Source organism: Pinus tabuliformis, chromosome 9 (genome assembly GCF_031772625.1).
Source record: "Pinus tabuliformis cultivar Carrire ecotype Pingquan chromosome 9, CPIR1, whole genome shotgun sequence".
Lineage (NCBI taxonomy): Eukaryota > Viridiplantae > Streptophyta > Pinopsida > Pinales > Pinaceae > Pinus > Pinus tabuliformis.
Window position 1 is genome coordinate 1,683,246,451 of NC_142307.1, and position 72,089 is coordinate 1,683,318,539.

The following is a 72,089-nucleotide window of genomic DNA, read 5'->3' on the forward strand; positions in this document are numbered from 1 at the left end:
TGGACCTCTCAAAACTGGCAGGCTACACTAGATAATGTATTTTAGGTCATGACACTAGCAAAATGCTAGTTTATGGTAAAATTCTGAAGGCAAGAAACAGTGGAATGGATTCTGGAAAGGAATTGGGCTTTCGGGAGACACCCAATTTTATTCAAAAAATTGAATCCTATGTTCGACGCATAGAGGGAAAGGGTGGATGAGTTACAAATTTGGGTCTAAATTCCAAGGCTCCTAGTGTTTCTATGGGTGGAATCTGTATTCAGAGCCATTAGAAACCACCTCCGAAAATTCATGGAGGCATACCTGTCGTTTCTGCAGACCAGAGACCAAGGGATGGCACGTATACTGGTAAGTTTAAACCCTCGGGTAGGTTTGGTAGAGGAGATACAACTTTAATACAAGGATTATAAGTATGTCCAACAATTAGACTATGAGCACCTGTCGTTTCGATGCCACAGGTGTCATATTTATGAACACCTAGCAAAAGAGTGTCCGATGGGTTTCAAGCGGCAAAGGAAACAGAGGAAGGCAAAGGCAGGGGTTGCAGAAGAGGAGGAACCAAAGGAAATGTGGACAAAGGAATGTATTGGAGCATATCAGATGGAAATAGATAGACAACATGAGGAACCATATGAGGGTATGGGATTGCAGGAATCAATCATTTCTGGCAAACAACCAATGTATCAGCAAGAAGGATCTGCGCAGCATCAGGACCAAGCTGTAGAAAATACTGGGAGCCTCATTCTCGTCAAAGAGGGTACGATTACTCCTGTAATTTCTTTAATTTCTATTGAATCTGGGCCTAGTCCTTCCAGGCAACAGATCATTGTCATTCCTATTTCTAATTGAGAAAACATACAAATGGACAGCATTATCACATCAATCCCCTATTTAGATCTAAACCGTGAGCATGCATCTGGTAAGGGTGACTATTCACTCAAAGGAACACTAGATTTTACAACCACTTACAATATCAGACATCGCGAGAAAAATCCCCCTCCCTCGGAGGTAGTGGGGGGAATTGATATGCACATCCCCATACAGGAGACTGCAAGGTGAGAGGGAGGAAAACCAATTTTTCAAAGGCTTGGCTAAGAGCCAGAATTGATATAACAAATGGGAAGCAAATGTCCATTTCTAGGGCACTTAGAGAAGCGAAATCCCCCTTAGAGGTAGGTCAATGGTCATCCTCTCATTGAATTGCAGAGGGTTAGCCAATAACCCTAAAAAATTGGCCCTAAAAGAGGTAATCCAGAACTATAATCCATACATCCTACTGCTTCAAGAAACGTTGGGAGCAGGAGAAGAAGTCATAAAAACTCTGGCAAAGTTTATGAATGGTTGGAGCATTTAGGCGCTCGATGCAAAAGGCGACTCTAGGGGCCTAGCTACGGGGATTAAAGAAGGGAAGTTCAAAGTGATGAATACTTGGGGGATGGACCAGGTCATGGGGATTGAAGTCTTTTCCCTAGAGCTATGCACCAATATGGTGCTCCTAAATATTTATGGGCCTTGCCAAGGTAGAGTCCATTTCTGGAAAGCCCTTTTCTCTAAATCTTTGTTGAACAACCTAAATCTGGTGATCGAGGGAGACTTAAACTTTTCCATAGGCACGACTGAAACAAGGGGCCCCACAGCCAGAGAAGACCTGCTTTCATATTTCTTTACAAACCTTATTAGAGAAAATAAGTTGTTGGACATAAACTTACTGAATATAAGACCCACCTGGAGGAATAGGAGAATAGGGGAAGAAATAGTAATAAAAATATTCGATCGCTTTCTCCTACAAGAGGAGGCAGCGGAAAAGGTTACAGCTTTCCATCAGTGTGTGGGAAAAGGAGGAGTCTCTGACCATATGCCAATCCTATTAGAATTAACCAAACACCCCAAAAATCTGGAAGCACCCTTCAAATTTAATCCTACTTGGTTATTAGAGGAGTACTATAACTCTTTTTTCAAAGAAACATGGAGACCTGTGAGGGATAGTGACTTTGAGGACAAAGATTTCCTCTTTATGGAAAACCTGAAACGCCTTAGAAAAGAAACTATGACCTGGGAAAAGCCCAAGAAGTTAAAAGAAGATGAGGACCTAATTCAAATAGGGAAGGATTTACAAATTCTTGAAATCCCAGAAGTTGACAGATACGAAATGAAAGAAAAAAGGGATAGAATTATGCAGCTGGAATCTCAAAGGAGAAAAATTCTATTAGAAAAAGGGATATAAATATGCAGCTGGAATCTCAAAGGAGAAAAATTCTATTAGCAAGAGAAGAACAATGGTGCTTGAAAAAAAAAGCCATCTAGCTAAAGGCGTGGGATGAGAACACAAAATTCTTCCAAAATTATGCCAGAGGAAGGAAGAACGAACACTATTTGGTCCTTGAAGGCAGAAGGAGGAAGACATGCAAGAACCTTTGAGGAACTCTCACATATGGGAATTGGACATTTCAAAAATCTATTCACAGCCTCGGTGGAAGTGCCCCTTGCAGAAGTAATATGGATAGCCTACACCTTTCCTCGCTATGTGGACAAAGGGGATACCAGTGACCTCATGGAGGAATTCATGAAGGGGGAGGTTGAAGGAATCATAAAATCTATGCAAAAAGATAAGAGCCCTGGACCGGATGGATAGACAATGTAACTATTCCAACACTTGTTTGAGCAAATTGGAGGTGAACTGACAGAAGTAGTTGAAGAATCCAGAAGGAAAGGAGAAATCTCCCCCCCTTTCAACTCAACCTTCATAGCCCTCATCCCTAAGAAGGAAGACCCATATTCATTCGAGGAGTTCAGACCGATCTCTCTTTGAAATTGTATCTACAATATTATAGTGAAGGTGATTGCTGTAAGACTAAAGCCACTACTATCCGGGCATATATCAAAAGAATAGTTTGGATTCCTGGATGGGAGACAGATTCATGAAGCAATTTGTGTAGCCCAGGAAACCATTCACAGCATCAAACAAAAAAAAAAAAGCGAAGGCGTAGTAGTGAAAATAGATCTTTCCAAAGCATATGACAGAATTAGTTGGATGTACCTCTGTATGCTCCTCACCCACTTGGGTTTTCAAATAGACTTCATAAATTGGGTTATGGGGTGCTTGACCAGTGTGAGCTTTGCGGTGCTAATTAATGGAGAAGTATCCACTTTCTTCCAAGGTCAAAGAGGGCTGAAACAAGGATGCCCCCTCTCTCCTCTTCTCTTCCTACTAGCAGCTGAAGGTCTCAGTTAGCTTCTCTTAGAAGCCAAAAGGAAAGGTGAAATCAAAGGATTGGAAGTGGCTGTCAATATGTATATAACCCATCTTCTGTTTGTGGATGACATCCTGCTTTTTAGTAATGGAAGAAGGAGTGAAACAAAGGAACTAAAAAGGATTCTGGATCTCTTCCTAAAGGCTACAGGATTGCAAGTGAATAAGGAAAAATCTCAATTGTTGTTAGAAGGGTTTAATAGACTGGAAGCACATCAAATAATAGAAGATTTTCCATTTGAAGAGCGGAAGTTAGAAGACAGCTTTAAATACATTGGGTTCTTCCTGAAACCTAATTCATACAAGAAACAAGATTGGCTTTGGCTAATAGCAAAAATAGAAGCGAGGATCACCCATTGGAGCTTCAAATGGTTGTCTAGAGCTGGTAGACTGACCCTCATAAAATCAGTCCTAATGGCTATACCGGTCTATTGGGCTACACTTACCTGGGTTCCGAAAGGAATATTGGAAAAAATTAGAAGGGTCTGCAGTAGATTCCTTTGGGCAGGATCAAAGGAGGAGCCGGTCTTGCCTTGGGTGGCATGGGAAAAGGTGGCAAGGCCAAAGGAGTGGGGGGTCTGGGGAATCAAATACTTAACAACCTTTGCACCATCTTTAGCAACAAAGTTGGGATGGAGATTAATAAGGATGGAGAATCTATGGACAATGGTGGTCAAGAGGAAATACATCGACCCCATCCCGATGGAGGATTGGATTAGGAGTCCAATGAAAAAGAAGGGGAATGCCTCAGTGGTGTGGAAAGCCACTATAGATTCTTTCAAAATCATAGAACAATGCATGTCCTAGAAAATAGGGAATGGGGAACAATTCAGGATAGGGAAGGACCTATGGGTGGGATCCAGCGAAGAATACACACTTTCCCCGGGCCTAATACATCAACTTGACATAGGAGGAATTTAGAATTTAAGCCAGATTGGGAATCCTGGTCACTCCACCATCTGGGGTCAAGCCTGGCTATCAGGGACAGACTTAAACCTTAACCAACAATGGAGGGAGGAATGGTAGAACTTCACCAAGGAACTGTCCAGGTCCAACGTCAGGCTAAGAGACAGACCAGATCAGCTTGTATGGGCACATGCGAACATGGGCACTTACTCTCCTAAATATGGCTATAAATACCTTATGTCGAAAAAAGGTTGGCAGAACCAAGACTGGTGAGTTACCTCAATATGGAAGCTGCAATGTCCTGCTAAGGCCTAAATGTTCTTTTGGTGTATTCTCGGGAAGAAGGTGCCAACCTGGGATACATTGCAGAGAAGATATAAATCAGGACCAAGGATATGTGCCTTATGTAAAAATCATATTGAAATGATTCAACATCTTTTTCTAGAATTCCCATACTCAAAGGAGGTATGGCAGGAAGTAGGGAGATTGATCCAGAAGAGGATGATATGGGAAGGAAGGTCACTAGCGGAAGTATGGTAGAGTTGGTGGAAGAATTTCCCAGAAGGGAATTTGAGGAATCTACCTCTTATCATTACTTGGGGTATCTAGTTAGCTCGAAACAAATGTATTTTCAAGATCAAAATCCCTTGGTGGGGAATACAGTAGTGGGATGCATGGAAATTTACATAAGCATACCTGAGCTGAGTCAGGATGAGAACTCTCACCCTGTAAGAGAGGAGCAAATAAAGGAAGGAGTCCCATGGGCCTATTTTGATGGGGATTCCAATAAAAATAACAAATGCGGGGTTGAGTTAGTAATACACCTAAACAATCATAGAAGACTCAAAGCCTTGGTGGGGTTGGGGAACGGATCTAACAATTTCACAGAACTATCCGCCTTAAAACTCCTTTTGTGTTGGCTAACCCACTTGGGAATACTCACGGTTCAAATCTGCAGGGATTTTATGAACATTGTAAGATGGTTCAATAGACTGAGAAGATGCCAGAATTACATATTATCTCCATTGCTAGCAAAAACAAAACATTTAAAGTTTTTTTAATGGTTTCTCTTTATGTCACATATACAGGGAACGCAATGACACAACATACCAGCTTTCTAAAACAGGTATGCAACAAGATCTGGGCAGTTTTAGGATAGAGGAGGGTGACCGAGATGATATCCGTGTGTTGGATCAACCAACATATTCCTAAATTCTCACTCAACACTTTGTTTTCTGCCACGGATTTCCACGTTGTGGCAATTTTTTGTTTTTGTTTCAGTTTACTTGTCTTCAGCAAAACTATTTTACCTCACTGTTAATGCTTAAGCCTTTTTCAAATACAAAAAACATATAGCTAAACCATTCACATTTGGTTTGTTTTCCACACCGAGGAGGCCTGGGAATGGCTCAACTCATTTTCCCTAAAGACTCAGTAAACAATTCTGTTTTTGCTTTTTGGGACACATGATGAATGCTCACAGTCAGTTGATCAAACGGGGTTGTTTTCCTCACTGAGGAGACCCAGGGTTTAAATGATTAGTGATTTTTGACAGACAAAGTGAGATGGTAGAGTTGAAAGATACTCAAACACCATTTCAGAAAAACTCTATGATCAGAAATCATACAGTTAACTAAATGCTTAAATGCATATATTATGTAACTGTTTATAAATATTAATAAAAACTTCGATTTTTTCCTTGGAAAAAAAAAAAGACATGATGTATGGGAAAAACAAGGCATTTTGTATTAGTGATAACAAATAAATATTACAACCCTTGTTGAGGCCTTGATGTTGCAAATATCTCCCAACCTTCTCGTCCTTTCTTTGCCACAATGATAATCCTTCAATCTCACTAATGCGTAAGGATGGATTATGGACCTCCAAACTCAAACTGGCAGAATAAGAGAAAAATCAGAGTCTTCAAAATCCAACCCAAACTCTATAGCAAGTATTTCTTTTATAGGAAAAATGGGGTAGTTTTAGATCCACCATACTAGGGCTAGATCCACTTTGAAAGGAGCTAAGTTCCATGAGATAAGGGAACAAGCCTCATTAGTAGTAATTCGAGATCATATTCAACAAAAAATAGATGAATCCATTCCCGAAGCTTCTAGAGGGGGAATATTTGAAATTATATTTTATTTTTCCTCATTTCATCTTGGCATCATACTTTTAGTAAACACAACCTATGCTAACTAGCACAACTTTCATGTGTGCAACATGCGCCATCACAGGTTGTAATAAAGCTAAGTGCATTGGAGTCTCAATTTAGGGTTTTGAACCAATGTAATATGAGATTCTTATAACTTTCAGGAATAATTTTTCTTTTGTCTTTGCAAGGGATTGATGCAAAGTGTAACAGACGGTGAAAGATCCATGTTTGGGGCCTTTTGACTTAAGTGTGACAAAATGGAATGTAACACCAATGCAGCCACAAAAGTTGCTCTCAACCTACAAATAGAAATATATAAGTGATTAGAACCATTATAAAATAATGTGCAAAGAGAAAGATGTTTACCTGAACAACTTGCACAAGAAATTGAAGGTCTTTCCTGCAAGTAGAACAATCTGTTATAAAGACTTTCTTTATCCAACCTGTAAATCTACCTCAATGAAAGGAACTTGAAAATGCACGTCAAGGAAAATTTTAAGGATGGAAAATTATCTTGAAGTTTAAAAACATTGGCAAATCTTACCAATCGCTAATATGTAAACTATAAAATGTTTATTAATGTATTTGTAAAATTATTCAAATTTATCATGATTTTATATATACTCTTTATATAATGTTGGCAATTTTTAAGGTAAAATAACTTTTCATTGTAAATTTAGGGCGAATCATTTTTATAAGAAAATGGAGATTGGTGAATCCTTTTTTTGGAAAAATCATGGAAAATTAGCCTACCTACAAATATTAGCCCCTAAAATTTTCCATGATGCACGTTCATCCATATGTTCAATAAGCTCAAGATAAGATTGGAACTTATGACTAACAACATAGCTCATGAGGTACGAATCATCCAATCAGTTGGAAATTAGACTTTGATACTGAAAATAACCAATTTGAAAACTTATTGAAATTCTTATAGAGATAAGAAATTAATAAGTGCATTGGCCCTATGAGGAGAATCTCATGAGAAAGAGATAACCCAATCAAGATCGTTCTGGCCTAACAAAACCATCAGCAAAAACTGAAGTGCCTCAACTTCTTGACAATTATCTAAATAGTCAAATAGTGAATCATAAAATCTCGTGAGTTTGATGTAATCAACAAATTTGAGCAAACAACTATCATCATATCGACTAGTGGGAAAATAATTAATAAGATTAAAATTGTTAGTATGTCGATAATATCTATCAGTTAGTGCATGAGATTCTCTTTTATCCAATGATAAATATTTGTCCATTTGAGAGGTTTTACAAATGCTAAGTACATCTGTGAAGGATATGCATTCCAAACCTAATTTCAATACAAGGTATTTGCAGGAATCATTAGCTCTATCTTGAGGATTAAGAAGATTAACTTGAAAACACTGAAAATCCTTCAGGAGTGAGCTTAGATCCAATGAAACAATGTTGAGAAAAGAATCATGCAATATAATTCTAATCTGACCTAGTTCAAGGATCTCATTAGGATTGTGAGATCCTAACATAACCATCAACTAAAGCTGAAGTGCCTCAACTTCCTGACAAGGATTAAATTTATAAGGCATGGTTAGGTTAGTGTATGTGTGAGTATATTTGTCACTAATTATCTCCACAAGGTCATTATTACTTAGATGGAAGACGCTAGAATCAATAGTTCTATTGGTCATTTCACCATCATCAAACATATTACATAATAAATGTTTAATAACTGAATTACTTTCTTCTTCGTCACACACAACCTCATCACCTTGTGTCCATTCAAATTATGGTTCATCAGATGGAAAAATTGAAGAATATGGGATATTATCATTTCCATATGATTCATTACATGCCTTAAGGCACAAGGGATAGTGGGTTGAAGAAGAAACTCCAGTGAGAAATGTGTCTATGATCAAATCAAATTCCAAATCTAGGCCTTGAAAATTCAAATCTTCTTGAGAAACCAAGAGGTCAATTGATGTACCTAGGCACTCATCACCATGTGTAATAATGGAGACATTGTTGTCAGGGTGATGGTTTTCCAAGGCTATATTCTGATTAAGATATTTGGTTTCATTTGAATGATTGTTGAGATCAGAAAATTCTTGATCAGCCAAGAATGTAGAAGCATCATATTGACATAGAGGAATTCGGAAAAGAGAAGAGAGATAGAATGTGTCTTTGTTATTTTATACCTTTACTTGTGAGATGTAACCACCTTATACCTTATTACCATTTCGACCAGCGAATTGAGAATCAAGAGTATTTGAAGTAATGGCCAGTGAAGTAGATCGATCAAGAGAATCGAAGTAAAGAGATCCATGACATGTAGATGATAGGGAATGATAGACATCCCTTCAAGCAACAATACTTTCGATCATATTTGATTCAAGATTTATATTATGTGCATTAATGTCATCTCGAGGAATCAAGGGATCAGTCTTCACCTAAGGCTCCATGAATTTATTAAAACAATCAAAGTTTTCCTAAATGAAGTCTTGATCATAGAAAGGAGATGAGGGTGGAATAAGTGGATCAACAATTTTATTTTCAGATTTCTCAACCCCAACATCAACATGAGAGACCACTTTATTTGGTAATGAAAAAGGAGGAGGAGAAGGGACAAAAGGGGTGGAAGATTCCTCCCCTGAGATTTGAGGTGTCTCGTGACTGAGAAAAGTTGGGAAAACAGAACTTGGGATAAGAATTGTTTGATTTGTGATTTGAACATTAATATCATGATAAGATGACCCATTATCAATAAGGAATTCATATTCAATTTTTTTCAAAGAGATTTGAACCAAATACTGAAAAGTTTCACCCATCATAAATCCCAATCCACATCTTCTTTGGAAAACTCATAATAAAGGTGAAGAAATCTATCAACAAAATCCTCTAATGATTCATTAGATTTCATTCTAATTCGATTAATCCATTTATATACATTTTTATAATTGTACTTATCAAAGGCTTAATGAATATCCTTGAAAATTTGTTCAAATGAATGAATAGAAGAAGTTTGTAAGGTATGATGCCATTCCTTAACTTGATGTTCAAGTGTGAGGGTGAATAATTTACAAGCAACATCTTCACAATTAGTTGGCTTAAGGGGTCCTAACCCAGGTTCAGAGTTAGTTGCACCAACCAAAAAATCCCTACACTATTGGCCCTTTCAGCAACAACCTGCGTAGCGTAGGCTATAGTCTCACTCGAAGTAGTATAGGGGGGTGCTACAACTAAGCTTTTGCATCCAGAGATGAGTGTGATTTCTTTTAGCACCCTAGATCTGCCTCACGTAGATCAATATTCCCTTTGGGCTTGGTACTAAAACTCTATTAAAACAGTATTCAGACCTTCACGAAGGTCTACGATCAGCCTTTGCAGACCCTTAACAGTCGATTTATCCACTTACGCACATCAAAGAACAATCCTTAATTAGTGTTTGTGTAGATCTACTTAGGTTATTTAGTAAACATAACAGAATTAATCATAGTCTTCGCAAAAGTACTTAACATGCATTGTGTACATTTATTAAGACTTATTCAAGAGAATCGTGCATCATTAGATCAATATTCCATAAACACATTATTCATCAACAACATATATCATAAATAGAAGTAAACAGAGATAAACATATATACACAGGAATTTCTTTGGTAACTTTCTTTATTGATCTTTCGTTCAGATTTACAGACTCAAAACTACCCTGTGCACTCAGCTGCAGGGGTCCACGCACTCAGCTACTGACTCTACCTAGGCCTCTTCTCACGTAGTTGTAGAGCCTTTCTTCTCATATCTAACCCACTTCTCTACACTATCACTACTCTTCTATTGACCCATTACTAACCTTATCTCTATAGAAATGCCTTAGACTTTCTAAGACACACCTATTTATAGCGAACCATGGGTGGGTCTCAAAGCCGACTCAAAATTTACATAAACAAGGGACTAAAACCCCTTTAACTCCTAATAATATACACGCTCCGCATCCACAATTTGTGGATACTTTACATTATTTACAAAAATTTATCAAAACTTGGGTTATTTTAACCCCAAATTTGACCCAGGGCACCCCATCCCAACAAGCCCCCAACACAAATATCGTGACTTGCCCTCGAGTCACTCAGTTGGCACTGCAAAGATCCTCTAGCTCCACCTGGATTACAGTGACTTTGGTAGTGCTCTGAGTTTCTGCCCACTTGACTTCCTCCACTAAATTTTCTATAGCTGGTCATTCTGCGGCTAGCCTCATTGTCTGTTATGTCTGCTACAAGCCTTTAAGCTTGTCGTGGATGGTTGTCGTGACTTGATAAGCCTCTTCCAACCATGGACACAATTTGGAATTTAGCAAGGCCTCCTTCTGTGATTCGTCTATCTGTGCGATGATTTGATTTCCCTCCTGTAATTTGGCTAGGTACTGTGCTGGGACGATGGAGCACGTCATTGTCCTAACTTCATCGTACTGTCGCTGCAGCTCCCTAACCTCTGTATTCAGAATTTGCAGGTTCGGATCCTCCTATATATTTGTCACCAACTCCATGGCTTGCTCAAATAATGTTGTGTAGTCAGCAACTGTAGCATCTAGAGTGGCCATTCCTTCCTTGATCGCAGCCCCACGCTGCTCTCGAACCTCCAGCAGAGTCATGGGCTGCAACTTTAATTGTAGCTCAGTGATATTCATGTTGAGTTCAAACTGAACTCAGTTAACCTCAACTTTGGCTTCGTGCACACCAGTAGTTAGTTTTCTGATCTTTTCTTCTGGTTGTGCATCCTCAGGGATATGAAGCTCAGGCACTCTCCTGCATGCCTCTATGACTGTTGACTCCAATCGTGAACTGTGCACCTGTAGCATCTCCTTCTCCTTTAGAACCTGCATATTTTCAGTGAACAACTACTGATTATTGACTTTGATTTCGCTGACAGCATTGAGTTCTCGCTTCTCCCTGATGCGAAGCTCTTCCACGAATCCTTGTAGTAATGCATGCTGTTATCACTTAGAATTGCAGTCAATGTATGTAATGTTGTCCAAAAAATTTCATTTTCAAAAAATGTGTCAAATGGTTATGGTCTTATGTGTGTTACTTAGGGGTTATGTTTTAAAAAGGTATTGATGTGAATCATTTTCAAAAACCGTTAGTCATCCTCCATCATAATTCTTTAAGGCATGTCTTGTCTTGTTTGCGTCATTGGTCCTTTGCGCAGTTTCGCAGCGCAGTCTGATTGGCCAATTTGGCAGCACAATGATGTTTCTGTTTTTTCGTAGCGTGTCATCTATCAGCCATTTCGTAGCGCATTTCGTTAATTTTAAACTATCTGCGCTACTAAATCGGGGATTCGGGGATTTTGCAGCGCGTTTTCTTGAAATGTCAAGTCTGGGGGGATGAGTCATTAGGTCCGTCCATATGTTGTCAGTTGATGTCCTCTCCAGGTCATTATGGGTCATCATTCCGCCATGAGGTTCAGAACCACGCACATAAACATCATTCAAAGTGATTTTATGATGTATGGTAGTGTCATGATATTTGTTATTTGTGCGTAAACTGATTTGCTTGTATGACAAGACTGTTGAAGCGCAAAGGGAGCCCGAGTTTTCTTTTAAAAGGACCTGATTGCAAGCGAGCCTGCATTCCAAAGTTTGAAGTTGCATTCTGAGTTGAAGCTGCTGTTAGTTCTCTGTCCGAAAGTTTTCAAAGAAAAATGGAGAAAAGGGAACATCGATCCGGTAGGTGCCAAAGAACAGAACCGGAGGGGCTTGATATTACGTTAAAAGATGAAGGTGTGGCAAGAGCTTTTAAAAGTGCTGGTTGCTGGAGGTTTTGTGAGAAGTTGCAAGGAGGGCACGCAGAGGTAACAAAAGCTTTTGCATTGAATTTTACTGGTTTAAACTCTAAGGTGTCAATGCTAGAATTCCCTGTATCCCCAGAAGCCATTTCTAATGTGACTGAGATTCCTAGAGGTGGACATGAATGGTTCAAAAATTTTAAATTCGACATGAGCCCCTGTAAGGAATTTTTGAAGGAGCCTTATGTAAACGAGGATCTCACAAAAGTTGTGCCAAGGAGTTACGTGAAGGAACATTTTGCCCTGCTCCTCACATGCATCCAAAAATATTTAACATGCGAAGGGAGGTATAACAAAGTTTACTCATATCATTTTAAACTTTTGTTACATTTCACAGGCAAAGCATCAATAGATATCCCTTTCTACTTGTTCAGAAGCCTAAGTAAAATGTGTGATAAAATTCAGCTGAAAAAAGATGACTGTGAAACATCACTGTTCCATCATGGTTTGGTGAAGTTGTTAGTGTTAGATGGTTTGCAGAAGATTGGTAAGGATTGGGACTCCTTTATTTTTATGGCTGGCTTTCAGAGCAAGACAGGCCTTACTCCATTGCCTGTTAAGGAAAGAGAAAAAGCAATTGAAGAGCCTACTCTTGCTGAGCTCAGAAAGGAGGTGAAAGATCAGAAGAAGTCCAAAACCAAGTTGAAGAAACCAGTGAAGCCTTTGGTGATCAAGGAGACACCTCAATCATCATCAAAAGAGAAGGTCAAACAGAAGAAGGATGCACCTGCATCAAGTGGAGTTGAAAAGGTATCAAGAGTAAAAACCAGAGGTCAGTTAAGCAAGGAGAAGGGTAAGTCAATTGCTGTGGAAGAAAGTCCTGTGTCAAAAGCTAGTTTAACTGATTTACTTGAAGCAATTGAACTTGAACAAGATCAGTCAGTGCAGATTGAGCCAATGGAGCTTGAGCAGGACCAGCCAGTGCAACCAATGCACATTGACTTAACCCAATCCTCACCAGAGAGCATGAAGAAATCAAAGGCTTCGAAAAGGTTACGGTTTGAGGAGCCAAGTGAAGAATATGTGTTCAAGCCACGGAGGCCAATTACAAGAAGACAAATGAAAGAGGCCGAGAAAGTGCATAAAGAGGAGGCAGCTGTAAAAATGCCTAGTACAGAGTTTCTTGAAGTTTTGACTAAAGCAGTGCATGTAGCCAAGAATAAAGACAAGAGTAAAAAGGTTATTATTAGCCAAGGAGGGAATGTCATAGCTATCAAGAACCAGGCAGGAAAAACCCAGGAAGAGGTGGCTCAGATAAAAAGTTTTTCTAGAGAACATGCAATGAGATATGCTAGTTATAGAAGGGCTGTATTAAAAGGCAGCACAAGTCTACTGAGGCAAGCTGGCTCAGGGTCTGATGTATTTTTGTGGATGGTACCAGCACTTAAGCAAGCAAAACACGTAAGAAAGCTGAACATGTGTCTGAGATCAGAAAATAAGGCTTTGAAGGAAGAGGTTAGCAGTTTGAAGAAGAAGTTAGGTAAACTAGCTCACTGACTTAAGAGCAAAAGTACTTTTCAAAGTTTTGATAAATTTTGGTTCAACTTCCATCATTTTGAAGTTATTTAGGTCCCTAACACCTAGATAAAATGTTTGAAGAAATCATGATTTTAAGCAGAAAGCGCTGCAAGATAAGTATGTTTTGTTTTGACAAAAAACAGTAGTTTCGTAGCGCACTACGAACCTACTGTAGATGCTGTTTTATAAGAAAACAATGAAATTTGATGATGAGGTCAGCGAATTTTGAAAGGAATGCCTCGAGGAAAGGAGGGAAATCATACAAGGCTATCATAAACAATGCAAATAGTGACAGGTGTAAGTTTTGAAGAAAAAGTGAAATATTTTGGTTTTTTGCTAAAGTCTTCCTAAAGGCACTTTATGACCGAATTACTAGGGTTCTGGTAGGGTTACCGGGATTTTTGTTTTGTACACCTGTTCAGTCCATAAGGCATCCAGATCATGAGGCATATGGTGTTATGCGTTGTTATTGAAGGATTAAAGAGCTTGGAGCGTGGTCTTTAAATAAGTGAAGAAGAATGGAAGACAGGGACCGTGAAGATAGGGTACTCATCTTTACTAGTTAATGAGTCATCTGCACAGCTAGCACCCGAGACCAGCTCGTTCAGTGAATGTTCCTCCAACATATCTCAGCCACAACAGAAAATGTACAGCTGTCAAGGATCCGAGAAAGGCATCATGCATACGAGGAGATAGAATTGGATTTTCAATGTAATTACGACTCTGTGTATTTACAGCACAATACCTTATGTATTTAATAAGTTTGTTTGAAAGTAGATAAGGTTAGTTAATGATCATCGAGCTCTCCCCTCATGCTTGAGGAGGAGACTCAAGGTAGTTTAGTTTTGGTTTTCCTATATATAGTGAAAACTCTGATGTAAGTAGGGTTGGAGATTTATGAAAAAAACAGAGTTTTTATTAGCTCATGTAAAAGACTTTGACAGTAATATAAAGATTACTTTTTCTTCCCAAGATTCATCATGTGTTCAATGCTCAGAATATGTGTGGTTTTGTCATTATCCTTTATATATTTTACAGCTCACTAAATATGCAATCACTCTGAATTCACCTAGTGCTCAGACTTCCTGTGTATATTTATGAGTTGTGGTTCTTTTGAGAAATGTTTTGAGTGTTAAACATTATATGCCTTGGCTTCCATGATTGAGTGGTTAATATTTACTGCAGAAGTGTTTGACTCCATGAGCCCAATGGAAGAAGTGTTATTTTGTTGTTCCAACCAGCTTTATTTTCATGAACTGTATGAAGAGTTAGCCATCTGTTCTTGTAATTAAATCTTATCAAAAATTTGTGAGAGAGCCCTCTCTGACTAAGGAGGCTAAGCCTTAGTCTAAAGCCTGGTTGAAATAGTTACATGAGATCTTGCTAGGTAGCAGCCCTTAGTACTGATTTTGTGATAACACATGCAATGACTTAAATGATATCGTGGCAAGGTTCAGGCCCATTTTTGTGACCCAGTCAAGGAGGGTGTGTTGTTCCTCGATGTCAGCATGGACTGAATCTTCAGGCAAGGGGAAGACTTGCACATCTTGCGACCACGAAACCATCTCCACGACTGTACTTTTACCCCACGCCAAACTGTCATGTGCACCACTCACCTTCCCAACATCTCCTTGGATCTTGGTTGCTTGGAGCTACAACTCTCGGAGGTCATTCTCAACTCCTCCCAATTTCTACATGTACTGTTGCTCAAACTGCTACAGTACTTCTATTGTGGTGTCACTGACTTTATCACCGATCTCATCCAGATTGCTTTCTATGAGCACCATGGGATCAACCTGTGTTTTCTTAGCTTTCTTATTCTTCTGCGATCCACCTTGCTACTCCATTTCACGCCTTTTTAGAATGAAAGGGGTGTGCTTCCTTTCCTTGCCTCCACCACCTTATCTTGTAAGCTCTTATGTTTCTGTTTCTAGTGAAGGTGAATTGTCACCTTTCTAGGACTCATGTTACTCCTATTATGCCTTCTCATTGGCAGCGTGTTCCTTCTCAACATGAGCCTTCGCTACAACATCCTTCTTTTTCTGCGTGGCTAGGTTCTGCACAGCCTACTTAGCTACCTCCTTCCTTTTCTTCGTGGCGGCACTCTCTGCACCTGTGCTTAGCCCAGCAGTGAGATCTAAAGGGGCACGCCACTCTGCAGGCCATCTTGATACCACCTCTTGTACATCTGTTTATATTACCAAATATGGCAAGTCATGCCACTTCTACACCGGATCCTTCAGCACTTACATATACAGCCTGTGGAAGTCAACCTTGAAGGTTGTGTAGGCTGACAGTTGCATGTACAAGGTTGGGGACAACTTTGGACACTAGTTAATAGCCATGTAGAGACTTTATTCCATCAAGACCCAAAAACTCTCGTCTCTGTGATCTGCATGGGGTCCTTTGTAGTCGATAAGGAGTCGAATTGTGTTGCCTCTGGCAATCCTTCCTCAAGCATAGGAAACTAGTTTTCCTCCAGCCATTCCCACGCGAAAAGCACAATGGAAAGTAATAACCAAGCGTAGTGAAATGGCTTGGTTTCATCTTGGACCTCTCGATAGTTCGCGAGGAACTCCTGACAAAGGTATCTGGACCAATTGAATTACATGCCCTTCCCACCATTGTGCAGCTAGGGACACTACGGGTGCCAGAACTTCATCCACGTGACATTTCCTCATCACCTTTTCTGCTAATATCTATGTGGCCAACTGAACTGCGGGGTCTGAGATGGATAAAATTGAGCACCCGCACGACTTCTTTATGAGTTCGTAATCTTTCTTCATTCTTTCTGTAAGATCCTTCTCCCCCGTCTTTTTGCCAAACTCCTTGGCCGAGTTTAGACCTTCATATGGTAGGTGCATAATCCTGTGAATGAGCATAGATGTGATGGGTATCGACACTCCTAGCCATAGGCACCCATTGTGCACCAAGGTAAGCAGCTCGCGTAGACAAAAGGTTTTAATAGGGGTGCGATGGTAATGTGGCACCCATAGCAAGTTGAGAAACCCTGATTTCTCGACACCATGGACCCATTCCTCTGTTTCCATTGATGTAACACCTATCTCTTCATAATAGACTCTCTTCATATATTTTTCCATCGCCAAGTGTGGGAACTTAGCATGATCCAAAAGGTCCTAATCCTCCATCTTCAATAGTGGGATCTGCACAAGCCGAGGACCTTCAAACGGGACCTGCTCAAGTAGCAGGGGCATGGAGATGGTAAATTTCTCAAAGTCTGGGTCCTTTGTGATCTTTGCCTTTCCCTTCCTCAGGGGATATACCCAGGTATATTTGTTATAGGTTTTGTTAGGTTCCTATACCAATAGGAGTCATAATTTTGAATGACTAAGGTTAAGCCTTGTAATATTGCACATAACTTTGCTTTCTACAAATGTTTTCCATATTAAAGAATTAAAAAATGTAAAGAGGGTATGTCTTAAAATAAAAATCAAAGGACAAAAAGAATAAGAGAAGGTCAAAAAATGAAAACATATGAACCCCCCCCAAAAAAGGAGACCATGAAATTGTACAAGTCTAAATGCCACTACTATTTACTTTTATGCATAATAATGATTGTGTGCAACTTGTTATTCATGCCACAATCCATGGTAACCATACCATTTAATCTTGGTTACTTCATGCTTTGAATTTTATGTTTATATTTAGAGAATAAAATTTAACCAAACAGTTTAATCTTGGCAGATCATAGATAGGTAGAGAAAATAAAAGGAGCTCATAAGCTTAATTTGAGCCCTTGGATGATATAAGGTTAGAATTAGATATATTAGTTTTCAAAATAAAAATAGATGATAAGGGTTTGCTAGCCTAAATGAACCCAAAGAAATGAAGAAAACATGTTAGGGTAAGAAATGGGTAAGTAGAAGAAAGGTTGTTGAACTACTATGTTGATTGGATCAAAACACATGCATCATACTTAAACACATATTTCAATATGTATGATCAACTATGGAAGCAAAAGCAAAGGTTTACAAGTTAATTTGATTAACTCCCCTTCATTCATTTTCCCCTTACTAATTTCCTATCCACAAGTATATTCTAGTACTTTAATCCTACAAGTCAAAGAGGCTCAGAGCATTTCTCTGACTTTTGGTGGGATCGGACCCTCAGCTTAATGATTTATGGACATTAAGTGCTAGAATCCCCTTCACAAAATTCATTCCCCCTCATCACCCTAAGAAAACTCCTTTTCCGAAGGTTAAACACAATTTGCCTAAGAAAAGTGAAAACCCCCATGTAAATCGCTTTTCACCCAAAAACCCACAAAAGAAACCTTATCTTAAGTATAAAGTGTATGCGCAAATGTTACACTTTACCCTTTTACTTAAGGAAATATCCTCTCCACCCATTATATTTCATATTAATTATTAACTTTATTATATAAGTCCCAATAAAAACCTTTTCCTGTATATTAATTAAATCCCTATGTAAATACCCCCAACCCTTAGTTTTAATGAAAACTATACGTTTACCCCTTATCCTAACAAAGCAAGCAAATCCCCCCATTAACCTTAAGCCTCCATACATTTCATCTGTACTATTTCACCACCCGACCACCATTCGATCATCTGCGCTCAAATCCGACGATGCGCAACCATATCGGGCTCACCTAACGCCCAACCTTTACCCAAAGTTGTGTTAAACCTTCATTAAGCCCTGCTCGATCATTTTAACCTGTGATTAAAGTATTAAATAAACCCATACCATCGAGGATTAAAGCTCTGGGCCCCCCTAAGCCTATGCTTTTATCACCCATGTGCTTCCCTTGCCCGACTACCGCCAGATCAACATCCCTTTCATCCAATGGTCCACAGCCATATCGGCCGCGCCCGATGGCTACATGTCAAGCGCTGGAGTATATCAGGTGACCCCTCCTAAGAATCGCCTTCACCTCATAAGCGGTGCAACGACCTCTAATACCGCCTCCCTGCCAACCTGATAAACTACTTATTATCCATAAATATGAATTTTTGTGCCATTTTCAAAATTTTCCCGTTAAGACTAAAAGCCCGAAAACCCTCCTTTTTGTTCCTTTTTCCCATTTCATAGTATAAGCCCATTAAACCCTTCGGTGCCACCCTGAACCTCTGTAACGTAATTCGACCTCCGATTACATTCAAAACACTGCCACAACTCTTTCCCTGGACATCCCTGTGCCATAAAAGCTATCAATCACCTTTCCTGTCGGTTGATGTTTTCTTAATAATTGTTGAATTTTGCAGGTAATCTGTAGAAGACTAGACCTTGGATAAACAATTTTGATACTAGTCACAAAACTTTTTTACTCCAAGACTTGATAGGAAACCTATTCAAAAACCTGCATTGAGAAGAAAAAAATGATTACACACATAAAAGAGAAGAAAACATTCACAGAGACATTAACTATCAAAACAGAGGAACCAAACCAAGTATGCAGTTAGAAGACAAACAAATGAAACATACAGAAACTTGACCAATATCCACTACCTGATGTTGATACACATAAAAACAAAAGAATTTATTGTTGAAACACATAGTAAACAGTTAAAATGTATAGTAAAAGGAAAAACACAGTAAAGGATAAAGACAGGTCATCAAAGTCAAATAGTATCAATGTTAAAGAGTATCAAATGAAAGCCTGAAGTAAATGAAGCCTCCAACGTGAAAGATCCAAATAGCAAAGAGCATAAAGAGCTAAAAACAAACCATAAAGGCCAGTAATACCACAATAAATGGGACAACATGAAAGCAGTTCAATAGTTGTCTCTATCTTCCTGCAAGAAGATATTTGTATTTCCTAGATTAAATCTCAAGTTAGTTTGAGATATTTTGTAATAAAACTTTAGTATAAATACTTCATAATTCGAAGTATGTAGTGTGGATTCTTATACATTTCTATAGACTTCTTGATCAAAAGACTATAAAGCCATTGGAGCATTGACTGAGCCAGCAAGCTGGATTGATGAATAAAGACCAGATATTTCAAAGGATTCATGTGTTGAGCGAAGTGCAGACAAGTATTTTCTCACATTGTTGTTATCTTTCTTAAATTTCTTCCATAATGTATATCTGAATATGAATGCAATAACTGGAGTATTATCTCAGAATTTTTTTCATTACACTCTATTTTAATAGTTAGGCAAATACATGTTTTCTACTGATATCTAAGTTATGGAATTCTTAATCTCTCCTTAGTTTAGGTTGTCTTTTTATAATATATAACAAAGGATTCTTAATTGCCCTTTTTTTTTATTACCCTTTGTTCCTCATTTAAATCCCAGTCTGAGAATTCTTAATTTCTCTCTCACCCTAGTTTAAACCATTTCACCCCTCTGGCCCAAGGACTTGCACTCTACTCTGCTATCTTTCCCTTTGAACATTCCCTTTAGTGAGTTGATCCAGTCCTGCTGCCCTTCTATTGACTCCATAGCCCAATGGTCTAGAGACATCATTCTATCCATCTATTTAAATAACCCCACCACTCAAGTTTCAATACAAATCAAAAATCCCCTGAACATTTAGAAGTAGCCTAAAATCCCATCAAACAAAGCTAAATCATATAGAGAGCCCTCTCTGAGCCTAGGTTGGCTAGAGCCTATGCTCCAAAAGTGGTTTGTCATTAACCTTGGGAAATTACTGAGTGATAACAGGTTCCATGCCTTCAGGTCAATGTCTTTTGTTATTGGGCCTTCTTCTGCCTCCAGGTCCACTACCTTATGCTCATCTCTATCTTTCTTCTATTTTGGCACTGCAAAATGATTCCTAGGGGACTCGCACACTGGTACTGGATTTTTCTGCTTTTTCTTTGTTGCAGATTGCTTCTCTTTCACCATGGTCTATTTTAGACTTGGTGACCTCAGCGTCGTGGGCACCGTAAACATAGATTCTACACTAGATACTTCTGGTCCTGGAGCGTTGGATACAACTGCTTCCGAACTCAAGGCTTCAGCGAGGTTGGTGGAAGTCTTCTTCTCCTTAAATAACTCATGGGATTCAAGAGAAATGTCTATGGTTACCAGGAATTCCTCCCAAAACGCTCAGCTCATAGACAATAAATAGTAAACTTCAAAAACAACTCTAAGGGCACAAAGTGTTCTCCGTTGGATCGGCATGCGTAATTTATAGGGGTTTTTAAATTCAAATCTGACCATTCCCCCCAAATTTTGAGAATTAAATTCTATTTTGGCGATAGATCTTCAAATATTTTTTCCTTAAATGCCACCAGCCCGCTCCTCTTAACCATATTCTCACCGTCAAGTCATGAAAAGTGATTCCAATTGTCACTTTTTGGTTCTGATGCACGGAACCTTCCTCCATGGCACAACTTCCTAGACACAGCTTCCTGGATTTCATCTTCATTATCTTTTACGCAGCCCACCTGTTGTGTAGTCCTCCAACCCTGGAAGTGTAGTTTATAAGCCCGCACTCCCTTAAAACTGCCTGGAGCACTAAGACTAGCCTACCACCATACAGTCATTGCACAAGATCCCCTATGTATAGCTTTAATCGGCTCCCAATCACTCTTCCCAGAAATGGTTCTCCATTCAGCTTCATGAGCTGAACTATGCCTTTCAGCTCGCAGTTCCTTCACATTCCTTCTATACTTGTTGGTGGAATCCTGCCAAGAATCGGTCCTCTTCAAGCTCCATCAGTTGCGCGAGCCATTCCTCCAAGGCTCCGCAATCTGCCATACTAGTGAGAGTTGATATGCGTAGACTAGGCACAATATACTCCATCGGCATCATAGCTTCTACACCATAGACCAATATGAACGGTGGTTTCCTATAGGCCCATAGCACTGCAGGTACAGCACATCCAAGTCATTTTGCTGCGCATTGCAGATCTTCATCAGCACGTTCTCCAAAATCTTGTTGAAGGATTCAACAGTTCCATTGGCCTATGGATGATACGGTGTACTCTTTTGTGGTAGACCTAGAATTCTACAGTCAACACACTGTTCATTTTGTTCAGAAAGTGCATACCCCTATCACTCATCAACACTTTCGGGTAGCCAAATCTAGTTAAGACATATTCAAACAAAAAATTTGTTGTCGTAGCCCCTGCACAATCTTTAATTGGTTGTGCTTCTGTCCATCTGGTTAGATATTCTATTGCGGTGATGATATAGCAAGCACCAATTTTCTTCCCTGGGGGCTAAATTGGCCCAAAAAAATCAATCGCCCATTTTTCAAATGGCTACAAATATACTTGAGGTTGTAATGGCAATTCATCCCTTCGTGATGGTCTGCCAGTTCTTTGACATCCATCACATGCCTTATAATACTTCTTGTAATCCTTGTGCACTGTTGGCCACCATAGACCTACACTTAAAATCTTCTATGCAATCGCCTCTCCTACATAATGACCTCCCGCTGCCCCTCCATGAGCTTCAGAGAGAATGTTATCCCTCTCAAAATCGGACACATACCTTCGCAATATTTCATCAAAACCCATCTTATACAAATGTCTCACAATAATCGAAAAGTCTGTCACGTGCACTATGAGTTCCTTCTTTTGTTGACTTGTATATCCTTTCAGTGCCATCCCAGTAGTCAAGAAATGAATGATATCTGCAAAATGGTTATTTGATACATGCCCCACAAAGAGCTACGCATATGGCAACCCTTTCTCCAGATTATTGGGCTCCTCTCCTGTTTTGATCCCTGACAGATGGTCAAGTCCCGCGTTTAACCTTCCTGGCTTCACAATTACTTCAAATTCATACTCCTGGAATAGGAGCAACCATCTGCAGATATTACCCCCCAACACAGGCTTATTGACCAGGTATTTCAAGGTAGAATGATATGTGTACATTTTGAAATTTCCTCCTAATAGATAGTGCCTAAACTTCTACAGCACGTATGCCATGGCCAATCCGTCGCAGTCAATCATTGAGTAATATTTCTCAGCCTTTGATAATTTCCTACTCGTGAAGGCTATAGGATGGTCCATTTCTCCTTTAGTGGCTTGCTTTAACACTGCACCCAATGCAATACAAGAGGCGTCCACATGTACGTGAAATTCCTTTTTCCAATCCGGGAATACCAAGATCAGCGCAGTGACCATCTTTTCTTTCAAGACATCTAAGCTACACTGACATTCTTCGTCCCAACAGAATGTTGCATCTTTCTTTAGCAGCTTCTCCATAAGTGTGGTAATTTGAGCATATGCTTTGATAAATTTTTTGTAATATCCTGTATGTCCCAGCGTCACGCATAGCTGCTTAAAATTTCTTAGGGCCTCTAGATTCACTATCACTACAATATTTGCAGGGTCCACCATCAACCCTTTCTTGCACACCACATGACCCAACAAGATTCCAAAGGGAACATAGAAGATTCATTTCTTGAAGTTCAGCATGATCTAGTATCTGCGACACGTATCCATCATCAAGCGCAGGCTTGCTACATGGTACTTTACTAGTCCAAACATTGTCCAATCATCAAATTATACTTCTAGGAAATAATGAATGAAATCCTTGAATGTTGCGATGACTACATGAGAAAATATCACAAGCGCATTCTTGAGTCCAAACGACATTACAGTGTATTGAAAACAACCCCACTCCATTGTTTTTCTCCTATCCTCAGTCACAATCTTAATCTGATGATATCCAGAGAACCCATCAGTCAAAGATTAGGCCTCCTGCCCTCCAACATTGTCTAATACTTCATTGGTAAACGACGTCGGGAATGGATCATGGACACAGGCATCATTAAGCTTTCATAGATCTACGCAAATCCTTATCTCACCCTTCTTCTTCTTTTCCTGAACCACCATCAAGCTCACCCAATCAGATTCCTCAACTGATTCTATGATGCCTGCTTCCAACATCTTATCCAACTCTAGGTGAACCTTTTCCTTGTATTTAGGATTAAGGCGATACAACCTCTGCTTAATAGGCTTCGCGTCTGATTTTAGAGTAATATTCATAACTCCCAAATCTCCTACTATGCCCTTCAAATCCGAAAACTTAGTAGGGAAAAGATCTTGATATTCGTGGAGCAACTCAAAAACCTTATCAATGGTAGCATTGTCCCAATAATCTCCAATATTTGCAAACTTCAGTTCTGCTTCAGTACCAATGTTTACTTTCTTTGTCTTCAATGGCGCGGTGATGTCCGGGTTGTCTATTTGCGGGCCCTCAACTTCGTGATGCCCTTCTGTCTCTGGAATGTTAATATTTATTGGATCTTCATCCTCCTCTTCAACGGTCACATTGTAACATTCTAGCGCATGGCACAGCTAGGTGCTCCAATCTAGTTGGACCCACTCCATAGGTTCTTGCAGCATTCTGAAGATAGTTTCCTTAACATCCTGTAAGGATTCATCGATTCTCGTGAAGTGGTCTTCAAAACTTAAGGTTAATAAGAACCCTTCCCTCAATATATCCCACTCTGCGGTGCCATGGTGGAGCTCCATTTCCAAATACCAGTTCATGGGAATTGTGTCCAAAGTATGGAAAAATAAGTGTACCCACCCTAGCTGCAGTTTTATCCCCATGCTTTAGTCCATTTTACTAGGTGATCGCACGGATCATCCTTCCCGCTATATTTCTCAGTCAATCTAGTGTTAAGGCACCCAAACCGTAACCTCATCATTCTTCTGTAATCCCATCATCCATCAAAGCTATCCTTGTGCGTAACCCACCATCGTGCAGGTGTAGTGTGCAGTGCTAAATCTAATGCTTGGAAGCAGTGATCCTCAGGGAATTCACACTCAAATGCATCCAAAAACTTATCCACAACAGTTAAACCATCATAATATGGTAAGTTACTTACTTCTAACGAAACACAGCACAATGATTTTGTCATCATATTGTAGCACAGTGTAGATACTTCATGCAAATGATTCTTCCAATGCTCCAACTCGTCATCTGAATCAGACGTACAAGAACTCTCCTGGTCCCATGCAATCCATCCATCTATCATCGGATTGACCCAGTCCTGGTCTCATCATGTTATTCTGTAGATCTAATCTAGTTCATCATCACTTTCTTCATAGTCGTGGATTGGTTCAGTGTAGTGTGCCCCTTCTGTAGGGTCCAACGGCACTACAAACTGAAGTGTTTTCCTTTCAAACAACATTGTCCTCTTCTTCAAGTTGATGACCCCATTCATGTCAATGGCCCAGTCAATTCCCAGGAGTGTGGGGTATGGATTACTACGTTAATGATCTCTATCACCTCAAATTTAGCCATCGCGCTCGCACCTTCTATATCAACTATGACTCGGTATAATCGTCCCATATGGATGATTTTCTACTAGTTTTCCATTCTAAGCTGAATCAGTGACCACTACAGTGCATGTCTCCCCATTCTTTCCCATGTTTGCTTTGGTAGTACGTTCACATCAGACCCCAGATCCAAGATGACCTGTTCCATCTCATAATTTCCTATCTGCGTGGTGAACCTCATCTCGCGCCCTATTCTTACTTTATGTTTGCCAATTTTTTTGACCACTTGGTGTCCATCAGGGACCTTCTCTTTCCTGGCACATTTTTTTATTAACTCCTACAAGCCTTCCACATATTTTCTATCGCACAATAGTTTTATGTAGGTCTCAAAAAATGTAGTAAGCACAGAGGAGTCAACCTCTGCAGGTGCATTGGTGTCTTGCACCTTGTCTTGACCTCCTGACGTGGATGCCTCAGCAAATTTTTTCTTGGCCTCCATAAATGTTTCCTTAGCGCGCGCCAGATCAAAACCCAGTTCCTTCTCTGAGGCCTTGCGGACCCATCCGTCCTCCTCAAGTTGTTTACCCTTATCATCGCCAATCATTATTCCACTTCTCAACACTATATTCATGTTGTTATCTTCCTCACTGGGCTCAACTCTCATCATCTGTAAGTTCTACATAGGTTTTTGAGGCTATGACTTCTTCTCATGCATCTTGGTTATCAGCACCGGACATTCTTCTATAGTGTTGTCAAACTGGCTGCAGTATTGACATGACGAGTGTGTATGATTCTGACACTCCCATGTATAGTGCCCTGGTGTTCCGAAGTTGTAACAGATAACCTGACCCCGACCTCTACCAGGTCCTCCTCCTCCTCGGCCTCGTCCTCCTCCGACGCCCTGCTCTAGAGGCCAAGTTTCTTCTTGCATTCGGTATGTAGGTGTTATTTCCATCATCAACTCATAGTTGCGATAGTGGCGTTCATCATGGCCCAATGATTTGTGGAAGTTACAGAACAACTATTGCAGTGTCTGGATGAACTTTTGAAGAAAATGGAAACTATCCATCGCATTTTGTCCAGTAACTTGACAAATAGTGCACCATAGAACATCCCCCACGCTTGGTCCTATTGGAGCTTCTGGCCTCAGGGGAATTGGTCCCCCTCCTATAATATAATTTGCAAATACAAGACAATGGTGTTTATCGTGTCAATGGCCCTTGCAGTTCAGACACTAGAATTTCATGTGCACCTTTGGTTTAGTCTCCCTGTCTTTCTTAAAGTTCTGCAATTCTAAGCAGAGGCTTTATAACTGAGAGTGAATCTGTTGTACCCCCAAAATCGCATCCTAAATAGGAATTACATGCAAACTCATAGCGATTTTCAAGGCTTCTACCTCAGTTCCTATCTTCTGTTGCAACAGAGGAATCCTCAGGTTGGGCAGAAGTGAAGCAATAAACCACTCGCGATGCTGACCATCTCTAAGCTACATGTTAGCTTCTCAAATCTGGAATTTCAGACTTTGATCTAATTCCTAAGGCATCTCATCAACCTTCATAATGATTTCCTTAAATCCAACTACTGATGGAGAATCATACTTGGACTTACTAAACTCCTTGTTTAGGGCTACCCTAGTCTTTGCTAGCAATGCCAGGGGATTATCTGAATAGTATTTAATATACCAAGTCAGCACGTGATCTTGCAGAGCGGTAACCAATTGTGCCTTTTCATATTATCATCAGTAATTTGTTGCGTTGTCCACACAGAGTTCACAACAAACCAGAACTACTCTGTATCTTCATTCCCTATGCCATTGAAAATTAGTAGCTTCATTGTGTTCAACATGTTGAATGGTGGTGGTGGTGGTGGAGGTGTGGGCGAAGGTGTGTGCAGTGGAGGTGGAGGTGCAGGTGGAGTGGACGGATGATTTACTCAAGGAATCCCTTTAGTGATTAGTTGAAAAGCACTTCGTGACGGAGTCATTTTCGCCCCTTCGTCGTCACTTATAGGAGGTCCAATCAAGGGACTATACTCTGGTCCTGATCCTTAACAATTTCTAGATAATCATCCACTCTGCATAGCTCTGAACATCAAGATAATGGAATAACCCATTTTTCACATAGAAACGTTTTAATCTAGGTATTCAAATATCTTAAATAATTACCTCATGGTCCTTTGAAAAATCATCGCTCCGCTTCATTGTACCTGACTGAGGTATCAACTGCAAATTCTGTAACAAATCCTCCCAGAATCTAATCGAGCCAATGATCAACAACCTGCGCGATCTGATTTTCAGAGGCTTCTAATTGTCGCACTAATTTAGGAGTCCACATTATAGGATTATCAAGCTTCCACCTTCCTTGGTTGGCTGTCAATTTAGCTAACCACTCATACAGTTTAATGGGAAAAGTGTAGAAGAAGATCTCGTGTATTTCTGTATACAGGTAGCTACTCAACCAATCTTCCTTCGACAAGCGCAGATTCCTATTTTCTTGCACCGCGAACTCATGAATCTTTTGATCCAACCACTTTTCAATTTCTTTCTTGGTCGGATTCCAGTGATGCGACATCACACATCTCTTTCAAGCAGATCCTGGTCCCGGCAACGGAACCATTTTTTGGCTTAGGGGGTCCTAATCCAGGTTCAGAGTTAGTTGTGCCAACTAACAAATCCCTACACTAATGGCTCTTTTGGAAACAACCCACATAGTGCAGGCTGCAGTCTCACTCAAAGTAGTGTGAGGGGATGCTAGAACCAAGTTTCTACATCCAGAGATGAGTGTAATGTCTTTTAGTGCCCTAGATCTACTTTCGCACAGATCGATAATCCCTTAGGGCTCGGTACTACAACTGTATTAAAACAGTCTTCAAACCTCCGAGAAGGTCTATGATCAGCCTTTGCGGACCCTTAAAAGTCTATTTATCCACTTACGTGCATCGGAGAACAATCCTTAATTAGTGTTCGCATAGATCTACTTAGGTCATTTAGTAAACATAAGATAATTTATCATAGTCTTCGTGAAAGTACTTAACATGAATTGCGTACATTTATTAAGACTTATTCAAGAGAATTGCTTATCATTAGATCAATATTCCATAAACACATTATTCATCAACAACATATATCATAAACAAAAGTAAACATAGATAAGCAGATATAAACAGGAATTTATTTGGTAACTTTCTTTATTGATCTTTCGTTCATATTTACAAACTCAAAACTACCATGCACACTCAGCTATAGGGGTCCATGCACTCAGTTATGGACTCTACCTAGGCCTCTGCAAACTCAGCTGCAGAGCATTTCTTCTCCTATCGAACCCACTTCTTTGCGTTATCACTACTCTTCTATTGACCCATTACTAACCTAATCTCTATAGACATGCCTTAGACTTTCTAAGACACGCCTATTTATACCCTTTTTCATACAATCCCATGGTCTGTGGACCATGGGTGGGTCTCAAAGCCAACTCAAACTTTACATAAATAAGGGGCTAAAACCCCTTTGACTCCTAAGCATCTACGCGCTTTTCATCCACAAATAGCGGAGAGTTTACATTCTTTACAAAAATATATCAAAACTTGGGTTATTGTAACCCCAAAACTGACCCAGGGGACCCCATCCCAACAAATTCACTCCATAAAAATCACAAAAATTAAGAAATTAAATCCTATGATCAAGTATAGATGTTCCACCCTCGTCATCAAACTTTAATTCAGAGAAGTTTTAAATTAGTTATGTGGGAATTGTAATATTTTCTCTATTAGAAAAACACCCCTGGATTATGATTTGGGGAATATGAGACATTTCAAGATGAAGATTCAAAGCAGACTCAATGGGCTCAACTTGTCATTTGGACCTCCCTCTAGTGCCAAATTTATTGACTGTGTTAGATGTCACCAATAGTATGGGGTCTCCCGAGTATGAAGTCTCAATTATACCTCACACCATTTAGGATAAGAGCCCCATCTAGGAATTAAGGCTCAACTTCCATTTATACTTAGATATTTTCCTTGACTAAAATTAACGCATAAGAGAGCACACCTAATATACTTTGAGATAAGCATGTAGGTTAGCCCTGTGAAGAATACCATCACAATGTATATAAGTTGTTTTCATGGACGGGGAAAGAAAGAGTGAGCCTTTAGAAGAAAAGTAATAGTGCTATCATAATAAAGACACATGCACATACATAGAAAGAATCATTAATTAACCTACGAAATAGTTCACAAAGTAACAATGATCATGAAAGCAAGTAAGGACACATATTTAACAAGATGTACACATAATCCAATGAAATAGTTCATTTTCTTTAGTACATATGAACACAAACATATATTGTAAACATTAAAATAATAGTCTTACAACATCCATGATACATGGATGAAAGTGTGTCGGCTATGATAGCTTCAAGATATTAAGTGAATAATCCAAGATACACAATTGCAATGATGTATCACTAGCCCCAATAGTGGAACATTAAGCCACTACTTGCTCCACAAAAGAATGACCTTCTCTCCTATGCCAATCTTGAAAAGCCACGGTGAAAATTCTATTGCTTGATTTATGAGGGTTTATTTGTAACAAATGAGGTGATCTTTGACCTCCATGCCAACTCTTGACCTTCCACATAAATCTTGAGCTCCCATGTGACTTTTGAGCTCCTACATTACTCTTGGACTTCCTAGCAACTCTTCGCATTCCATGTGTGACCCTTGGGCTTCCACACATTTTACACTTTCCAATTTTCAAAATTACATAATTACATTCCACCGATAATTTGGAAAAATACATAGAACAAAATAAGACTCTTGTGTTCACACTTTGAGAAGCTACAATTTGGCAACTATGACATGAGACTTCATTGTACTATGTCAATGTCAAGTTCTTTCTTTGTTGTTATGTTTTCAACACTTCATGATAGATCTGGAATGTGTTGGTGCAATAAGATGTCCTTTTACAGGCAATATTAATTCCTACATTAATTATCAACCCAAGGCAAGTCTTTTTATTTCAAGAGTGTCAGCACTATATATGCAGTGAATTCAGAGGTTAACTAATAATAAATCGTTGCAATTTCTAATGATTATCTCTTCAAACTCAATCCAAATGATTCTGAAAGAACTATCAAAGAAATTCATAACACACTTTGCAATTCTACTTAACCTATTATCGAAGCAAATGAATCTGAATACAACTGTAAAGAATCACACTTGGCAATCTTAAATGGAATTGAAACTAACTCACTCAATCATGAAAGATAAATGTGACAATTTAACAGCAAATGATAATTGAACAACAAATCCTAATTGAACAGTGACTTATAATTAGACATCAAATCCTAATTGAACAACCACTGATATCTAAACAGCAAATGATTGTAAGAGCATATTATGGAAAGCAATCAATTCTATCTCTGAAATATATGATAACATTACTTGGAATGAACAGCTATCTAATGCTGAAACTAAAATAACCAATTCAATCAAAAGAATTACGCCTGTATAACACATGGCTAAATCAGAATCTTGAATAAACAGCAAAGCAAATCAGAATCGTCAATCCTCACGATAATTGAAATGATATTAACTTCATATTAACAAACAGTAAAGAATGAATATAAAAGATTATAACACAGGTGAAGCAGAGATCTTCTCTTGACTGGGCCCAGAGTCGCCAAAAGTCTCCGCTATGAGATACTCAGAATATAATTATGATTTAAATGTATTCTTCTTCATTAAAGCAAGTAACAGATTTACAGCACACCAAGGTAATAATATTATATGTCCAAAAGAATAATTACAAATTGTGAATTTCTAAACTAGTCGTGCAGTTTGTCTTTCAGCCTTATCTATAACATTTAGAAAAGTAAATAGATAAAAGTGAATCTTGTGAATTTCTGAACTAGTCATGTAGTTTGCCTTTCATCTTTATATATAACATTTAGAAAAGTAAATAGATAAAAGTGAATCCTCAAGATCAATGGATCCTGAGGATTTCGCAATACTCGATCTGATTCTGTCATAAAATGGCATCGGTCTACACGGTCTTTCGTTGTCCTGCTTTGCCTCTGACGTTGTATTTTTTCCTTTATGAGATGCTATTGTTCAGTCGATTTAACATCCATCATCCAATTCACGTCTTCTGCACATAAAGATAGTAAAAATCAATTTTTCTTGCTTAGATTTGTCTAATTTGTTACTGATTACTTTTACCCAATTCCAGTTGTGTTTCCTCTACTTTTATCCATAAAACGAAGTTAGAAATGTGAAAACAAATGCTAAATAAATCTATTTACAAGGAGAAAACGTATCTTTTTCTCGTCCCAATATACTCCCCAGCTTACCTTATTGCATGTCCTCATGCAATTAAATGGTTTAGGTGCAGCTGAGTTAGGGAATAGGTAGGATATACCTCCTCCTTTTAAACTCTAAAACTATTTTTCTTCTTAAGCACAACGAAAGCCCGATTCACCTCTTGATCTATCAAGTTATAATCACAATGGTGCATGTGTGGGGGATACCATATGATTGGGTTCTTATACCAACATACTATCCATTCGGGCCCCATGGTTAATACCATGTTACTGTATTTATGGAAGCGAGAGGAGGCAACTTTGAAATTCCAGTATCTGAATGGTTCTCTATTCCAGACAGTATCATTGGAGACTTCCCACCTTTGTCTAGCTACAGACAAGGCTTCTTCCTTGATCTCCTGGAAGTAATCCTTCCCAACTTGTAAAATGTTTGTGTGGAATGGCCCTAATTGGCCCACAACACCAGCTCGCTTCATAAATTGCTTGTTCCTGACAAAGAGATGCAGGGGTTTTGTAGGTTCCCCCCTAACCCATAGGTAGATGCCATATTCCCGTTTTCTAAAAGTATTATGGGCCTTGGCCCATTTAATTTGGTTATTAGCAAAGGAAAGAATGGCTTGGAATTGGACATCCCCTATAAAGGGGCCAGGGTTGCTATCTCTGTCATCTTCTAAAAAAAATTATGCATGTCAATTTCACACAAGAGGTGTTCTACTTTCTCATTCTTCTCTCTGAAGCACTTGATAAAGTCTGGAGTAGTCTTTATTTCCACAAACTTTCCAGCCTTAACATCTTTGATTTTCAGCAAGAGGTACCTTTCCAGGAGGAATATTTCATAGTTTGTAGCAAGAGCTCGGCATGACAAGGTGTCTGAATCAAGAAAGCAGACAGTCTCCAACTTCTCTTTAGCCTTTTGTAATTTTTCATGTGCTTTCTCAACCTTTTTATGCTTAACCTTGTACTGAACGAAGGTCTCATCCTCAGTGGTTATGAGTGCCTCAAACTTCTTTCTTAATTCTTGATGTACATGTAGGGGCACTACTTCCTCTTTGTGTTGAGTTAATTCCTGCTGGACCTTAGTTAGTTCATCCTGCAATTTTCTAATGACTGCTTCCCTTACTAGGGGGATGTAAGTAGGTGTCTCCTCTATTTGGGCCTCATTATCTTGTGTCTCCATAGGCTCAGTCTAGACAGCAGCCTCGGCTACTTCTTGAATCATGCAATAATCAACTAGGATGCTTTCTTCAACATCAGTTTGAATAGCAATGTTCATAGTAGGGAAGTCCGTTTGGGTCTCCTGTGGGCAAACACAGGGGTCTTCAGTCTACATTTCACTATCTTCTACAAGACATGGCTTTGTCTAAGTTTCCTTTGAGTAAACCAAAAGAATCTCAGTCTAGGTTTCAGCATATTTTCTAGAACAATGTTTTGTTTGTGTCCCTATGATCTCCATTTCCACTTTCAGTTTTCTGACTCTGACTGCTTCTTTTAACCATTGTCTTAGCTACCCAATTATTCTCTTTTGTTTTCTATACTTTTTAAGCATTTTCTGAGCCTGGCCTTGTAGGTTTTATTTGTTGTGATACTTCCAACCGGTGGTGGTACAATTACATTTACCTTAGGTTCCTACTCAGATGGAATTGTGTTACTGTTAGGGAGTATTTCAATTGGAATTGTATCTCCCAATGGAGCTTCACCTTCCAGTTCATTTTCATAATGAATTTCTCTCTTAGGAGACCTCAATGGAATGGTTTCTCCTGAGCAAATGTCGTTCTCTGGGCTTTCTTCTAGGTGGGCCTCGTCCTCGAGGGACTTCATAAAACTAACATTTCCTGGCTGATTTTCATCTCCTAGGGTTTCATCTATAAGATCTTCTTCAACTGGGGGGTGCAATGGACTAGTAGCTGCTGATTGATCTTCCTCTCTAATTTTTTCTTCTTCGTGCACTTCTGCTTCTAGGGGTTTTTCCACAGAAGGGACTGGTTCCCTCTGTTCTTCAAAAAAATCAGTAAACAACAAGGTTTGATCATAACCAGGGTTGTAAGTAGAGGCAGATTGGTTGGGGGTACAATTATGTCCTTCAACATTCTCAAATTTTTCTCTTCCCTCACCAAATATCCCCATGTTTTCCAATACCCTGGCCACCTCTTCCTCATAGTCTTACAAAGGGGCATTTTGCGGACTTGGGGGTGGTGTGTGAGATGGCTCGGCCTCATTTGTTTGAATTAGGGTTTGTCGCTACGACTTCACCCGCACAGAGAACCTTCATTTTGCTGGGTTCAAGGGCACAGAGGAATTCTTCATTTTCAGTGTCCTTCTTAGACCTGGGGTTATTGGTCCTTGTTATTTTGTTGCTGGGTTTTCTGTAGGTTGGGCCAGAGTAGGATTTACAATATTGTCCCAGGTTAGTTGTTGCTTGGCGAGTCCATGCATGATAATCAATTTGATCAGCCCATGATGACTGATGACTATGTGTGGGTCCTTAGCTTTCTTCACTTGACGAGCAACATCATGCAATAGGGAATTCAAATAAAATGACAAATTAACTGAAATTTTTTGTTTTAGGATGGCTAACAGTTTGAGTTGGCGAGGCTTTACCACATCCTATCGATCGTCGCATGTGATGTAACTTTGCAAAATGACTGCCAATTCCAGCCATGGTTGTCTTAACATTGAAGGGTGAATCCCTTTCCCTGTTCGCACCAATTGCTCACCTCGGTCCTGGAATACTACAACTGCATTGTACAGAAGGATGTGTTTGTCTGTCCATTTTTTTCCCTCAACTGGAAGTCCAGTGACTTCGGCTATGACTGCTTCAAAGACTGTTATGTCCCTACCTCTTACTGTGGTGTTGCCATTCTGCAAATTCTATAGGAATTCGAGTGTCATATCTTCATGAAATCCTTGCAATTTATTCAAATATTGCAACCATCCAGCATGCTCAAGAATTGCACGAGCCTAGTCCGATACCATGAGCACTGTGGGTTCATTTTGGATGGCTCTACCTCCCATGGCTATTGTTTTCATGTGATTGGTTCACTTGCATGCACTTCTCTTGCACTTTCGCAATTTAGAACAGTAGCAAAGAACATTAAAGCAATTAATAGGAAAATGACGTTGTCTTGGGAATTAACATCATATACATTCAATTCATTTGTCTCGCCAGCAATATTTGACATAGACTCATAATCAATCCGCATGCAATCCATAATGGTTGTCGTCCTTTGTCCAATCAAAAATACTTTGATAATAATTACACATACACAATCATCATGTCGTCCTTAACCCAGAAATCAATTTAATAATTATCACACAATTATCCGTAAACTATCATGCATGTTGTTCATATGCAGACCATCCCCCCTCCAATGGGAAAAGGGCGTCCAGGTCCGCCAAGCATGGGAAAAACAGGAGAAAGCCCCGTTGATACATAAATGCAAACAACCAATCAATAAAAAGCAGCGCAATACACAACAGGGCAATTAAAGAAATACACGTCATCAGATTTGCAATGGCCGTAAATTAAAACAGAGATTTAAGTCATTATATCAAAATATTTTTACCTTAAGTGGTATTAGTAACAATGCATAACTGGCGGTAAGTATTAATGACTATCATAAAGTGATTGGACAAATATGATATAAAAAATATGTGACTTAAGTTACCATGCATGTTGGATTTTTATAAGTGTTGTTCAAATGGGAAATTTCCTTTAGAAACGAATTCATAGGTGGTAATAGAATATAGATCATTTGGCAATGTCAGATAGTACTCCAATACCACAAGCAAAGCCACTACTACCAGCAGGCATTCATAGCCTCGACAGGGTTTCTTTTTAACCCCACCAACGAGCCAGAGTCCTCCTTTTAGTATGTAGATGATTATTTCTTTTCTTGTCATAAAGATACCACTATGCTAGCATGGTGACCAAATAATCATAGTGCCATTCACCAGGATATAACAAAGTGATAAGGTAGGCTCGTTATGAGACCCCCTGTCCATCCTATAGTTTTAATTATCAATAAGGTCATTACCTTGGTTTGGTGGCCAAAATGGAATGTCACCTGTTACATCCTTATGATCATGGGAGGTTGTCTCGTGATGAGACCCGCTATCCTATTTTGTTGCGTTTTCATATTTATTTATTTTCATGTTTTTATGCTTTTATTGTAAAAAGAGGGAGGCTCATTTACTCCTTAAGAGTCGAGGATGGTGTAAGAAGTAAGAAAAATGCCAATGAAAGTTTATACTTTTACCCCCATATCATCATATCAAAGGGATTTATCCATTTGAAAGTGTGAAAGATAAACTAACATGGTATTAAAATAATAAATCATTTTATGATGTGTCCAAAGAAAAGATATTCAGCTAGTCATTATAAAGATGCACCATGTTAGCTGTTGAATAAAGATGACCATCAAAAGGTTTTATAAGTCATAATGGTATTAACCTTACTGTTTTCCTTTATCTTAGGCACAAAACCAACCACATGGTTTTCATTAGAAACATAAAAGAGAAAGAAAAATAGAAAAAAGAGTTCCCAACAATGAAACAACAAAGAGAAATCACAGTTGCTTATTCTACCGATTACACACAAAAAGCAAAATCAACACAAAAACACAAAAAGTGTTGTTTAAGTGATTGAACAAAAATCGTTCAATCGATTGAACAACAAAACTGTAGAAGCGCTAAAATGTTGTTCAATTGATTGAACAACAATCGTTCAATTTATTGAACAACAAAATCTAAAAGAAAAACACACAAGCATTATTCAATTGATTGAACAACAATCGTTGGAACAACAAAATTGGAAAGAAAATAACGTGTTGTTCAATTGATTGAAAAAAAAAAGTGTTGTTCAATTGATTGAACAGCAAAAATCGTAAAATGAAAAAAGTGTTGTTCAATTGATTGAACAGCAATCGTTCAATCGATTGAACAACAAAAATAAAAAATGCAAAAAGTGTTGTTCAATTGATTGAATGGCAACAATTCGGAAAATGCAAAAAGTGTTATTCAATTGATTGAACAACAATCGTTCAATCGATTGAATAACAAAAATCAAAAATGAAAAAAGTGGTGTGCAATTGATTGAACAACAATCGTTAAATTGATTGAACTAGAAAAAATCAAAAAACGCTAAAAGTGTTGTTCAATTGATTGAATAGCAATCGTTTAATCGATTCAATAACAATCGTTTAATTGATTGAAAAGCAAAACACACAAGGTGTTTTTCAATTGATTGAACAGCAATCGTTCAATCGATTGAACAACAATCGTTTAATCGATTGAACAACAATATAAACAGAAAAATAAGTGTTGCTCAATTGATTGAACAACAAGCGTTCAATCGATTGAAAAGAAACATACACACAAAATAAGTGTTGTTCAATTGATTGAACAACAATCGTTCAGTTATTTGAACAGCAACGCAAACACAAACATAAGTGTTGTTCAATTGATTGAATAGAAATCATTCAATCGATTGAATAGAAATCATTCAATCGATTGAACAACACTTATCAAACACCCAAAACAAGAAAAATCCTCATATCTACATGATGATGCCTAACTGATTGCAATTAATAAAAAAAAGAATATATGCATTATTTGCAATTTAAAGAAGATCACAATTTTTATAAAAGAAAATTTGTCGGTTCATCACTCCCTACAGCGAAGATTTGCATGGAGGGGTCCTCACGTACCTGTTGACAAAAAGAATCCTTGGTGAGTGGTTTGTGATAGAGACGCACCCAATGCCCATTCACCTTGAAAGAATGGCCAGACTCATCAATGGTAGTCAAAGTGAGAGTACCATTGTTATGTGCTTCCTAAATTTCATAAGGGCCGAGCCATGTTGTTTGTAACTTTCCTGGAAAGTCTTGGAATCTGGAGTCAAAGAGCAGTGCCCAATCCCCCTTCTGAAACATCTTCGTTTTATAAGGTTTTCATGCCACCTTTCCCTTTGTTGTTGAATAATTGCATTCCATTGTAGAGTGAGCAGTCGAACCTCGTCTAGTTCGTTGATTTGTTGAGGTTGTTTGGTTTGGGCTTCTATTAAATCTAGCCCCACTTCCTGAGTCATTCTTAGAGTCTTTATTTTGAATTCAATTAGAAAAATAGGTTCTTTTCTAAACATGAGTTGGTACGAAGAGTATCTAGTAGTATTCTTCCAAGTCGTGCGATAGGCCCACAAGGCCTCTGGCAGTCTAGCAGCCTAGTCTTGTCGATGTGTTGAGATTGTCTTGGTCAGAATTGCTTCAATGACCTTATTGGTGCTTTCAACCTGCCTGTTCGCCTGTGGGTGATACAGGGAAGTGATCCTGTGCATAATGTGATGGTTTCTGAGAGTGGTTGTAATCTTGTGTCCTATAAATTGCCCTCCCCCATCTGTTATCACTTCCCACGGTAAACCATACCGCACAAATAGCCCAAAAAGGAAGTTAATCACAGCTTCCTCTGTGGCTCTTGGAAAATCTATTGTTTCCACCCATTTCATCACATAATCTATGGAAACCAATATGTAGGCTTTCTGATTTGATGGCGGATGGAATGGGCTAACAAAGTCCAATGCCCATCTTTTGAAGGGTTCTATGACTAGTTGGGGTTGTAGTAGCATTTCATCAGATTAGCCAGGCTGACCCATCCTTTGGTAGTTATCACAAGCCTGGGAATATTTCTTAGCATCTTTAAAAATAGTGGGCCAATAATAGCCCATCTGTAGTACCTTATGCCCTGTCCTTCGATCTACGAAGTGTCCCCCATAGGGCTCCTCATGGCAATCCTTCAAGATGTCATAAATCTCATCCTTCAAATGTCTAGGCAGCTTCCCCACTCCCAGATAATTTGCTACATCTGCGTACCATGGCGTCTTGACTGCTATGGCAAACAAATGTTCATCTAGAAATTGGTCATCCACTGCCAGTGGATCATTTACCTTCGGGACTCGAGATAGAAAATGGGTGACAAGGTTTTCCTTCCCCAGACGATCTTTAATAGTGATGTCAAACTCCTGCAAAAGAAATAGCCAACGAGTCACTTGACCATTCATGATTGGTTTGTTAGCTAAATACCTAATGGTGGAGTGATCAATATACAGAAAAACTTGGTAGCCAGTTATATAATGTCTAAATTTGTTTATGGCATAAATGACAACTAAGAATTATTTTTCTTTTACTGTATAATTAAGCTTTGCAGTAGTAAGATTTTTGCTAATGTAATATATAGCATAAGGTTTCATGTCCTCCTCCTGGCAAATGACAGCCCCTATTGTTGCATCTGATGCATCCGTGGATATGTGAAAAGGCAGCTCCCAGTTTGTTCCACGTAATATTGGTGCTGTTGAGACTCATTTCTTTAAACCTGTAAAAGTTATGTCACATTTTTCAGACCATTTAAAATCAACATTTCCAGTTAAAAAATATAAAGGAGCAACAATTTGTGAAAAAAATTTGATAAACCTGCGATAATAGCTTGCATATCTCAGGAATCTACGTACCTCCCTCTGAGTACAGGGTGTAGGCAGTAAAATAATTACCTATATTTTTGCGGCATCTACCTATTTCCCTACTGCAAAAATGTAATGTCCCAAGATTACGCCTTCTGTCATCATCATGTGACACTTGACATTGCTTAAACATAATCTGGTAGCAATGCATCGGTCTAAAACATTATCTAATGTTTGAAGTGCTTGATCAAATTCATCACCATATGGAGTAAAAGCATCCATATAAACTTCAAGTCTTTCATTTATTAGATCAGCAAAAATGTTGAGTATGGCTCTTTGAAATGTGGTTGGGGTGTTGCATAATCCAAATGGTAACACTCTGTAAGCGAACATACCCCAGAGGCGCGTGAAGGTTGTTTTATATTGGTCTTCAGGGGTGATTTGGATCTGAATGTAGCCACTGAAGCCATATAGAAAGGAAAAGAATTTCTTTCCTGCCAAAGTATCAAGGACTTGATCAATAAAGGGAAGAGAGAAGTGATATTTCTATGTTTCCTTATTCAATTCTCGGTAATCCACACAGATATGCCACTTCCCATTTTTCTTGGGGACGACTACCAATGGAGAGACCCATTTTCTATCCAAAATAGGATAAATGAAATTCACATCCAATAGATTTTGTAATTCTTCTTTTACAATGTCCTTGAGATGCGGATTCAATATCCGCTGAGGCTGTCGAATAGGACGAGCATCCTTTCTGGTATAGATTTGATGTGTGCACAATTGTGGTTCTATACCCTTCATGTCAAGGTAATCCTAGGAAAATTCCCCTTTATATTTTTGTAGGACCTGAATGAGCTTTTGTTGTTGTCACTGTCCAAACTATCATTAATGTTTAAAACTTTGCCTGGTTCAATTTCCACAAGCTTTCTGTTATGGAAAGCCATCGTCTGGATGTGCTGATCATTAGTATCCTTCAAAGGATCTTCCAAGGCTTCATTATCAAGAATTTCTTTTAACATCTGACACTTTACATTGCTCACATTAGCTAGCTGATTGATAAAATTGTTGATGACATCATCTTCAGTCTGATCTTTGAATTCAAGTGCCTCTACTACTATGAGTGGTGAACAGATGCTTTCTTCCAGGTATGCTGGTGGTTGTTTACATATTTTTACAATGGGCAGACTTGGTTTGGTAGGAGGATATAAAACAAGATTTTTTATAGCATCCCCCTTAGCAATAGTCATGTTGCCCTCTTGGTAGCCTATATAAGCATCAACTGTCGCCAACCAAGGTCGGCCCAGAATCAGAGGGTGCCCATCCAATCGACTCTTTGGGTTTATAACAATAAAATCTACTGGATACTCCCATGAATCAACAGAAACTGTAATATCATGTAACATTCCTTATGGCCTTACCACCGAACGATCAGCAAGTTCTAGTAAAGTGGTGGTTGGTTCCAGAGCTGTAATACCAAGTGCTTGACAGGTTTCTGCTGTTAAAATGTTAATGGTTGCACCCAGATCAACTAGTGTATTGGGAAAGGAATGGCCATATATTTGAACTGTAACTATGGGGTTCCCAGGATCTTCATACTTTACCAGAGTTTCCCCTCCCAAGAGTAAATCAGATAAGGTTCCTACAACATGAATGGTGGGTGAAGTTTTTTCTTTCCTCACAAGCTTCTTTACACATAACTCTTTAATTATTTTAGCATAGATGGGAATGTCTTAGATGTTCTGGAGGAGAGGAATTTTTATACAAATATTTTTTAGTTCCCCTACAAGATCAAAATCTAGGTAAACAATCATCTTAAGTATTGTTAACCTTTCAAGGAATGGGGGAGAAGTGACTATGAGTTCCTTAGGATATTTATGTTGATTTGTCTCTTCTCCTTGTTTTATTTCAATATCAATTACAAGTGGTGGTATATGTACAAGTGTGGTTTCGATCTCAGTTGATGGCTAGTCCCTGTTTTCCTTAGGGGTGATGATACGTCCTAACCTCAATTTTAGTTCATTACATTCTTTTTGTTCAATCTCATAGTCCGAGCTTTCGACAATCTGCACCAGCTGAACCGGCCTGTTATTGGGATTCGAATTCGATTGAGTTGGCAATTGAGGGTGTAGAAGAGGCTGAGGATTTTAATGTAATGGATAAGGAGTTGATAATGCAGGTTGAGGTTGAGGACTTGTTCCCATAGGATTATTGGATATTCCGAAAGGTTGCTTCCAATTTGTAAACCAGTTTGGATTTTGAGAATTGGACACAGGCCACTGGGATGGATAGGGATTACCTTGCCAAACAGGAGCAAAAGGAGAATTTAGCCAACCATTACCCGGAAAGGATTGAGTTCGCCACGGTGTCATAGGGAATGGTTGAGATTTCCAATTTGAGTAAGGTGATTGGCCTATCCATGCTGCCACAGGGTTTTGTTCTTGATTAAACTATGAAGAAGGAAAGAATTGGGATGCATCTTGTGACATACTTGTAGGTTTGGCCTGCCACTATCGACGTTGGTTCATTAGATACACTAGCTCTGTCTCTTCTTCTGCTTCCTTGAAGACTACTTTCAGCCCTAGAAGTGATGGACATTGTTCAGTGGTGTGATCCTTAGTACAAATAGCACATGTCTGAACCATATCCAACAGACACTCCCGTTGGTTGTGCTTCTTTCGGCAGCATGGGTAGAAAATGGCCAAGTTTTGTTTTGCTAAGGCTTCTTTCTGTTTAGCCTGCAAGACATCTAGCTACATTGTGAGGGTGCCCAGAATGTCCGTCTTGAAATCTTCCAAGAGGTTACTGATTTCCATTCGTGTTATGCCTCCACTGTGTGGTTTTCTTCCCCTACTCATGGGATCTTGGCTTCCTGTTCCTATACGTGTGCTTCCTTATGAACACCTGATACACAAGCAAATGATTTCATCATAATATTCTTGAGAAATATCCCCTTTCCCCATTAATTTTAGAGTTTCTATCCATTCTTCTTTCATTCCTTTAATTAAAATAGCTCTTATGACTTCTTTTGGTAAGGTGGTGTGTGGAGATCTCAGCAAATTATAATGAAAATGTTCAACATATTCTTCTAAAGTTTCATTGTCCTCTGCAGCCATCTTAAAGATTTCATCTTTTAGCTCCCTAGTCTTGCAAAAGTCCTGGTATCTTATGAGGAAGGAAGTTTTCATATCACCCCAAGAGTTGATAGTACGTCCACCCAGACTCATGAACCATCTTAAAGTTGCTCCTTTCAAAGTAGAAGGGAACAGTTTTAGCTTTTAAGGGTCAATGGTGTAGTCATACCCTCTGCAGATGGCGTCAAACTCGAAATTCAAGGCATCATGATCCTCTATGATCATCCCATGAAAATTTTGGATGCTCTGCAGAGGAATAGCCTTCATGGAGGCATTGGCCACTTGATTGACTATGGGGTATTCCAATGTCGAGGTTTGACCTTGAGGTGGTTGATTTTCCATTTGGTCAAATATGTGCCAATATCCTTCAGGGATTTCACGGGGTGCTTTTTGAATAAGCAGAGGATTAGCAATTCGGGTCGGTTTTACAGCACTACCTAGATCTAGGATCACAGGAGATCCTTGTTCAGACAACTGAGGTCCTACCTTAGCAGTTCCACTGGTTTCTCCCTCTCCTTCTTCTAAGTTACACGATTTTCCCTCTTGTAGAGGATCAAAATGTAAATTTGTTGTATCATGAAGACTTTGTTTAGATCCTCTAATTTGGCATTGAATCTCAATGTAAGTTGCAGATGGTGAGCCTGCTGCTGAAGGTATTAGAGTAGGACTTTTTCCAGATACAGCCTGAAATCCCAATGATGCTTGAGACTCTTCTTTTTTTACAATTTCGTCTATAAAGGTATTTCTCCCATGGTTCATTGATCCCTTGGGTTTTGTGGATTTAGGCGGGGGGTTCTGATCTTTTTCTATCGTCCTTTTCCTAGTCATTCATAAAAAACCTATTCCTATTTAACCTCTAAGATTTTGTTGAAAAGCGGGCTGGTAAGCAAGCACTTTACTTGCTAGGTACGCAGGTTCTTACCTCCCGTTTTTAAAACCCAATTCTTTTGCAGCAAGATAAAAAGGAAATCACTTTGAAACACTCTCCCCAGCAACGACGCCAAAATGTTGGTGCACTAAGATGTATTTTTACAGGCAATCTTAATTCCTACATTAATTGTCAACCCAAGGCAAGTCTTTTTATTTCAAGAGTGTCAACACTATATATGTAGTGAATTCAGAGGTTAACTAATAAAAAATCATTGCAATTGCTAATTATTATCTCTTCAAACTCAATCAAATGATTCTGAAAGAAGTAACTCTGAAAGAAATTCATAACACACTTTGCAATTCTACTTAACCTATTATGGAAGCAAATGAATCTGAATACAACTGTAAAGAATCACACTTGGCAATATTAAATGGAATTGAAACTAACTCACTCAATCATGAAAGAGAAATGTGAAAATTGAACAGCAAAATAATTGAACAACAACTGATAATTGAACAACAACTGATATCTGAACAGCAAATGATTGTAAGAGCATATTACGGAAAGAGATCAATTCTATCTCTGAAATCTATGATAACATTACTTGGAATGAACAACGATCTAATGTTGAAACTAACATAACCAATTCAATCAAAAGCATTACGCCTATATAACACATGGCTAAATCTGAATCTTGAATAAATAGCAAAAGCAAATTGGAATCGTCAATCCTCACGATAATCGAAATGATATTAACTTAACATTAACAAATAGTAAAGAATGAATAGAAAAGATTATAACACAGGTGAAGCAGTAGATCTTCTCTTGACTAGGCCCAAAGTCACCAAAAGTCTCCACTTTGAGATACTCAGAATATAATTATGATTTAAACACAATCTTCTTCATTAAAAAAAATAACAGAATTACAGCATCACCGAGGTAATAGTATTATATGTCCAAAAGAATAATTACAAACTATGAATTTCTGAACTAGTTGTGCAGTTTGTCTTTCGGCCTTATATATAACATTTAGAAAAGCAAATAAATAAAAGCGGATCCTCAGGATCAAGGGATCCTAAGGATTTCGCAATACTCGATCTGGTTCTGTCATAAAATATCATCAGTCTACCCGGTCTTCCATTGTCTTGCTTTGCCTTTGACGTTGTATTTTTCCTTTATGAGGTGTTGTTGTTCTGTCGATTGAACAACCATCGTCCATTTCGCGTCTTCTGCACATAAAGATAGTAAAAATCAGTTTTTCCTGCTTAGGTTCATCTAATTTGTTACTAATTACTTTTACCCAACTTCAGTTGTGTTTCCTCTACTTGTATCCATAAAATGAAGTTAGACATGTGAAAATGAATGCTAAATAAAGATATCTACAAGGAGAAAACGTACATTTTTCTCGTCCCAACAAAATGCACTTCATCTTCACCCTCCAAAGGGTTTCGATGTATTATTAGAGCCTTCTAAATCTTCATGAGTCACCATCCATCTATTGTAGTCCAAGATTCCTTTACTCCTACGTATTAGCATCTTTGTATCGCATCTCCACAAGTTTCTTCTTAAAACCCTTTCCTTTATGACCTCCTTGAACATCATCTTGCCACATTAGGATGATAGCACTTGCAAATGAAGCTCACTCATGATAAGAAACACCAGTCCCAAAATCATCTATTTTTCTTTATCTTCTCATGTAAGATGTTGACTGTGTTGGGACAGTGCACAAGGAGTAGGAGAGAGGCCTTCTTGGGCACAAAGCACAAATTCAGGAGGAAAGGAGTGAAGTTCTAAGCACTGGAAGTGCACAATGCGCAATGGAAAGAGAGAGAGTCAAGTCTTGGTCGCAAAGGGCAAGTCCAGGAGACAAGGGTGACAGCCTTGGTCAATGAGGATGCGCGATGCACAATGATTGAGGAGGTGACTCTAGGTATTACACAGGTTTCCAATGCAAGGTCCAAGGGATGACTCTATTGTCCACTGGGAGTGTGCACTAATGAAGGCAAGGGTAATTAAGGCACTGCACAAAGGGAATGTCTAAGAAACAAGGATTTGGGTCGTTGTGCTCTATAACTGCGCGATGCAGAATGAAGGGAGATGTCCTCAAGATGGGTGCAGGGCATAGGTGTAGGCTACAAGAGAGTGATGTCTAGGTCCTAGGAGTGTGAAATTCCCTCATAACTTGAGCTCAGAGCTAAGCATGCTCAAGTCTTTCAGAATATGTGAAGATAAGGGAGAGTCCAAATTTTGACTAAGTGTAAGATGAGTAACATGAGAGAGAGAGAGAGAGAGTAAGAGCATTCAAATAGGTCTTGAACATGATCACACACACATATATAGTCACTCTTATGACAAGTAAATGCACAATACCCAAAACCATCTTGCATACATTGAAATGGAAATAAAACGACACTTATATCCAAGTGTTATAGTTAGGATGAAAGACTTTACAACACAAGTATTAGCTACAATTAGGAAGTGCACTATGCCATGGGGGCATTTTTTATGCATGTTCTTGTGATAGAATCATCTAATGCAAGGGAGTGCACTAAAGCCGCCTCTAGAAGGTGTGACAAGGTGACCTTTATAAGAAATGTGAAAGCAAGCAAAAGTTACATGCACAAGAGTGAAATAAAGCAAACGCAACACATGCAAAAGTAAAAGTGACACATGTGAAGGCAAAAGCAAGCAAACGACACAGTTGAGAAACTCACTTGGAAGATGGTGCATTTGCAACCAAGAGTGAGGTATGATCTTTGTGCTACAAAAATGTGTAGAGCTCAAAAGTGAAAGATAAGGGTCAAATGATCTTTGGGATAGGCTCTTTATATAGGGAGTCTAGTAGACATGCAATTAGGGTTATGGTTTCTGAGTCCACTCAGTGCATGTCAGGAAACTAGGAATCAAGTGTGTGTTGACTACCACTAAGAAGTGTGACAACGCTAACTTGAAGAAGTGCGCTCTCATTGTCAACAAGAATTATGCATTATCTATCAACAAGGAGTGTGTAGTCACTATCTCTGGGAACTACACAATGACTATCTCTGGGAACTATGTTGTGTCTATCAGCAAGAGGTGTGCTTGCTTGTGTTTCAAGAGTGTGCATTGAATGTCAACAGGGAGTACACTAGGCTTGCTTAGAAGAAGTGGACTATGAAGATATTTGTGGCACTTAGGATCTATTAAATAAGACTTTAACACTTAGCAAACTATGACCAAGAATTACCTCAATGACTTAGCATGACAATTCACATGACATTAAGGGGCTCCAAAATTTAGATATAGGCAAAATTTTGGAGGGTGTTGTAGCAACTACAACAAGTTCATGATCCTCACACACTAGCACGAATGAATCTACCATGTATCACGACTCTAGAGGTTAGTTGAAGTGTGTCTTGCAAGTATATTTGAGTGATCCCCATCATGCACCTTCCCATATTAAATTCATCATATAGAAGGTTTGATTCAAATTATTATTTGCTAGAGGTCTTTTAATTTCATCTTGATTTTGCTCAACTTCTATCATCACTCTTCTTAGATATGCCATTTTCACTATGTTTTTTATTTTCCAAAGGATTTTATATTCCATAAATACTACCAAAGCTATTGTAATATATGTTTTACAGTTTTTGTAAGGAGCTTAGGGTGAGCAAAATGTAGAAAAAGGCATAATGAAAAAATATGGAACTACACGATCAAATTGAAACACTTGAGATTTCATACATTTTAACATCTATTATATACCAAAACAATCACATAAAATGTACATATACACACATTGCAATGGAAAGTTGAAACACATAGTAATGGAAATCTCATAACATAAACACATCTACATGGAAAAATGAAACCGATGTATAATGGAAAGGTAAATCCATTTGTCATAAATGAAATTTAGAAATGAAAGCTTTGAACTCGAACTACTATTCAGAAAAAAAGCAAGAAATTATCTTTATAGAAAAATAAGACATATCCATAAAATAAACTTCATTTGATATAGAAATTGCATCTTCTTCCTTACAAAAGATAAAACAAATGAATCCCTCTTGCTACTATGTGAGTTGCTAGTATATAGCCTAAACTTGAACCTCACCTCTACTTTATCTATCTTAGAAGATAGTCCATCCTTAACCTCTTTCCAATAAAATTATGTACCGAAGTGCCTCCTGAAAGGTTAAGAATTTGATTGACTGCAATATATTCCCCACAATTAAGAACACATCCTTCCTCAACTTCGAATGACCTTACATAATTTCTTCTTCCAATGAATCCAAAACCTTCCTTAGAGGCCAAGAAAACCACATGTTCCTTCTACACTCCTTCAACATCACCTTTTGTCATTGGGTATAGAGGGTTCAAGCATGTAGAAGGGTGTTTGATCTTCTAAACATTGACTCTCAAATTGACAGAATCAATTATAGACAATACACCCATAGCCATGGCCTATTTAGGAGGGCCCCCATAATTTTCCAAAAGCTAGCAATATTAAGCATTTGTACCACCAATCTTATCACTACTCATGCCATTTGACCAACTCAAAAACTCTTATCTTCACATTGTCTAAAGTATGTAGAAGTGTTGACCCCCTTCTTTTAAGACATTTTTTATTCCCACAAATGCTTAGACAAATTTTAAAACATATTTATTAACAATACTATTTCTAATTAAACTATTAAGAATCTTCTTTCATCTTTATCAAGTTATGTGGTTTGTCTCTTTACATGTCTTTCTAGATATTATGGTTTTCCTTTAAAGTATGCTTCAACTGTCAAGTTTCCATTCTTTACAAGTATACTCGTGTTGGTGTAATCTTGGTCTGCCCTTTCTATGAGGTTTTCTTATGTTTTTCATTTTGTGCTCCATACAATGAAATATCATGCAATTTCTCCATGGATAAAAAACTATAATTTTTCTAGCATAGTTGGATCCCTATACTTGCTCAAGATCTGGACTGAAATGAGATGGTATGAGAAGGAATATTGTAGAGTGTTAAGGCATGATCAATTGTTGTGGAGAGTTATATGGCTCAAACCCTCCAAAAAGTATTTGTGTGAGGACAAATGACTTGCTCTATTTATATTGTTCAAATAAATATATCATGTTTTTAGATTCAACAAAATGAATAAATACAATTTGAAATGCAATTTCAGTTATACACCATTGTTTTTATTTCAATTATACCAAATTATTTTTATACCATCCCAATATATCATAATTATGAGATAAATGTAATTGTGCTAAACTCATATTTTATTCATTTCATTGTATTCTTAATTAATTCTACTTTTCTATATTCCTTTCATATATGTATCTATTGGCTACTTACAACTATAACAAACTGCATTTATTCTTAGCCTTAATTATGCTACCTTGTATTACTACATATAATATTATTTTCATTGACATATTAAATTTACTTTATTATACAAAGACATATAATATTCTTCACCATTGACATATTTACCTAATCTTTAATTACCGAAATAAAATTATTCATTAATTTTCGCATAATTTCTTAAATATCAATCATGAAAAACAAAAACTTTAAAGAAACACAAAAATAAATATATAATATTTACTTACACTTTATTTGTGATTCCCTTCCCCGGCTTTAAAAGTATGCTAGTTTACTTATATTACTCATTTTATCGAAGAAATTGTACACTTCTTATTACTTTTTAAATTAAAAGTTTCGACTTTCCTTTTCCTAATAATCATTGTTACCATTGAAAGTTGATAGTGGCACCCAGTAGTAGCGAGCACGCAAACGCTGGTAGTGGCACACTAGTAATACTAGGCACGCAAGCAAATTTAGAGATTTGACACGCGGGGTCTACGCGATCAAGAGTTCACAAGCAATATACCATACCATGAAATGCCTGTCAACCTCATGTAATCTTAAAGAATTGACTTCTACACATCAAAAATACCATATTTTTATTTGTATATATAAAAAAATCACACCATCTGAAATGTTAGCGATAGAGATCTGATTCTCTGCTGCCTGGGGAGAAGGGACGGAGTCTGCAGCTTGCAACCGTCGTTGACCAATCAATATAACTTTGTAGTCTTCAAAAATGTCAATGTTTGTCAATCCAATCTAGGAAGCATAGTAGAGAGTGGGTCATCCAAGAAGCATAGTAGAAAGTGGGTCATACTGCTAGAAGCTCGGTTCTGGTATTCTTGCTTTTTCCTCCAAACCATAAGAATTTGAAGGGATGAGCATGATCCAGGGAAATGATCATAACGCAGTTGCGTAATGCAAAGGAGTTGGTCCCATCAAAGAAACCATCTAAAAAGAAGACGCAAGATGAATGGAGGGGAGGAGGAGAGGAAGGCTTAGATGAGAATTCTTTAAAAAAAATATATATAGTTTGAGTGGATATAATCGTTAAGAGCATATGTTTTATTTTAGGAGATTATAAGTTCAAAACCAATGTTTAAATTGGTTTTTTGACTACATATATGGACTGAATCCTTTGTTAAGGATTCATCTTTATTCGTTAACGAGTTAAAGGAATTTAGGTTTGGCCCTTAGGATCAGCTTGTGAGTTTTGATGTGATCTCCTTATTCACTAATACCCCCATTAATGAGGCCATTGATGTTATCAATCGCATCGCTGATCGTAATATTGCTTTTTTAGTTAAGATATGTCTCACCTCTACTTTCTTTAGTTTCAAGGGTGAATTCTATGAGCAAACCTGCAGTGTGGCTATGGGTTCTCTCCTTTCCCCTGTTGTGGCCAATCTCTTCATGGAGTATTTTGAATCCAAAGCCTTGGCTTCTGCTCTTTACCAACCCAAACTTTGGAAAAGGTTTGTGGATGACACTTGTGTCGTCTGCTCTCATGGTAAAGAGAAGTTGGAGTTGTTTTACCAACATCTCAATAGTCAATCGAGTTACATAAAGTTCACCATGGAATTCAAAGTTGATGGTAGCTTTCCTTTTATTGACGTTCTTATCTCAAAGAAGGATGACAATTCTTTTTCTCATCAAGATTTTCAGAAAAAAACTCACACGGAGCAATATCTCCATGCTAGTTCCCATCATCTTCCTGCTCAAAAGCTAGGCATTCTAAACACCTTAGCCACTCATGCATTGCGAGTTTCTGACAAAAATCACCTTGAAGATGAAAAAACCCTACCTCCTTAAAAATTTTAACAAGAATGGCTATAGTAGGTCTCAAGGTCTTAGGGCTTTTCTAAATGTTGAAAAAGGTCCTATGAGTAAGATCGACCCCAAAGATTGGTCTTCTGGTGTTCATCTTCCTTTTATTCAAGGGACCACAAATAAAATCGCTAGGATCTTGAAGAAGCATAGGATTCATTCTTCTTTTAGACCCCTTAACACTATTCGGAGTTCTCTTCGTTCTATTAAGGACCCCGTTAACCCCCAGGATGGGAAGGGTGTTTACATCATTCTTAGTTCTTGTGAAACTCCTTATATTGGTGAGACAGGTCGATCTATAAACCAAAGGATTTGTGAACATGCTGCTGACATCAAGCATGGTAGGTCTCACTCCTATGCTTTGGCAAAGCATGCAGAAAAAACCAATCATCATTAAGGAGGCTAGGGTCATTGCGAGGATTGACCATTTTCATCATCGTAAATTTAGGGAGGCCTTAGAAATTGAAAAAAGACCTATTAATTTAAATAGAAATGATGGTTGGAGTATGAATAGATGTTGGATTCCTGTGCTTTCTTTCTTTCTTATATATATATATATATATATATATATAAAACAATTTTATTATTTCTTTTTTATTATTACAATTTTATTATGTGTTAATCCACCTATTAATTAATTTATGACTCTCTAAAATTAATTTTATATTTGGTGATATAATAGGATTTAACCACTAATATTAATATTTTTATGAATAATATTCATTAATAGGGTTATAAAAGGGTATAAAAAGTTTAATACAAATTAATTATTAATTCAACATATTATATCTTCTTGTTTTATAATATTACTTTAATTTTTAAATTCTTTATTTAGATTCATTTACTTCTTTGGTCAAATCCTTTTCTAATTTTATTCCCATTAACAATTCCTATTTATATATATATATATATCTATATATATATATTAACTTCTTCTTTTTTAAATCCCCTTTGTCCCTCTAGAATTATTATAATCTTGTTAATTTTAGGACCAAACCATTATTTTATATATATATATATATTAATTTTTTTAAATCCCCTTTGTCCCTCTAGAATTATTTTAATCTCGTTAATTTTAGGACCAAACCGTTAATATTAATATTCTATATAATTCATTAATAGGGTTTAAAATGGCTATATAAGTTTTAATTAATTATTTTATTAATCCACTTATTATAACTTCTTAGTTTATAATAATTTTTAATTAGTTAATTTAATCTAGTTAATTTTTGGGGATTTGAATAGGACCAAACCATTAATATTGATATTTTATATAATTCATTAATGGGGTTATAAAGAGCTTTAATAAGTTTTTATTAATCAACTTATTGTAACTTATTAGTTTATAATATCAAAAATAATTTTTAATTTCTTAAATTAGATTCCCTTACCTTTTTTGGTCAAAACCTTTTCTAATTTCTTCCCTTAGTCAAACTAGTTGTTAACCCTAACGGCTAGTTAGGAGCCCTCTACATCTATTTATTACATTGCATGGATCTGGTTCCTCATCTTGTCTTGAAGATGAACCACACTGGTTTGAAACGCATCGACGAGAATTTTTCTTATATGATTTTTGCCGAAAAATGCTGGTACAAATACATATATGGATTCAACACCCTTAAAACCCCTTGGGGAACTTTGATTGTGAAGAGTTCCCCCATCAAACTTGTGATTTCATTTATTTATTTAAAATTTTCATAAAAATTTATTAAAATATAATAATAATAATAACCTCAATAAAAACACAATTTTCTAGAAATAATTATCAAAATTATCCATGAATTTTGAAGAGCACTAAAAGTTATTAATAATATATAGTTTTATGGCTTATTAATAGTATATAATTATTGCTAACTAGGAAAACTAAAGATAATAATAAAATTGCTTTACACAAATGGAATTCCTATCTTAAAAAGCTTTATGAATCTCCAAATGTCATGGATAACTTTGAAACCCTACTGACAACGAAAGAAGTTTTCTCATTAGAAGACATTGATTTTGGGGTTAAACGCCTGGCAAATGGGAAAGCTAAGGACATTGAAGGTTACCAGGCAGAAATCTTAAAAATTAGAGGTCCTGTCCTCATCCCCCACATCCACAAGCTTTTCAATCAAGTGGTCAAGCAAGGGTTCCCTAAACCTTGGACTCAAAGCCTCATTATCCTTATTTTTAAAAGTGGGGATACAAATAACCCCTCTAATTATCGGACAATTATGATTAGCCCTCTCTTAGCCAAGTTATATGGTATTATTTTGGAAAATAAGTTGAGCACATGACTTGAAAGTGAAGGTAAGTGGGCTAAAGGCCAAGCGGGTTTTAGAAGGCAGTACTCAACAACAGACCACCTCGTTATACTTAGGATCATTGTGGAGGAATTTCACAATGATAAATCCAATCTCTTTTGTTGCTTTGTGGACTTTAGAAAGGCTTTCGATACAGTTCCTAGAAATAACCTATGGAATAGATTAGAAGAGCTAAAGGTTCCTTTCGAGTTGAGAGTTTTCGCTATAAGGTTACACAAGAATGTAATTTCCAAGTTAAAGAGCAATGAGGGGTGGTCGAAAGATATTAAGTGTAACATCAGAGTTAAACAAGGTTGCCCCTCTCCCTACCCTATTTGGCATTTACATTGACAAGCTAGAAGGTTGTTTAGAGGAAGCAGGTTGTGCTGGCACGATCTTAGATGGGATAGTGATCATCCTTCTTCTCTATGCTGACGATATTGTTCTTCTCGGAAGGTGTCCATCTGATCTTGATAAGCAACTTACACTTCTTAAGGATTTCTGCTTTACCATGGGTATGACTATTAACACTGACAAAACAAAAGTTATGATTATCAAATCCAAAAAGGACACTCATGCTAATTTTATGTATGATAATAGTAACTTGGAGGAAGTGTCTTCTTACAAGTACCTAGGAATTTATATTCATCACAAGCTCAACTGGAACTATAGCATTGAGAAAAGGATTAATGGGGGTGGAAAGCTTATTTTGGTCTTGAAAATAATTGTAAAATGGAAAACCTCGTAATGTGGGATAGAAAGAAGTTCCTCTTTGAAACTTTAGTCACTCCTGTTATCTTATATGGATGCGAGGTTTTGGGTTAAGCATCTCTAGAGAATCCTGGAGAAAGATTGAGCAAATCCAGAAGTGTTTTATAATGTATAACCTCAAAATTAAAGGCAATACACCCTATCCTATTCTCTGTATAGAAGTGGGTCTTTCCCCTATCGAGAGCCTAGCTATGACTAGGCTTCTATTGTACAAGCAAAAACTCAATAACATAGGAAACCATAGTCTTCCTAAGCTAGCTTTAAATTCCAGCCAAAACCACCTAAGGCTCAAACGAGGTTGGTATAAAGACACCAGGGCCTGCTTAAACCAGAGATCGACGAGAATGTTGCATTGCAAAACATTAATAACATTAAAAATATTGTTACTTCTAAGTTCAAAGAAAAAATGTAGTGTGAGAAAGATTTATCAGCTAAAAGAAAATTAAGATATTATAAGGAGGTCATCAACCCCACCCTAGAAGATCAAAATTATCACTCGGTTTTAACTAGCTCAAAGAGGAAAATTAATGTAACCAAGATTAGAACGAACTCTCATGAGCTCCATAGTGAAACGGGTCACTGGGAAGTTCCTAAAACACCATGGATGGAAAGGATCTGCCATCTCTGTAAGAATATGAACATCGAGGATGAAAATCACTTCCTCTTAGAGTGCCCCGCATACAACCACATTAGATCTCAGTTTCATAATCTTTGTTGCAATATTGACCTTCCTAGCCTTTTACGATGTCAAAATTATAGTGGGCTCGGGAGGCTTCTCTCCAAGCATTTTGAGCATATGAATAAAATCTTAAATCAAACTAAATAATTTGTTTTCTTTAGGTCCAATAGACCAAAGTTTGGTCTCAGTGGACATTAACCATCATCATCATCACTATGAATTTTAAATGTGTAATCTAATTATTAGATATTTTGGGTTTTTTTTTTTTAATTTAGTGGTATAATTCTTAATGGAGTAGTTTTTAAGTGCGATTATTTGGAGTTTCAATCAGATTTTTGGCTAGAATTTATCCAGTGAAAAAATTTGTGGTCAAATATTGATTTGTGTTGTTTAAATTGGTTTTTTGACTGCATATATGGATTCAACACCCTTAAAAACCCTTGGGGCACTTTGATTGTGAAGAGTTCACCTGTCAAACTTGTAATTTCAATGAATCCCTATCAAATTCTAGACAAATTAAATCAGAAAATAAACCATAAAACTTTTCAAAAAATGAACTTAAATACTACTCTATTTTTAATAAAATTATAATATTTAATTATTTCGAATACATTAATAGATTCAATTTTTTAAAAAATCCTTAAAATAATTAGATGGTACACATTACATAATTCAAATTTACAATCTCAACAAATTTTTACTCACTTTGTAGATAAATTAACCAAAAATACACCAAATAAATCAAATATATAATATTTATAATTATAAAATTATAATATGTTTATAAATTATAATATTATATTCTTTTATATATTAATAATTTATATTATAATATTTATTTATATTTGCTTTTACCATTTGTATACATTATACATTATTATCCTTAATTTTGTAATTTTGATTACAAATAAGTTTCTATGGTAAAAAATACACTGACATTTCCCATTGTAAAAAATACACTGACATTCCCTATATTAATTTATTATACAATAGAATAACAAATTATTATATAATAAAATATATTTATTACATTTATATTTTTATCTTTATTATTATGTGGTTTAACTAATAGATGAAATGGTTTTTCCCTAGATATTTTTCCAGGTCAATTTTGCTCAAAACGTGGTAAAGATTTTTAAGAATCATATGTTTAAGATATTTAATCTACAAAGTTCAGTACCTCGGATTTTTTACCATGCTGAATCTATTTATGCATTGAAATTACATTTTAAACAACAAGAAATCAAAATCTTGCTCAAAATCATATTGTCAAATTCCTTCTAGGAAAGTCATTTCATCTATTAATTAGACTTGATTAATATATACTTACTAATTTAGTATATCTATTATTATTATTATTATTATTATTATATATTTTTGCATGGAGAGCAGAGAGTGATAGGTTATTGTTTCTAGGATTTTCTTGATTTTCAATGGCGCCCCCATCAGGGTGTGGGGGGTAGCTCCTTCTTCAAAAATGTAGTCACAAGAAAGATGAACCAAAATGCCTCATGTAAATACAATAGATTATCTCTAAAGGCCCTTCAACTTTGGGGGGAAATGCTTCAATCCCTTTAGGAAACACTGAAGCAGCCACACAGTCGTGGCTCCAATAATGAATAATCCCAAGGGCAAGAAATGTTTTCTTCCAAGGGCATAAAAAATGCCTTTACTAGAAATCCCAATGGAGAAAATAGGTGTAAAAGTTGAATACATGTGGAAGCATGTTGTTATCTACAAAATTGTGGGTGTGTGGCTTTTAGAAAAAACCATACTCAACTGGATTAGAAAATATGGACTCTAAAAGGGGATCTAGATCTCAAATTAGGCTCCAAAAGTTTTTTCACTACTATATTCAACAAAATTGAAAACAAAGATCAAATCTTCCAAGGGGGCATATATGGAATCAACACTCTTAAAAACCCATGGAGCACTTTGATTGTGAAGAGCTCACTTGTCAAACTTGTAACTTCAATGAATCCCTATTAGATTCTACACAAATCGAAAAATAAACCATAAAAATTTTCAAAAAGTTAAACTTAAAAACTACTCTATTGTTAATAAAATTGTAATATTTAATTGTTTTAAATATTATATTAATAAATTCAATTCTTTGAAAAATCCTAAAAACAATTAAATGATACACATTACATAATTCAAATGTACAATCTCAACAAATCTTTACTAACTTTCTAGAAAAATTAACCAAAAGATATACCAAATAAGTCAAACATCTGATATTTATATTATACTATTTTAGATTAATAACTATAAAATTATAATATATTTATAAATTTTTAATATTATATTTTTTTATAACATTTTTTTATATCTGATTTTACCATTTGTATACATTATACATTATTATCTTTAATTTTGATTATAAAAATTAAACTTGACATTTCCCTTATTAATTTATTATACAAAAGAATAACAAGTTATTATATAATAAAATAAATGCATTACATTCCTATTTTTATATTTATTATTATTTTCATAATATAATTTATATGTCTGGTTTAACTAATAGATGAAATGACTTTTTCCTAGACATTTTTGTGGTCAATTTTGCTTAAAATCTGGTAAAGACTTTAAGGAATTATAAGTTTAAGTTATTTAATCTACAAAGTTTAGTGTCTCAGGGATTTTTCACTGTATTGAATCCATTTATGCATTGAAAATGCATTTTAAACAACAAGAAATCAGAATCTTGCTCGAAATCATATTGTCATATTCTTTCTAGGAAAGTCATTTCATCTATTAATTAGACTATGACTAACATATACTTACTAATTTAGTATATCTATTATTATTATTTTAATATTATAATATATTTTTGCATGGAGAACAGAGAGTGAGAGGCTATTGTTTCTAGGATTTTCTTGATCTTCAATGGCATTGCCATCAAGGCGGAGGGTGGGGGGGGGGGGGGGCCTCCTTCTTCAAAAATGTAGTCACAGGAAGGATGAACCAAAATTCCCCATGTAAATCCAATATACTATCTCTAAAGGCCCTTCAACCTTTGGGGAAAATTCTTCAATCCCTTTAGGAAACACTGAATCAACCACATAGTCGTGGCTCCAACAATGAAGAATCCCAAGGGCAAGAAATGTTTTCTTCCATGGGCATAAAAAAGTCCTTTAGTATAAATCTCAGTGGATAAAATAGGTGTAAAAGTTAAATACATGTGGGAGCATGTCATTATCTAGAAATGTGTGGGTGTGTGGCCTTTAGAAAAAACCCTACTCAACTCGATTGGAAAAAATGGACTCTAAAAGGGGATCTAGATCTCAAACTAGGCTCCAAAGCTTTTTTCACAACCATATTCAACAAATTTGAAGACAAAGATCAAATCTTCTAGGGGGGGTTTATTTCATGAATTATGTTGGCCTCTTCATGAAGCCTCGGGTTCTAAGATCCAATCTGAACAAAGAGGAATTCTCTTCAACTCTTGTCTGGATTCACCTTTATTCCCTTCTCTGATAATTTTGGAATCCAAAAATCCTAGAGAGTATTTGGAATACCAATGGGAATTTTTTCATGATCTTGAACGCCATTAAGCAGGGTCATTACACTTCTTATGTTTTCCATTATGATTACCTAGACATATCCAAACCCCCTTCGAGCCAGCATCTAGCTTAGTAGCGAAGATGAAATATGTGAGCAACCAATAGATTACAAGGCAATCGCATTCAGATGCAACAAATTGCATGAATATGGCCATCTATTCACGTATTGCACTTCTAACCAGGTTTAGAAAGTAGTTCAGGAAAATCAAACTCCATATTAAGTTGGATTTGCTCAAATAAATAATAGAAGGAAAATATCCAAAAATAGTTTTAGGGGCTTCACCTCAGTAGTTGACAATAACAAACATAGGTATATAGTCCTTCAAAAATTGACAAATGACAAAATAACAGGTGGGAAGAAGAGGTCAAAAATGGTAGAAAATCAGCAGACAACTGAATAGGAACTCCAACAAGTGGAAAATACAAAGGAATTACTAGCCAGCAAGGTCAACCAAGAAGATGAGGAAATGGGAGAAGATACACTAGGACCCTTTGGTCCAAAAGAACTAGAGAAAATGGAGTTTCAAGACATCGATCTACAAACCCTAGGTAAAGATTGAAGCAAATATCCAATGGCTATACTAGAGGAGTAGATCTAAATCATCACAAGAGCCTACCTCAAGCACCAAGATCTACTTCTTTGACAAGCTCAAAATTCAAAGAGCCACAACCACCTAGTTCAAAGGGAACCCTGGCAAAATGAAGATCAACAAAACGCTTATGTGCAACAACATTTAAATTTTTAGTAGTCTTTTATGTTATCTAGTTTATATTTTCTTTCTATCCAATATTCTATTTAATTTTCTGGTTATCAGACTCTCAAGTAGAGAACAATATGAACCATTAAAAAAATGTGTGCTTATGTTATTGGTCTTATTTCCCAAATGACAGATCAGTAGCAAAAGGCATCGATGTATGTTAATTCTTTTGGTTTTAATATAATTTTATTGATCTTACAAAAAAAATTATAATGCATATTATCTATTATTATATGATAAATTTGTAAATTTTTCTACTTATTCATTTAATTTATATTATGGCAATGTTATATGTGTGTGCGTGTGCATGTGCATGTGCTTATGTGTGTGTATGTGTGTGTGTGTGTTTGATTAACAATATTACTCATAGGGTTCGAACTTAAACTTAACATTTATGAGTGCCTTACCAATACACTTATTCATCATATATTCAAAACCATGTAAACAATTATTATCATTAAATATTATTATCCTATATTAATTATATTATTTCATCTATGTTTGCTTGGGTAGCTCAATTGGCAATGGTCGTGGAAATGAAGTCTCATCAAACTAGAAGTCTTGGGTTCAAATCTTGTGCTATCCCCTTGATCAGGGTGAGAAGTTGGACATGATGAAGATGTAGTCCTACCAAGCTTACAAAAAATATATATATTATTTCATTTATTAGAATGTTATATATTATTAGTAATTATTTATGATATGATATTTATGATCATTTATTTTCTATGTAAGTGAATTTAAAGTCATTTTATTTTATTTTTATTTACATTTCATAATTTTATATTAATATAATTTATATAACGACGTGTCACACATGGCTTATTATTTTATAATTCCCTTAAAGACTTAAATTTTAAACAAATTTGCTCTTATTTGAATTTGGAGGTCTATCAATCTTCTATAAGAGTTACAAGAGGTAATGCTAATAGGTATATCATGTTCACGAGCAGGAGCTCTATGACTGCATTTTCTATTTTTGAGAACAATGAAGGAAATGAAATTCCCCCCATATAGGGTGTATGCCAACCTGAATAGATATCATATATGCATCGTAGAGGTGGGTAAGGATGCCTAATCCATGTGTTCTCTAGTAGTCTCCCCTTTGCTTGAAAATTTTGGTGACACACCATATCTCGATGGTATGGGACCTCATTGTTATGTAGTGGGTACAAATGAAGACTCTTTAGATGATGACTTAGAACTCTACGAGCATCATGGTGAAATGTTGTGGCATTAATTCTCTTCTAGTTAGCTATGGTCAACTTCCCTTCTTCCATGAGCCAATCATGCATTTGAAAAATTGCTTCAATGTGTTTTCGTATGATGTCTTCCCCTAAACTTAGGGCAATTTGAATTTTTGGTCTCTGTCTACTCTCTTATTCTAGTTAACTTTTTGTCATTGGTATTTAATGGCTCCACGAATAAAACACTATGGAAAATCATCATTGTGACCCACTGGAGTGGAGTTGGTAGCCAAGGATGTTGTTAGAGCCTTCCATCACTCATTCCCTCCTGATATTAATTAATTTCTTAGCATTATGATGGAGGATTTCAAGATAGAGAAAGTTTACTTATTAGTTGAGGAAGTGGAAAACATGGTTCAATATTTGGTGAAGGATCTCGACACCAACCAACTTGAGATATTAAATTCCAGCAAACCCTTGATCTTTATCCGCATATGAAATCCCGTATGGATCACACCCTCCAAGCTAAATAGGTAGACCATTTGAACCTTCATTAGTGACTTTGCCACTTGAAGAAATAGTGGTCCCTACTAGGAACTATTTGTACCTAGTTAGCTAAAGAACATGTAGGAGTTTTGGTCTCGACCACTGCTGATAACTCAAAGGAAAACCCCATAGAGATTTCCACTACTCTTACTTAATTTTTTGAGTTTTCTACTATCTTTGGCTCTTAGGGTTCTAGACTTGGTCTTTCGGATCCTTCGATCTTTCTATTTTATGCCTTATTGAAGTTACTTTTTACTATCAATGGTAAAACCAGCCTAGTTTCGTATATGGTAGGTTGGAAAAAACTATTTTGGGTTAAACGTAACATATAAGGCTTAGTTTCCCTCTAAGTGTAAACAAAATACATTTTTATGGTCTACGGTTCATAGGTTTGATGATAACTCTCTAGCTTTCTACAATGAAATTGCATAGACATGTTGTAGCTACTCTAGGCATGTCATAATTTAAAGTTTATCTATATGCACATATGTATATTTTCTATCACAAATTAATAGAATAGACAATGAACTTACAAAAAAAGGCAATGTGATGTTGAATATTGAACTCACTAGACCCATTGATTGAAAGTTTACATCCTTTTCCTTTTGGTTGCCCAGTTAAAATTTTTCTGGTAAATTAAAGCCTCCTCATCCTTTGGATGAATCCTTGAGAATCCTAATCCAAGGTGAAAAGAATGAAGTAGTAGAGAAGAAAATAATGGTGCGAGAATCTTTGTAGATTGAAGATAATAACTTGAAATAGTCAAGATTTGGTAATAATAAGATTAAAAGACCAAATTTGCATAGAAACAAAATCCCTAAAGGTCAACTTATTCTCTACAGAGTATGGTCCTAGAGACATAGGAAAGACATCTCTTGCATCTCATTTGGCCTTCAAGTGAAAATTCAAGTCCATAAAACATATGTCAATCCCTCCAATGTTTGTAATGAAAGGCCATTTTAGGTTCCTAGGCTATCCTCAAATTTGTGGAGGAAGGCCTCAATTCACTCAAAATGTTGTTGTTGATGCATAAGAAGTATCTCAAGTGGAAGGGCTCATTTACTCTTATGGTAAGGATAATGAAGAATTATTCTTGTTACTAACAACTCACAGATTATTTCATTCACAAATTATGCATTTATACATTTATATATATGAGAGATGAATATGTACTACACCTGTTCCAATGAGTTGTAGGATGGAATGGCCCTTTAACCTTAAAACAATGGCTTGTGAAATCATAATGAAACAATCAATCTCACTCTATATACACTCCATATATTGTTAATCTAACTTTATAAGTATAACGAAAATTTTATATAATATGTGAACTTTAGTAAAAATAATATTTTAATTTTAGGAGAGTTCGGTTTGGGGATGGGGGGAGGGTGTTGGGTGCATTATCTTTCGCCTTGAAGCATTAATTGAAGGGAAATTTGCATGGAAATTAGGCATGCTCTCTAAGAACTTAATAGAAGCATACACTCTTCTTCAAGGTATCTTTGTAGCTCGATCTTATCATCCTTGTCATATTCTAGTTTTTGGTGACTCCCCAATTATAATAAGGCATATGATTTTGAAGAAACTAAAGAAAAGGGTCCTATAATTAGTAGATTTATGTCCCTAGTGAATCTTTCAAGTTGCAAGTTTGATGTTTTTCATAGCAAGAGACAAAATAAAAAGTTGGCGGACTTATAAGGCAACATGCCTCTCTCCTTAAATGGAAAGGAGGCGTTGTTATTGAATGGAACATATGTCTCTCAACCTATACCATAGTTTTCATGGATCAACAAGTGTCAAATCATCCACAAATCATATGGAGCCACCACCATGTACTTCACCTCACCTAATTAATAATGGGGGCATTAACTTACCACCTTTGGTCATGATGGCTCGTAACTCAATGCGTTGGGAAATTTTCTCACCGTGTCTTTTCCCATGCAACCCTTGTGGGATTTATCTAATTTTTTACATGAACCTTATTGTGTTGGGAAGCTAACCCACTGGTGAACTTCATGATTCAATAGAGCATTTGATTTTTCTGGTGAAAATTGTTGAAAATTCTCTTTTGTTCGCTCATGTCTTTATTCATGTTGTGTTCTCAACCATGGATTTTTAGGAACTGCAAGACACTCGTAGTTCCCTTTGTCAACATAATAAGGTAATTTGAGACATATGACATGACTTGGATGTTGTGGTAGATAGATTGACAACCTTGAAGATTAATTCAAGTAATAAGCTTGATGTTTTTATGAGTATATTACTCAATCCGAAGTGGAGAATTGATTCTCTCGAGCAATAGGACTTCAAGCTAGAAAATTCAAGACATTCTCCTCCTCAATCATCTTTGGTATATGGCTAGCTTATTTCTAGAACCGACATGGATATCTCTTCTCCCTTAGCAACAACAAATCATCCTACAACACCACATAGGCACCCTCACTGAAAATATGGCTTGCCACCTCAAGTATCTCTAATCTTTTTTAGTGGTGCTTAATCTCACCTCTTATTGTGTTATTGGCCTATGTATGGATCTAGGGGATTTTCTTTTAAGTATGCATGGGAAGATGGATAGTTATTTCTTTGGAATTTTAATTATTCTTAAACAACTTTATTTTGTCTATGAATTATGTATTGTTCCATCCTTTCTTGCTCTTGAAGCCTATGTATGGTTTCAAGGGATTTTTTTTGGTCTACATGTAATATTAGAATGTGAATCTCCCTACAAATTTAGGGATTTCGTCTCTCTTTAGTTCCCCTATGCACTTTTGTCATAATTTCTTTAAAACTAAAAATAAAAACCCTAATATGTGTGTGTGTGTGTGTGAAATATGTTTTCTTTTTGTTAAATCAAGGTTTTATTTTTCCATTAAAAAATAAAGTTTCTAATAAATTATTGATTTGTTAAAAGGAAGGGTAAAATTTAGTATTCTATGTGATAAATGATTCTCCTATCATGTTTAAAATATATATCTATATATATATATATATATATATATATATATATATATATATATATATAGATTACAAATTTTTTTTAGTACTGATTTGTTGGTTTCAATACTAACTTCACCTAATTTTTAGTATCCTTTTTTTTGTAAACTAAAAATCTTATATTACTTTAAAGATTCAGATTACATCATTGACATTTGAATGACCAAAGGAAGTAAAACATCTCAACCTCTTCCATAAAAAAATTGTGAAACTAGACCACTACATATAAATTGAGATTTCATACTCTTTGCATAGACAACCAAGACATAATTACCAAGACAAAACAAAAAATAATTCATTGGCAATGAAAAGAGCACCAACCTCATGCTACACTTCATTGTTACCCAAAGAACTAGAGAAGGCTAATCAAATGTCAAACCAAGAGTTTCCACAGTCCACACAAAACAGGCATTGAAACCACGCACCAAGAGACGACCTCCCTTGCCCCAATCTTTGAGCTAGTCGTTGCATTATCACTGAGACCAAAATCCTGAACCCATGGTCACAACCTTGCTACATCATTGTTATTAAAGAATGAGGGAACTGCCACAAAACTCGACTTAGTCATCTAGGAAGACCTAGAGGAATCACACCAACCTTCATCCCTGCTACTCATCCTCAGAGGAGGAGATCATTGGCCAAGGCCCGAGCGCTGGAGCTTGGGGGATCAATTTGTTCCCCACCCTCATATTCAAAGGAATGTGACTTTCCACATGCATAAAGCAAGTAGCTATGTTGTCCACATAGAACCTTAGATTCCTCAACATCCTTTTCACATCTTCAATGGAGGTGAAAATGTTGTATTTTTCAACTTGTTTGTCCCTTAACACCAACCCCAGAAGTGTCTTCATCTTCTAATGCAGTGTTATTGAATTCAAGTATTGCTTGTACCTTCCCCTCGTATTACCAGGGTCAGGCACCCATTTGGACATGTCTTCTGACTACTCTAAGTCTAATATGGATTGCCTCTCCTCCCCAATGTTGATTTCTAGCTCAGGAATCTCTCAACGCATCTCTGTAGGAATGGCATTGAAATATGTTTCCACCGAGTCATGGGAAAACAACTTGGACCCATGTTGTCTAGTTGACCTCTTGATCTTATTCCCCTCCTGCTTCTCCCTCTATTCCTTAGTGACATTTTGTAACCAAAGGAGGGTTCCTATTCTTCTTTGTAAGGATTACTTCTACCTGCAAATGGACAAAGCCACTAGCACGAATTGACCCTAGAAAAACTCGGGAACCACCAAAGAACGTTGTCACAAAAAGACCAGCCACTGGTATTAACCTCTGATACAGACTCATCAACCAGGGAGATGGGTAGCTCTATGTCATTCAGAAGCTCAGACCCCTTAAACATTAAGTGCCCCAAATAAAACCCAATAACCCATACACTATAATACCCAATAGCCCAAGGAGCAAAATCCCAACCCCGCCTCCAACACACAACAAAACTTGTTCTCCAAGACTCCCTGACCATACCTGGACTCAAAATATTCAATTCAACTATACCAAGCAGACTCATATTCAAGGAATACAACCCCCATGAGGCTACAAGATTCAAAAATACCCCAACCTTGAGAAAGCACAACCCATCGCCTAAAAGAGACCAAATGTAGAAATTCCTTGTAGATTCAAACTACTAATTGTAATTTACTAAAGCAATAGACTTGAATCGACTCTACTCATAAGAGGAAACAATTAAATGATCGTAAAATCACGAAGCATACAAGAGAAAGAATTCAATCGACACATTAAACAATTATTTTCTGGGGAAAGCCACAACTAAAAACCCCTGCTATCTGTATATTGCATTAGTCAGAAAATATGAGAAGATTACAATGCTTTGCTCAATCTCGATCAACCTATGCACTATCTCTATCTAGCTCACTGCTTCCTAGAGAAGTCCAGGCCAATACTTAACAAAATTTTGGCTTTCCCAAGTCCCTATTTCCTTGCGTTGTTTCCTTGGGAATTAGCCCCCTATTAATTAGGGAAATTCCTCAATATGAATTGTGCAATCCTCATAGGCCTTCCTCTGACTACATGCACCACTTATACAATTCGGATAATTATACAATTGATAGTACATTGTCCCTGAACTCCAATATCAACTGGGTAACTCTCAAATCTAACATGCATGAGTTATTTATGAGTGAATCATCAGTTAACTGGTTGAACACATGAAGCAACACCCCACTATCTGACCTCCTACTAGTTCCTCCATTAATTAGAACTAGTTTAACTAACTTTAACTCAGTTAAACTGAATTAATTAATTACAACTCAAAATAAACTCAACCAGGGCTCCTATAATGTAGGAGACACTCTACATGACTCAAGTTATACCCTCAACTCGAATTAACTAAGCCAACTAAGTCAATTTAACTTAGTTAACTCATACAAGTTGTCCTGCGATGTGGAATTACAATTTTATTCCTAATTTAATTCAAGGACAAAATTAAATTAGGATTTTCTTGTTTAATTTTCAACACTCCTCTCAATAAGAAAGGGATTATCAGATACCCCAATCTTGCCTCTATGAAACTCGAATTTGCCTCTTGACAGTGCCTTAGTCAAGATGTTTGCATCTTGTTCCTCTGTAGGAATGTATTCCAGCGGCATGATTCTCATCTACATACAATCTCATAGATGGTGATACCGAATGTCGATATGCTTGGACCAATCATGAAAATCTAGATTCTCAAAGAGTTTGTTGCAACTCTGTTTGGCACAGTAAATCATTGTAGGATCCATCTGCTGACCAAATAACACAACAAGGATCTTCCTCATCCAGACAGCCTCACAAGATGCTTGACTAACGACCATGTACTTTGCTTCTGTTGAGCTTAGTGCAACTGATCTCTGCTTCCTATTGTACCAAGAAACTGTTGTTGACCCAATACTGAACATTCCCCCTAATGTGCTCTTCTTGTCAGATGGACTCCCTACCCAATCTTCATCTGTGAATTCTTGCAACTTCACTCCCTTTGTCTGCCATTACCAAAGAACAAACTAAGTGGTGCCTATGAGGTATATCAACACATTTTTAGCTGCCTTCCAATAGAGTTTAGTTGGCTTAACCATTTCTTGACTAAGTTGGTTAGCTACAAAACATATGTTTGGTCGTGTGTTCACCAAATACATAAGTGAACCCACAAGCTACCTGTAAATAGTAGCCTCCACTACTTCACCTAATGTAGCATCTTCCTTCCTCCAATTTCTTGCTAGAGGAGTCTCCATGGGTTTGCTTCTCTCCATGTGGAACTTTTTCAGTATCTCATTGGCATACTTGCCCTAAGAGACAAACAATTCCTCATGTCCTTGCCATGCTTCCATACCAAGGAAATAATGCATGAGCCTCAGGTCCTTTGATGGCCTAGGTGCAAGTGTAATGGATAATCGTTCAAATCCAGAAATGATTTCTGCAAGTTCAGGTGGAACTTCTTCTTGGTTTTCCTTTGGAGTATCAGTCATCTACCTCCGGCTATTCTACTAAATTAGCTGAACTGTTTAATTTTTACCCACAATATGACAAACCTTTCATTTTCCATGGAATCAAAAGGAATTCAAACTTTGGTTTATTTCCTTATCGTGTCCGCTTTTTCCACAAATATTATCGCGCTAACTCTCCGTCATTAATCAAGGCACATTTGATCCAACGGTTAACAGTGATATCGAATGGGAATCTTGTGCAATGTTTACCCAGTTGATAAAGTTGTTTTCTCTCTCCACCCAAGTGCTACATGTCGGGTGATTAATGGAATCACTTAGAATTCCAAAAGACCGCTTACCACTTTTTCTTCACCTGAGAAACAGCTTCTATAATAAAACCGCTTTTCTTCCTTGACTAACACACGAGCTTATTGGTGCGTAATGAACATTAGATCTATTGGATTTGTAGATCGGACAGTTCTAGATTCCTTCGGGTTTTCTCATGAATTTATCAACTAAATCAATCTTATAACATTTTGGGTTTGTTTCCTGCGTTAAGTTGCATGCGCATTCACCAGCTAACACCGTCGATATTCTCGTAATAGATCATCACTGATCCATCCTGTGATCAATGATGATTCATTTCTTCATTCAATCTCTGTCTGTGTTCAATCGACGATCAACAAAAACTAGTATTTAACAGAGGATTCAGCCTACTATTAAAGAATCAAATCACATAATAAAATCACGCAAAAACATGTTTTTACACACAAAACTCCTTTTATTCAAACGGTATTTACATATATGCACGGAACATCTCATGCTCTATTTTGTTATCTCCTCTACTTAGCTTTCTCTAACACTCTAACACTCTGTCTAAAAAAACTATATTACACCTCTAACACTTTGTTTTTCACACTCCTCGCGGACTTACATTTACAGCATAATTACATAATTATGGATTATGCTAAATCCACGATTTTCTCCATAATTCACTCAACTAATTCCTATTCGAGGATCTCGTAATCCCTAAGATCCCTACGAGATCTATACACATTAATTATCCCTGATATTCTCACATAGTTGAGAATATTTCACAACTAAAAGGCTCATACATAGATTTCCACTCAATTTATACAAGATTCTTAAAAATAACTAAAAACATCACCCCCTAAATCAACAAAATGAACAATAATATTCTGAGTAGGATGCTCCTGCATCAAACTCCCAATGTAGATAAAATTCATAGACTCATGTCTATGAGGCATGTCACTTTTTTGTAGTAATGTGACAGCTACAAGTCTGAATGACTTGATACCTCCAGGATTCCAAACTCTGTTTTGTATATGGTCCTTCAAAGGAATAACTGGATCATGTAGTCTAGAATTAACTTCATGATGTATTTTGTATTTCAGAGAATTATTAAACATGATCCTCTGTTCTAGAAATATAGACTCGTGTACTGCATGTGGAAACTTGAATACCCATTCTCTTGATCTCCAAATTTTGAACAAGTCTCGAACTGGTTCACCTCCTGAATCTGTAGCTTTGCTAGGTAACTCTATTGTGCTGAGATTAGTAAGAACTAAATCTGGAAGTTCATCAGCATCATCACTCGAATAGTCAACCAAATTTGGTATATCTGTAAAACAATTTTCTCCATATGCTCTAGGAGTAATTCTTTCTTGTTAATCACATCAACACAGTTGATGTTCTCTGTGGTGTCCTTTCCTTTTATAGTTTCTTTGGTTTCAACTTCTTCGGCCTCTGTCTCTTTAGCTTCTGTTTCTTCCTCTAATTGAGCTGCAAACTCAACTTCTTGGAATGAAGAACAATCATCCCAATTTCCTTCAGGTTCACAAAAGACTTCTTGATCAAAACAATGGTCATTAGTTGTCTATATAGCAACAAATTTCATACCTGCATTCACAAACAAACTATCAGTTTTAAAAATATCAGACCTTTTGGTCTCTTTTGATGCTTCAAGCGCCAAATTCCCACCATGGAATTTCTGGTTTTCAACAAATCCTCTTTGTTGTGACTCAATTCCTATGAGTCTCTCCTTCTCCAACAAAGAAATATGTATTTGTTCAAGTTTTTTCATCAACATAGTGTTCGATTTCTGTTGCAATAGATTCCACTTGACCGGTTTCCTTATTCTCCATCCATGTCTTCGGTCTTCATTTTCTTTCTCTCGAAACCATTCCTGTAGTATATTCAATTCTTCTCTCATCTCTATAATACTTATCCTATGCTCTTCATCACTCATCTGACATTTATTTGAACCTTTCCTAAGTTTCTCCATGTTCATTTCCACTAATTCTTCAAACTCAAATAAAAGAAAGTATTTACCTCAATCAACTTCTAAAACTAACTCCTCTACTTTTTCCTTTGCTTCCGCTGCGCCCCTAATTTTCCTTGTCATGTTCTTTCTTGCCTTTCTAACAGCTTCAACTTGTGAGGTGCAATCAGCCTCTGCAGTAACAAGTCTCCTTCTTGCTACACATGCCTCACCAAGCTTTTCTCCTCTGAGCTTAGTCTGTTATCATTTCTCTGGTTCTCTCCTTTGGAACCATATGAGCACTCCTTGCTCTAGGCCACTGCAAATATTCTCACCTTCCTTTGTTGTTACTCTGCACAAAAATTATAAAGACTAACACTAACAAGTCTACAATTTAATCATACTTCATGCAGAATCTTCTTCTGCTTTGATACCAAAAATGATGGCCTGGGTGCATGTGTAATGGATAATCGTTCAAATCCAGAAACGATTTCTGCAAGTTCAGGTGGAACTTCTTCTTGGTTTTCCTTTGGAGTATCAGTCATCTACCTCCAAACTTGGCTATTCTACCAAATTAGCCAAAATTCATAATTTTTACCCGCAATATGACAAACCTTTCATTTGCCATGGAATCAAAAGGAATTCAAACTTTGGTTTATTTCCTTATCGCGTCCGCTTTTTCCACAAATATTATCACGCTAACTCTCCACTGTTGATCAAGGCACATTTGATCCAACGATTAACAGTGATATCGGACATGAATCTTGCGCAATGTTTACGCACCCAATAAAGTGGTTTTCTCTCTCCACCCGCGTGCTACGTGTCGGTTGATTAATGGAATCGCTTAGAATTCCAAAAGATCGCTTACCACTTTTTCTTCACCCGAGAAATAGATTCTCTAATAAAACCTCTTTTCTTCCTTGACTAATGCACGATCTTATTGGCTAGAGATCGCCGCAGCTGATGAGGCAGATCGGGCTTTCATCATTCAGATCGGCCAAGATATTGCTGGGTTGCTCCCCCGGAAGGAAATCGGCCACAACCAGCTGGATCTACCAGAAGAATCTCTTGCATTCCAGATCCAAGTTAACCTTTCCGGCAAAACGACAATGCTATGGGTTTGCGCAACAGATCTAGTGCAGGATCTTCTGCAAAAACTCGAATGCCAGCTGGGGATTCCCTCCTCCTGCCTCAGATTGCTGTATAAGGGTAAGCAGCTTATGCATTCCCTTCCTCTTTCTTTTTACAGCATTCAAAAGGACGCGTCTATTGGGGTTTCTTTCCGTCTAAGAGGTGGCTCATTTGGGCAAACCTCCTCTGCCCCTTCTTTCTCTTACAAAGATGCAGCACGCAAAAATACTGCCCAACCTCAGTTCTCTCCAAAGGCATCCCAGCCACATGAAGCTCCTAAGCCGTTTCTGGTAGACAAATCAGAGGAAATTCCCTCCATCGATTTCTCTAATCCCAAGGTTGAAAGCCGCTACCAGAGCTTTGCAGAATCCGCACTCATTTGCAGATTTAATGGTTTATGGCCTCGCACAGCAGATCTTTACCAATGGGTCCATACCTCTTGGACTAAAAAGTGTAAAATCTTCTTATGTTCAAAAGGTTTTTTCATGGTGCTTTTTGAATCAAGCGAAAACTACCAGAAAGCCTTAACGGGAGGCCCTTGGTTCTGGGGTTCAGCTGGGCTTTTTCTAACCCCCTGGTTTCCTGACTTCGACCCCTCTACAGCAGTCATCTCCAAGATCCCCATTTGGGTCAGGCTCCCGAATCTTCCGGCACATTTTTGGGATTTCTCTGTCTTCCTAGCTATTGGAAACACTTTGGGACGATACCTGGCTACAGACACCTCAAGAAGGGATAATGGACTCTACACATATGGCAGACTATGTGCAGAAATAGATATCAGCAAAGGATTGCCGGATCAAATTAATCTCAAGTTTGGAGATTTCCATTGGACTCAACCATTGGATTACGAGAACACAGCCTTCCGCTGTCGCCATTGTCATCAAACAGGGCACCTTCAGAGTACATGTTCACAGCTCAAAGACAAAAAGAAGAATCTGAATCGTAAGCCCAAATCCAAGAGATGGAATCCTGTTGAACTACCCCGTCGACTGAACGATTTAGACTTCTCGAGCTCGGAGGAGGAGGAATCTGAGGCAGATGAGCAGGTTGATGAGGAAATTGAAGCTGATCTACAGAATGAGGAAATTCCGAAGGACGCCCCCTCAGCTCACCAGGAAGCTCCCTCGAACCAGCAGATTTCTCAGAAACGTACCCATCTCTCTTCGCCATCAGACTCTGACAAGGATGATCAGCCTTCAGGACAAAATAATCTACAACTTGTCATGACACAGCCAAACTCCTCTGGGTGGATAAAAGTGAGCAAGAAAAAAGGCAAAAAAGGTCGATTTGTAGGAAACAACCCTTCGGGGTAGCCTTTTGATTAGTTCCTTCCTTTGTAATCCTATGCTTCTATGATCTGTCCCTGATCTGTCTATTTGGAGCAAGGTTGATTCCCTATCACCTTCAGCTCCATAGCTTCTCTGGTAAGCCTGATTCCAGGCTTGATTGTACTATATTTTCTTCACTTAATAGATTTAGTCTTTACTCAGAAAAAAAAAAAAAAAAATGCACGATCTTATTGGTGCATGATGACTATTAGATCTATTGGATCTGTATATCGGATGGTTCTAGACTCCTTCAGGTTTTCTCGTGAATTTATCAACTAAATCGATCTTATAACGTTTTGGGTCAGTTTCCTTTGTTAAGCTATGTGCGCATTCACCAACAAACACTGTCGATCTTCTCGTATTAGATCATCATTGATCCATCCTGTGATCAATGATTATTCATTTCTTCATTCAATCTCTATCTGCATTCAATCGATGATCAACAAAAACTAGTATTTAACAGAGGATTCAACATACTATTAAATAATCAAATCACATCATAAAATCACACAGAAACATGTTTTTACACACAAAACTCGTTTTATTCAAATGGTATTTACATATATGTACAGAACATCTCGTGCTCTGTTCTGTTCTCTCCTCTACTTACCTTTCTCTAACACTCTAATGCTTTGACTAAAAAAACTATATTACACCTCTAACACTCTATTTTTCACACTCCTCGCAGGCTTACATTTATAGCATAATTACATAATTATGGATTATACTAAATCCACGATTTTCTCCATAATTCACTCAACTAATTCCTATTCGAGGATCTCGTAATCCCTAAGATCCCTATGAGATCTACACACATTAATTATCCCTGATATTCTCACATAGTTGAGAATATTTCACAACTAAAAGCCTCACACATATATTTCCACTCAATTTATACAAGATTCCTAAAAATAACTAAAAACATCACCCCCTAAATCAACCAAATGAACATTAAATATTCTGAGTGTGATGCTCCTGCATCATCCTTCATCTCTAATTCTCTTGCAAGATCCTGTTTGAAAGATTTTACCAGCTTCTCATCACCTGTTAGAATTAAATCATCCACATATAATGTTATAATCAACCATTTACCTTCAACCACAATATGGTAAAGGTTTTCATCTACTTCACTTTTGGTGAAGCCCAAGCTGGTGAAATAGTTATCAGTCCTTGTGTACCGCGCACGAGGTTCTTGTTTCAATCCATACAACGCTTGATTGGGTCTGTACACATGTGACTCTCTGTTGAAGGTCTCAAGACATTTTTTCTACTCAATGTACACCTCTTCCTCAATCACTCTTCCTCAATCGTTCCATTGAGGAATGTTGTCTTCACATCCATCTAATGTATCTTCCATCCCGTCTGCATTGAAAGT